The sequence below is a fragment of the Crotalus tigris genome, unplaced genomic scaffold, assembly GCF_016545835.1.
Source record: "Crotalus tigris isolate CLP2741 ecotype Arizona unplaced genomic scaffold, ASM1654583v1 scf7180000018682.9941245338:1185362, whole genome shotgun sequence".
NCBI classification, from domain to species: Eukaryota; Metazoa; Chordata; class Lepidosauria; order Squamata; family Viperidae; genus Crotalus; species Crotalus tigris.
The window spans coordinates 4,161-76,249 of NW_024097143.1; the positions used below are offsets into that span (position 1 = coordinate 4,161).

General features: G+C 40.4%; 2 protein-coding genes and 3 non-coding genes across 5 annotated transcripts; 1 reads left to right on the forward strand and 4 right to left on the reverse strand.

The window, feature by feature from the left end:
* Positions 1-1,667: 1,667 nt before the first annotated feature.
* TRNAA-UGC lies at positions 1,668-1,740 on the reverse strand. Its single transcript has one exon. It is a non-coding gene; the product is annotated as a tRNA-Ala (tRNA).
* Positions 1,741-2,207: 467 nt separating this feature from the next.
* TRNAA-AGC lies at positions 2,208-2,280 on the reverse strand. The gene has a single exon. It is a non-coding gene; the product is annotated as a tRNA-Ala (tRNA).
* A 21,209-nt stretch (positions 2,281-23,489) lies between these two features.
* Positions 23,490-34,373, reverse strand: LOC120313454 (lymphocyte antigen 6 complex locus protein G6c-like). The gene is made up of 3 exons (XM_039355375.1): positions 34,206-34,373; positions 26,507-26,623; positions 23,490-24,276 (listed from the first exon to the last, which is right to left on the reverse strand). The coding sequence occupies exons 1-3, from the start codon at positions 34,255-34,257 to the stop codon at positions 24,071-24,073; spliced, it is 375 nt and encodes a 124-aa protein (XP_039211309.1). The 5' UTR covers positions 34,258-34,373; the 3' UTR covers positions 23,490-24,070.
* TRNAA-UGC lies at positions 31,164-31,236 on the reverse strand. Its single transcript has one exon. It is a non-coding gene; the product is annotated as a tRNA-Ala (tRNA).
* A 24,084-nt stretch (positions 34,374-58,457) lies between the features above and the next one.
* On the forward strand, positions 58,458-71,131 carry LOC120313451 (lymphocyte antigen 6 complex locus protein G6c-like). The gene is made up of 3 exons (XM_039355371.1): positions 58,458-58,633; positions 66,392-66,508; positions 69,562-71,131. Exons 1-3 carry the CDS (start codon positions 58,582-58,584, stop codon positions 69,696-69,698), a joined length of 306 nt encoding a protein of 101 aa, XP_039211305.1. The 5' UTR covers positions 58,458-58,581; the 3' UTR covers positions 69,699-71,131.
* Positions 71,132-72,089: the final 958 nt, after the last annotated feature.

A 72,089-nucleotide genomic window follows, 5' to 3' on the forward strand; every position in this document is an offset into this window, starting at 1 on the left:
TCTACAGCTAGGTAGGTCAACCAGGTCACAAAGTAACAGAAGCCCTGGCCTGACGAGCCCGGTGGGCAAGCAAGCAGGCCAGGCATCGGGGCACAGTCCTTGGAAGACACCAGGGCACAATAGAGAGAACAGGCTCACGCCTCCCTCCAGTCCGGGGACTTATGCCAGTAACCCAGAGCTAAGAAGGTCACAGAGAGCAAAGAAATCTCCTAAGTATCTAGAAGATTACATAACATTGCTGGCAAGGCAAAAGCCAGTAATCAGTGGGAGCACTGGGGAGCAAAATGTCATATAAAATAAATGTTGTATGTTGGTAGTAGTTTTAGCCCGGGGGAAAGGGGTGTTATGTCCCGAGCCTTGCAAACGGCTCGGGCGTTTGCAGGCAGTCCCGGGCAGGTGCAAAGCTGCCCGGGACCAGACAGGCTGTCGCCAGCGCCGTGCGCATGCGCGGGTGCTGGCGCGGGAAAAGTAACCCATTTACCCGGGAGTTGCCTATATAAGAGGCTGCGAGGCGTTTGGGCGAGGCTGAAGCCATCTTCCTGTAAGCTGAACGCTGAATAAATGAAACTGAGAACTCCAGCTGCTTCTCGTGTCTGTTTTCCCGCCACGGACTCAACACACCCCATTGCCGGCAATGGGGAAAAAGTCACGATACATCGTGTGATGTTATGTGACATCACAAGTTTGATATGCCTGATTTAAAATCTCATTTGGCTAATAAGAGTCCTCCTCCTCCTCCTCCTCTCACATGGAAAGTGACTTCAGACAAAAGAAGACCTTAGTAGAATTGACAGAAAGAAGAGAGAACAGAGAGTTATTGTGGAGATCAGTTGGAAAACTTCCAGCTTTGCTGGAGGGAAGAGCTAAGCAAAGGTCTAGCTTGGAGTCATTGCATAGCTGCAAGTGATATAAGTTTGACCTCCTCTAAGCACCATGAAGCCTAATCTGATCATTCCCATGGGAAGGCAAACAGCCTCTTGTAATGTAGGTGGTAGATGATAAAATTACTGAGTTTAGCTCTTCATGAGTGGCTCTGATTACTGTATTTCCTTCTTGAAAGATTCTGGACATTAATAACTCTCTAGTAGAAAACAATTAATAGCCCTCTCATAGGCTGAACAATTCCCCAGTTGCCTCTCAGATATACTTCTCAGACTATATGAAAGAACAAGAAGGTACTAGGTCAGTGATGGTGAACCTATGGCACGGGTGCCAGAAGCGGCACTCAGAGCCCTCTCTTTGGGCAAGCACGCCGTCATCCCAATCCTAGGCTTTCAGCTGGGTTTTATAAAACCTTTTTGCTTTAGGCCTCCGCCATGTGCAAAAAAAAAAAAAAAACGGTTCAATCAATCAGTCAATTTCAACTTCTCGCGGGGAAAAAAAAGATCTCGCAAAGTTGGAATTGATTGATTGAACTTTTTAGTCCCACCCAGTCTGCCATTACCATTGCAGCCATGCCCACCCAATGAGCCACACCCACCCGGCACTTGACGATGCATAAGTGGGTTTTGGGTTGCAGTTTGGGCACTCCGTCTCTAAAAGTTTCGCCATCACTGTCCTAGGTGATATCTAAAAAGAGATTTGATGAGAATGATTTTGTACATGGATGGCAATGAGGGAGATAAAAATGGTCAAATAATTATGGTAAAATAAAATAAGTACATGACTGGAGAATGTGGGCATCGATCCCACCACCTCTTGCATGCAAAGCAAGCACTCTACCACATGAGCTAATTCCCCAGCTCCAGATACCTTCCAGACACCAAACTACAAAATCGCAGGATGCAGAAACTGAAGAAATTAAAAAAATGTCCAATAACTTGGCAAAATGAGGTAAAATTTTGACTAGGAGAATGCAGCCATTGCTCGTGCTATCTTTTGTGCATGAAGCAAGTGCTGTATCATTTGAGCTGATTGCACCGCATCCTAGCAGTGCTTCTCCATCGTTTCTCAAGAAAGAGCCACCTAGAAGCTGTTATGCAGAATCACACAGGCTGGGCTGGGGTGGATCAAGCCTAAAAACTTTCTGATGAAGGTGGGCATTGATCCCACCACTCCCTGCAAGCAAATCAAGAGTTTGGTATGGCCACTAATGCCCTATTGCCTGCCTGGTCTGTTTTGCAAGAGTGTAGAAATTTAGGATAATATGCACAATTTGCTGGGGACAGGATTTTCTCTAGGAAAACCAAAAGTGAATAGAGATTAACTGGAGAATGCAGGTATCGATCCTGCTACCTCTTGCATGCTAAGCAAGCGCTCTACCATTTGAGCTAATTCCCCAACTGTGTGGTAGCCTTGTTCTACCATGTTATAGTACTGTGGTTCTCAACCTTTTTAATGCCGCGACCCCCAACCGGTCGTAAGTCGAGGACTAAACCGGTCATAAGTCGAGGACTAAACTGGTCATAAGTCGAGGACTACCCAACTGGTCGTAAGTCGAGGACTTTCCCTGCCCGGGAGCGCTGCACATACGTGGTGCTGCCCCCTGCGCCGGCCGAGGCGTAGCTGGCAAGTGGCAGAGATGGAGCAGGCTGACCACCGGCTGGGCCACCAGCTGGCCCAGCCCAAGGGAGGTAAGGCACCCTCCGAAAAGGGGAAAAAATGGCGGACAGCCTTGCTTGGTGACCCCCGTGAAATGGTCGATCGACCCTGTTGAGTCCTTCGCGGAAATGTAAGACACGAGAAGCAGTTGTAGTTCTCAGTTTTCTTTATTCTGTGTTCAGCTTACAAGTAGATGGCTTCAGCAGCTCCCAAAACCTCCCAGCTTCTTATATAGACATTTCCCGGGTCAATGCGATACTTTTCCCGCGCCAGCACCCGCGCATGCGCACGGCGCTGGCGACAGCCTGTCTGGTCCCGGGCAGCTTTGCACCTGCCCAGGACCGCCTGCAAACCCCCCGAGCCGTTTGCAAGGCTCGGGACATAACACCCCTTTCCCCCGGGCTAAAACTACTACCAACATATAATCATTATTTTATGCAGTGTTCTGCTTCTCAGTGCTCCTATCGTTACCTGGCTTTTGTTTAGCCAGCAATGTTATGTAATCCTTTAAGTATTTAGGAGACTTCCTTGCTCTCTGTGACCTTCTCAGCTCTGGGTTCTGACAGGTGTTCCCTGACTGAGGGGTGACAAGAGCCTGTTCCCCTTATCATGCCTTGGTGCCTTCCAAGGACTTTGCCCCGATGCCTGGCCTGCTTGCTCGCCCACCGGGCTCGTCAGGCCAGGGCTTCTGTCACTTTGTGACCTGGTTGACCTGCCCAGCTGTAGGCCCTCGGGCCCCTTGAAGTGATAGCCACTGCTGGGCGTCTCTATAGAACCTCCTAGGTCCGTCCAAGACCTGTCAGGAGGCTGTCCAATCCCTAAGCCCCGTTCTGTGTCCGGGCTCGTGTGGGTCTCTGTACCTTCCGAAAACTCAGTTACTCCCTGATTTGGGCTAGAGGTGTTTCGGTCGGGACTTGGTTCCTCGACCACCTCCCTGTAGGTTTGACCCCCTGTAGGATTAGGGGTAAGGTCAGGCCAACTCTGGGGATTGTGTGCCAGCTCTCTTGTGGGGAATGATTTGTTGGGATGCTCCCAGGTATCCTCCGTGACTGGAGTGCTGTGTGATGTGTGTGGACAGTGAGTATGCCCCCGGGGTGACTCCCTGGCTGGAGTAGGCATGAGTGCCTGTTGTGTGGGTAAGCTCCATGAATTCCTTTTCGGAGCACTTGCGGAAGCTTGAAATGGGCCGTCAGTGGCTCCATCAGTGGAGATGGGCAGCAACTCGTGCCCTTCCCTTTGCTCCAAAGGGTCCCCCTCCCCCCCGGAAAAGACCCAGGAGTCTCATCTGAAAGGTCCCACCTAGGGCGGAGTTGGTCGATGTGCCGATGCAGGACACGACCGTTGGCCAGGGCTACCTCGTAGGAGAGAGGACCTGTGACCCTGGAAATAGAAGCGGGGACCCATGTATGACCAGGCCCGTAATTGCGAGTCCAGACCGGGGCACCCACAAGTAGTTGTCTAGGTGCCCTAGGATGTGAGGTAGATGAAGGCAGTCTGTCCGGATGCAACCGGTCAAGTTTAGTAGTAAGTTGACGCCCCAACGAAGTTCAGCTGGGCTTCTCCCTGTAGAAGTGGACGGTGTGGTGCGATAAGAAAGGAGAAAGTCAGCCAACCTGTGATGCCAGTCCCCGTAGGTGAGTCTTTTCAAGGCGTCCTTTGTAATGCGCACCATACGTTCAGCCATACCGTTGGTGGATGGGTGGAAGGGTGCAGACGTGGCATGACGAATCATGTTAGCCTGTAAGAAAGCTTGGAATTCGGAGGAAGTGAAGTGAGGGCCGTTGTCAGACACGATGACATCTGGAAGCCCGTGTGCAGCAAAAATCCCCCTCAGTACCTGAATAGTCTTTGCAGTGGTGGTGGATGAGACAGGTACAACCTCAAGCCATTTTGAAGGGCTGTCAACAAGGACCAAGAAGAACTGGCCCTGAAAGGGCCCAGCGTAGTCAATGTGCACCCTAGACCCTGGGGACTGTGTTTCCTCCCATCTATGCACAGGAGCTTGGGGCATCTCTGGGCGAGATCGTTGGCACAGGTGGCATGCATGCACCTTAGCCTCAATATCTTTATCTAAACCAGGCCACCACAAGTGGCTGCACGCAAGAGCCTTCATACGAACAATGCCAGGATGACCCTCGTGGAGGGATTCTAAGACCCTAGTCCTCATTGAGGTGGGAATGACAACTCTGTTTCCCCAAAGCAGACAACCCTGAGAAAGGGACAGCTCGTTCCTTTTGGACCAGAAACTCTGAAACTCAGGACTAGGGCAGTGCTCAGGCCAACCAGACAAAACCCAGGAACGGACACGTGAAAGTGTGTAATCTGTACCTGTTTCAGCGGTAACATCCCTGGCACTAAGAGGGAGCTCGGGCAAGGCTTGGATTGATAGAATGTTGACAGCTGGCGCAGGGTCAGCTTCTACTACTGGCAGAGGCAATCTACTGAGGCCATCAGCATGGCCCATTTCTTTCCCAGGCTTGTGGAGTAAAGAAAAATCATATGCAGACAAAAAAATAGACCACCTAAGCATTCTAGGGGAAATGATTTGGGGAGTCTGCTTACGTGTGGTAAACAGTCCCAGCAGAAGCTTATGGTCAGTGAAGACCGTGAAATGCCTGCCATATAGAAAATCATGGAATTTTTTAATTCCAGCAACAACAGCCAGAGCCTCCCTGTCTATCTGAGCGTAGTTGCGCTCGGCAGAAGACAATGTTCTGGAGTAATATGCAACAGGAACCTGAGTTCCATCAGACCTGAGGTGGCTCAGGACAGCTCCAACCCCGTAAGGGGACCGCATCACAAGCGATGCACACAGGAAGGGACTCGTTGAAATGTGCAAGTACACTGTTAGAAGTGAGCAAAGCCTTGACTTTGTTAAAAGAACCCTCATGCGTTTGTGACCACTGCCACACTGCTTGTTTGTCTAGTAGCCTGTGAAGAGGCTCAGCTACACTAGCTTTATGTGGAAGGAAGGAATTGTAGGAATTCAGGAGGCCTAGGAAGGCCTGAAGTTCGGCCTTGGACTTTGGCCTAGGTGCTTCTAAAATAGCAGTTAGTTTGGATTCAGCAGGGTGAATCCCAGCAGCATCAATTTTGAACCCCAGAAATTCAGTAGAAGGCACCCCAATCTTGCATTTGTCTTTTTTGAGCTTGAGGCCTGATTTCCTGAATCTTAACAGAACAGCCCTAGCCTTTCAGCTAGAATGTGTGTGGAGTCTCCTGCAATCAAGACATCATCAAAGTAGGGTGGTATGCCCTCGTAGTGTGTTTTCCATTACGCTTTGGAAAATCCCAGGAGCGACATTCACTCCAAACTGTAGCCTTTTTACCTTGAAGGCCCCTCTGTGGGTCACAATAGTCTGAGCTGTAGCAGCATCATCATCAACAGGCAGCTGTTGATATGCTTGAGCTAGGTCAAGCTTTGCAAAAACACGCCCCCCCTTGAGGGAGGCCAGGATGTGACTGACCACAGGAACAGGATAGGCATGTTGCTGCAATGCCTTATTAAGAGTGCATTTGTAATCAGCACAAATGCGAATGTCCCCATTTGCCTTTAGAGGCGTGACAATGGGGGTCTCCCAAGGACTGGAATCAACAGGTTCTAGAATTCCCTGTTGGATCAGTTTGTCTAACTCAGTGTCAATTTTACTCTTTAAAGCAAAAGGGACCCTTCTTGCTTTAATTCTAATGGGAGTGACAGTGGGGTCTAGCTTTAAGGACACAGGGGGTCCTTTGAATGTGCCCAGCTGGGGGCTGAAAACATCTGCAAATTCTTTGCAGACTTCCTGTAGGTCGAGTGTTTGTAAACTGTTGAGTCCTGTGACGTGTATCCCCAGGGCCTCAAACCAATCGAGTCCTATGAGACTCGTTCGTTCACCCCCTACTACTAATAAGTCTAGTGGACCTTCAAAACTCTTGTATTGCACGTTAAGGGTGGCCTCCCCCTTAACACACACTCTTGAATTTTGAAAATCTGTTAACACAATGTCAGAAGGCCTTAGCTTGACCTGAGTTCCACTACCGGAACAAATCTTCCTAAATGTATGGAAGGAGATGATTGAAAGGGCAGACCCTGTGTCTAGTTCCATAGTTAATGGAACCCCTTGTAGCTTCACCTTGAGTGACAGCTTTTTCTTAGTGGGCTTGTGTGTGCCTGTCCTAAGGATGCTTCTTCGCGAAGCGCAAAACCCTACCCTATTCTGGCTGGGGACCCTGGTACCTTTCAGGTGCAGTTCTTCCTTTCGTCGGCCCAGACACACAGCTGCAATGTGTCCTTGTTTGCCGCATGCCCGGCAGGTAGCGGAGCGGAACTTGCAGTCGGTTCTCCTGTGGCGACCTCCACAGCCGATGCACTTGAGTGGAGCTGAAGAGCTTCCCTTCTGATTTCCTTCCTTTGTGGGGTGGAGACGGTCGACTTCCTCGTCCGGATCCTCCTTGGAGTTCCCCTGGACGTCTTCCTGGTGCACGGATGCAACCTCTGGACTGTTTCTGATCGGCCGCATGTTCTTGACGGCGCCGCCTGCTGCTTCTTCTGCAGTGACTTCTCTTAAGGCATCTTGGAAGGACAATTCTTCTTTAGCGAAAAGTCTCTGTTGTAGATCTCGATGCCTTAACCCGCACACGAATCGGTCCCTCAGTCGTTCTTCGAGGTCCTTGAACTCGCAGTGCTTGGCGGCCTTCCTTAATGCGGCGATGTATTCTTTGGCCGACTCACCGGATCGTTGATCCATCTGCTCGAAGGTGTGGTGCCATGCAATGACGGACATCTTGGGCTGGAAGTGCTCCTTCAGTAGCTTCTTCAGATCTGCGTAGCTGACAGACTCTACTGGAACAGGTGCTGCAAGGTTTTCTGCGATTTCGAAGGCGTCTTGACCGCAAACACAAAGCAGGGTGGCAGCCTTCAAGCTCTCTTCCCTCACTTGGTTTGCCTTGAAGTAGTTCTCCACCCTGGCTACGTAGGACTCCCACCGCTCTGGATGTGAGACGTCGAACTCCGAAAGCCTTCCAACCTTTGCCATCTTCAGGAGACGGGTCTATCAGCCAGCCTAACCCCAAATGCGCACTGGATTGGCGAGTAGCTGCCGAGTCGACACCGTTCCGCCGCTCAGGACTCACTTGGGTAAGCTTACACTTCTTCCTTTCCAGGCAATGTAAGGCATCCCACCCTCGTCGCCAGTGTTGAGTCCTTCGCGGAAATGTAAGACACGAGAAGCAGTTGTAGTTCTCAGTTTTCTTTATTCTGTGTTCAGCTTACAAGTAGATGGCTTCAGCAGCTCCCAAAACCTCCCAGCTTCTTATATAGACATTTCCCGGGTCAATGCGATACTTTTCCCGCGCCAGCACCCACGCATGCGCACGGCGCTGGCGACAGCCTGTCTGGTCCTGGGCAGCTTTGCACCTGCCCAGGACCACCTGCAAACGCCCCGAGCCGTTTGCAAGGCTCGGGACATAACAGACCCCAAATGGGGTCGCGACCCATAGGTTGAAAACCGCTGTTATAGTATCTCAGGACAAGATGCAGAAACTGGGGAGATGTAAATGGTATCTAATTCTGGCCAGGTACCCTGGAAATGACAAAGCACTCAGTTCTCTGGAAAGAGTTTGAGCTAGGACATCCTGAGCAATTGGACAAGGCCCTCACATGGTAAGCTTGGCCACTTGAGTTCTGAACCCCTCCCCTTCTGGATTGATTAAGGCCTGGTCCAAATGGTGGTTCACAAATTTTTGAGGGAGGGGGGATTCTGCCAGCCTTGAAGGAATCAGGGGTGCTCCCGCTCCTCAACCTTTCATCCTTGGACCTGACTGTATTGGATAGCTTTCTTCCAGTTTTCATTCTTCTCTTTCTCGGTAAGGTGGTTGAGAGGGTGGTTGCCTTTCAGATGCAGAGGTCCCTGGATACAACAGGTTATCTGGATCCTTTTCAGTTTGGGTTCAGGCCAAGGTATAGTATGGAGGATTCATGCATGAATCTTGCTTTCTCTCTGTGTACATATTGACAGCTGGACAGCCACAAAGTTAAATTAAATGTCTATATCCAAAGTAAGAGCATTAAGGGTAACAATATAGCCTTGTTGAGGATGTCTAGAGCAACCTTGGGCAGAGGCTGCTCTGGGATTCACCCACAAGGCTGTGTGGAGGAAATTGCAAAGCATCTGTCAGACAAACTTGCTTAGATTCACTCCTAGTTGGAAGCCAGCTTTGATATAAGTGAATCGCCACAGTCCTGCCATGGTATCTGGAAGGCTTTTCAGAAGTGGTGTGCCATTGCCTCCATCCAGGAGATGAGAGCAAGTGATTAGCCCAAGGTCATCCATCTGGCTTCATGCCTAAGGCAGAGCTAGAACTTGTGGTCTCCCGGTTTCTAGCTTGGTGCCTTAACCACTCACCAAACTGACTTGGACCAGAAAATGTGAGTAGGGTCCTCATGACTCTAAGCTGGGCCATATTTTATTGGATCCATGTCCTTCCTGTTTGGCAAAGCCTTCCTGGGATGTGATGTACTATGGTTGTAGTAGATTCTTCTTCGAGAGAGGTAGTTGTCACTCTGCTTCTTAAGGAGGCATTGGATTGCCCCTTTCTCAAGAAACCATCGTGAGACCCAACCATTTGGGATAGTTTTTCTCCAGTCTCCACTCATGCCGTCTTCTGGGGATTTGTTGCTAAGGGAACCATGGAACAGCTTCAGAGACTCTTGGATGAAATGAATTATCAGGGCCTCTTCAAGTCAGGTTTCAGATCTGGATGAGGGATTGAAACAGCACGATCAGGATAGGGGCTGTGTGTGCATCCTTGCTTTTCCAGATTTCTTGGTGGCCTTCCATACTGTGGCTTCCTTCTGGACTGACCACAGAGTTTGGGGGGTGGGTGATGATTCTATTTGGCATTGGTTCTCCTTCTTCCTTTGTGGCCAGCTCCATTTGGTGTTGATTAGGCACAAGATGTCCCACCTTTGTCACTGGGTTCAGGCTGAGTTGCCAGTTTGCTTGTGGTTGAGTTCAAGATGCTGCGAACAATTTGTAAAGCTGTATAGGCATAGGGTTGGGTTATTTCATCAACTATCTCTCCTCGGTTACCACTACTCATCCCATCATGTTAGCCAGATAAGGCATATTATGGGTCTTCTCTATTAAGAAGTCATCTGAGGACAGCCAGGAGGACAGCTGTTTCTGCCTCTGTGCCCAACCTTTGGAAAATCAACAGTGCTGATCTTATACTGGTTCTGAATTGAAAAGGGTTAAAATCATGGTTCCATCAATGAACCTGGGGATCTGGATACAGTTTGAGCCTGCCAGATCACTGTATCGATTGATGAATGATTAGATTTGCCTGCTATTTATGTTTTCTGGTTTTAATTTTGCTTTTTAATTGGGTCATTAATTTGTTTTTAAAGAGGGTTTTGTTTTTATTGAACCTTTGATTATTGTATTATTTATTGCAATGCTTTATACAAATTACGTGCAATGAGAAGAAGCATGATTAATTGTAGAAGCATTATTATCTTCAATGAAAGCAAGGGACGTCAGCAAGGAACCTTCCCATCAGGAATAATGGCATTGTGGGACAATAAGAAGGAAGAGAACATTTGAAGAGATTCCAGGAAGATGTTTGCCTACCTTCTTCCTTTTCCCTTCAGTGATCCTCCCCACAGAGCCTAAGATGGAAGTGTCCAGGGAGATGGGAAGGCAAAGTTCTCTGTGGGCTTCGTGAAAGACTGGAAGAGTGCTAGTAATGGTCAACAAGAATAATCCCCTGGCTTCTTTCCTCAGAATCTCTTCCAAGTCTTATTACATGGACCATACATCTCAACCAAATAACTCATGGACTGCAGAGATTTCTTTGCTCAGATTTTTGTGCTGCTTATTCTTGCAACTGTAGCGTTAAGAATCTTTGGAGTTCCTTTGCAAAAACATTGTTTTGTTCCTTTCAGTTACTGACCATGAAATGTGTGACTCCTTTCCTCATTTATTTTCCCATTATTTTCATTTTTCTTTATATTTCTGTATTTTATATTTTGATAAACTAACACAAATATTAAAAAACAGAGAATCTTCAGAGTTCCCCTGAAGTAACTTTGGTTTTTCCTTTGAGTTACTGACCATGAAATGTATGACTTGGGATGCTAGATTTCCCTGAAGAGGTTTATGTGAAACAAATATTTACACTAGCATGGATTATTTAGTTTTAACTTTCCCTTACATTTTAGGATCACCACTGAGGCAGCAGAGATTCATTCATCCAGGAAGGAGATAATAAAGCCAAATCTTCTGGAAAGATGATCTAAGGACCGGCCGTACTCAGCGTGTGGTCCTCAATGGAACCGCATCTACATGGAGGGAAGTGTGTAGTGGGGTGCCCCGGGGCTCTGTTCTGGGCCTAGTGCTCTTCAACATCTTCATCAATGATCTGGACGAGGGGATAGATGGGGAACTCATCAAATTTGCAGACAACACCAAGCTGGCAGGAATAGCCAACACTCAAGAAGACAGGCTTAGGATACAGGAGGATCTAGACAGACTTGAACACTGGGCGCTATCTAACAAAGTGAAATTCAATGGTGAAAAATGTAAGGTTCCACATTTAGGCAAGAAAAACCAAATGTACAGGTATAGTATAGGGGGTACCTTGCTCAATAGTGATAATTGTGAGAGGGACCTCAGAGTCCTAGTGGAAAATCACTTAAATATGAGCCAGCAGTGTGCTGCAGCTGCCAAAAAGGCCAACAAAGTGCTGGGCTGCATTAACAGAGGGATAGAATCAAGATCACGTGAAGTATTAATATCACTTTTCAATGCCTTGGTAAGGCCACACTTGGAATACTGCATCCAGTTTTGGTCACCACGATGTAAAAAAGATGTTGAGACTCTAGAAAGAGTACAGAGAAGAGCAACAAAGATGATTAGGGGACTGGAGGCTAAGACATATAAGGAACGGTTGCTGAATTGGATATGTCTAGTTTAACGAAGAGAAGGATGAGGTGGGACATGATAGCAGTGTTCCAATATCTCAAGGGCTGCCACAAAGAAGAGGGAGTCAAGCTATTTTCCAAAGCTCCTGAAAACAGGACAAGAAGCAACAGGTGGAAACTAACCAAAGAGAAAAGCAACCTAGAACTAAGGAGAAACTTCCTGACAGTTAGAACAATTAATCAGTGGAACAGCCTGTCTCCAGTAGCTGTAAATGCTCCAACACTGGAAATTTTTAAGAAGAAACTGGACAGCCCTTTGTCCGAAATGGTATAGGGTTTCCTGCCTGAGCAGGGGGTTGGACTAGATGACCTCCAAGGTCCCTTCCAACTTTATCATTATTATTATTATTATTAAACTTTGTTAGCCAATGAAAATCACACAACAGAGCCATTACATTATAAGAAAGACACCAAGCATTCCTGTACACTCCCTTATTCCCTCCTTCAGTATATCCCATCCATGTACATGTTTCCCAAGCTTGCATGAAATTTCTCTGGTGGAAAAGCTGATTACAAAAAGCAAGAAAGCAACAGTTAGACTAAACAATTTCCCTTTGTTCCAGAACCCTTCAGGCAGAAGAGGGCAAAGTACTACCGTTTGGCTGTCATTCAACCTTATCTAGTCTCATCCAGGTGCAAAATTTGATAGTCTGAGAAGATTCCTGTGTAGAGGCTTGAGCAATAAATCAGCTTATTGAACCATTAGTGTTTGGTTGATTATTCATTCCTGAGAGTAAGGTCACACATTAGACATAAGATGATGGATACTGGAAGTAATTCTTACATCTTCAACCTCAAGTAGTTAGGAAAATGTACTGGCTCAAGAAGATACTTTCTTCTCAGAAAGACACAAATCATTTTCGAGAATTGATATGATCCAGATCTAAAGAACTTGGCAAATAAAATTTCAAAAGTGGATCTTACTTAAATCTTTTTTGGACCATAACCTACAGTAGTTCATCTGTCAAATTTCAGATGAAATTAAATGAGACTATTTTACAGAAGGAAATGATTGTAGAGGAATGTAAAAAGAAGCTGAATGAATATTTTAATAATAATTTGGAGAATATTTTGATAATAATTTGCAGAAAGGTACATACTTAATGACTGTTTGGGATATTAGCAAATCTGTTGCAAGGAACTACTGCATTCAGTGCAATCATGGAGCAAAGAAGAAATCTCAAGAGAAGATGCAAAGGGTGATGGATAAAATTAAAAATAAAGAAACTGAATTGCAGAAAACGCAAATGGATTCAAAGATTAAATTGCTAAACCAACAATTATCTACGTGAACTTTCCGAGAAGTAGAAACAAAATTGAATTATGTGAAATAAAGACACTTCTGATTTGCAAATCATTTTGATAGTCTGAGAAGATTGAAAAATGGCTGGCATATGAACTGAGAAAAGAAAGAGAGAGAAAAAAATGATAGAGAAAATCTAAGAGGTCGATATTGTGCTAACAAATAATCACTATATTCAAAAGTCCTTTTATAATTTTTATTCTAACTTATATGAGTCAGGAACTGCATATACAAAAATTAAGATAAGACCACTTTTATTGTCATTTTTTCTGTGTACACACCTGGCACACATTAAAAATGAAATTCTGATGCCTGTTCTCAAAAGACAATATTTATTTTTGGAAAGAATGTGCCATAGAAACAAACACACACATGTCCATCTAAAGAAAGCCCGACAGATATTATGATGAACACTGTGTTCTTTTATAGTGTACAAGGTGAACTTTCATATTAGACAGTTTCTGTCCCCCTCATCCTCATCATCCTGGACAACTTAATTTAATTTTTTTTTTTAAATATAGTTTATTGATTTTTTTAATAAAAACATCTTGATAAATGGTAAACAGCGTGTTGTCTGGGTTTATATTTACAAAGTAATCACTAACGGTTAGTTTCTATATTCAAAATACAAAAAATAACTTTGCTTGATTTGCTCTTCTTCCGAGAATATTCTCTTTGCAACCTTAAATTAATATAAATCTTATTAATTTGATAGGTAACAATTAAATATAAAGATTTTTTTAAAATTTCTACCAATAATAATCTCATCAATATCATGCTTCTTTTCTATATGGTCATCTTGATTGCCTCGTCACAAATCCTGTTTACAATTCTTATTTAAATTTATTTTCCCTACAATGTTCAAAACATTTCTACTGGTTAAAAATTTCCCAGAATTAATTACCTTAAAGTATTTAAATCTATTTTCATATCTTAAAAAATAAGTAAGAAAAAGACACAAAAGAAAGACATAGAAAAAGAAAAGACATGAGAGAAAAAGAGACAGAGAGAGAAAAAAAAATAATATACTATTTAAAACACATATTCCTCTTGAACTAGTATACATTTATTTATACACTTATTTTATACACTTATTTATGTTCTTTTTACCCATAATTAAACTTATGTTTAATCTTTAAATGTTCCATTTAATAAATCCAATCATCTAATCTTTTAACCCTATTCAAAATATTTTTCCCATTTTTAGTTATCCATTGGAATTTTCTTAAAATCAATTACATTTCAATATCTATAACATTTCCTTTATGTTAATTATCCCTCATATTTTTATAGTTCTCATACTGAAAAACAAAAGAGAAAAAGAAAAGAAAAGATACTGTCTTACTTAGAGAGTTCATCCCTCTTAAACTAAAATCTTTCAATTTCTTCAGCCCTATTCAAACAAGTGTTTAATTTTTAAATATTCCCTCTGAACCACCCCATCATCTAATTCCTCAATTCTCACTTTAGCCCTTTTCTTTTGGCAAGTATCTCTCCCAATCAGTATATTCTGTTGCATCAAAGAGACTTTCCCTAATCTTGTAAATGTTGTTGTGGATATAGTAGGCAAAAAGATTTTGTAAAAAGATTTTGCCCCTTCATATTCATTGAAGATTTCTCTCATCATTTCTTGTCTCCCCATTTCTTGTGGTACTCCCAATGACTCAGCAATCCATTTTGTCAAATCTTTTCCCTTATCCTCAAATTTACTTTGTGATCTTAGAGTAATCTTTTCAATGTTCAATGTTTCTTGTAAGTCTTTCTCCACTTGAGTCTCCACTAGCTTATATTCAGTTGTCTGCTTTACATGATCTCTCTCTCTCTCTCTCTCTCTCTCTCTCTCTCTCTCTCTCTCTCTCTCTCTCTCTCTCTCTCTCTCTCTCTCTCTCTCTCCTGATCATTTGATTGTTGTGATGTTAAATTGACAATGCATTCATTTAAATTTTCAAATTCATTTTTAATTTCCTGCTGGTTTGAAGCTAATATCATTTGCATTTGTTGTGACAGAACAAACATTTCCTTCTGGTAAGTATTTATTTTTTTCTCGGTATGTTCTTTCTGCAGATCTCTGATGCCCCCTAATGACCAAAAGTCCTTTCTCTGCCAATCACTTTAAAGTCACAATTTAAAAAATATTTATAATCCAGGAAGGTCATTTTTTTCTAAGTTTTGTAGTTTTCACTTTGTAGATAGTCCACAATGTTTTCTTTTCTTTTGTTATAGCTGCTCTTTGTTTAATCAACACCCTGAAGGGTCAGGACAACAGGCTTTTCTTTCTGGGCTGTATATTTAGGGCAGTATTTTCATCCACCACTAGATGTTGACACCAGTCCATCTTTCAATTCCCCCCCTCCTGTAAACTTAATTTGCTGCTTCCGTTTAGAGGAGGGTGGAACAAAGACACTCCCTCCTCACTTTTGGAGGATTTTTACTTCTGGGTTTTTTTCTTTTTTTCTCAAGAAATCAGGTAGGAGAGAGAAAATCAATATTCTTATCCAGTTCAGTCAAGCTGTTTACAATCACGCTTAGTTTAGTAATTTTTGGCTTTGGCTGCATGTACCTTGGGCTAGACCAGGGGTCGGCAACACTTGGACCCATTTCCCAGAGAAAAGAAAACACTGGGAGCCACAAAACCTGCATGCACGCATGCACATGAGCACATGCAATGGGGGAGGGGAGCTTGATTGAAGAGTTTAATTAAAAAGAAATAGAGGCTGCTGTGCATGAGTTCTCTCTCTCTCTCTCTCTCTCTCTTTCTCTCCCTCCCTCCCTCTCTCCCTATCTGTCTCCCTCTCTTTGCCTCCCTCCCTCCCTCTTTCTCTCCCCCTCCCTCTCTCTTTCCCTCTCTCCGATTTTCTGGCTCACCTGGCAAGTTGGCTTCATGCTGTTCTCCGACAAGCTGACACACATTTTTATTGGGTTGGCTCTCTCCTGCCCTTGGTCTGCCAGTCCTCTTTCCCCACTCAGTGAGAGAGAGGGGGGAGGGAGGGAGGAAGAGAGAGAGAAAGTTGCTGCTTCCTGCTTCCTGCTGAGATGCAGCAAAGGCAGGAGCCCCACCCAATAAGCTTGTCAGCTTGTCCAAGAATAGTGTGAGGCCACTCTATTTTTTTTTAAAACACACACACACACACACACACACACACACACACACACACACACACAGAGAAAGAGAGACAGAGAGACAGAGAGACAGAGAGAGAGAGAGAGAAGGGAAGCACAAGTGCCTCTCTCTGCCTCTGTCTCTGTCTCTGTCTCTCTCTACAAATGGCGGAGGAGGCTGGGAGCCACAGGAGAAGGTTCAAAGAACCACATGCGGCTCTGGAGCCGCGGGTTGCTGACCTGTGTCCTAGACCCATAGTCACAAACTCAGAAATAGTAGTGTTTTGTGGGATCTCATTTTTCAGCTACCCTAATTAGTCACCTAACAGTGGGGTCCATGCATTTCTCTACTAATAAACATGTTAAATCCATGTTATGGTACAGACACCTCTTATCCAAGCCCTCTAGAGGTCCTTATAATTTCAGCTGTGCATAAGCAATTCTAAAACTGGCCATGAGTATGTTAGTACTCAGGGATTTGATTGGCTCATGTCTCTCTGTTTTCCATGTGCTGACTGCTGTTCTTTATCCAGAAACTCCCAAGAGAAAACTTAATAATAGAGCACAAAAAGATATTTGAACATTTCCTCAGGGTTTGTTACCAAGAAAACAAATTGTTCCACTTTTATTGTGTAAACAACAATTAAAAAAAACTTGTCAGAACTAGCTTCACATGATTTTCTTGGCAATGGATCTGTAGAGAACATAGATTTCTTCATGGAAGCTGGCAAAGACACAGCTGCAGCATCATTAAAAGGTTGACACACAGATCCCAAAGTTACAACCAACCATTGTACAAATTATGCAATACACCCAACCAGCAGGTGCACCAGCAACTGTAGTTCAGCAGGGCTTCATATGTTATCATGGCAGCCTATTGGAAAAGTACTACCAGAGGGGAGGCTGACCAGTCATTGCTCAATGGAAAATGTTCATGGAAATCTGACTGGCAGAGCTTCAACGGACTGAAGAAAAATCAGTTTTTTGTTGTTGAGAGGATCAGCAGCAAAGTGGGCATTCCTATGATTTAAGATAATGTGTCAAGCTATGAACCCTACTGCCTTTACCAAAGAGGGACCACTGATGGTCCTTTATGACAGTGAAAGAGAGGGAGAAGATGACCTGATGATAAGTGGACCTTAACTAACTTGAAGTTAGCATGGGCATTAAGGCATCCCGTTCAGGGGTGAGCGGAGTGGTAAAAGCATTCTTAGACTCAGGCTGCTCCCATTTCCTAATTAGTCAGACCATGTTGTGAAAATTAGAGCTGCACGTGAGGAAGCTTAAGAAGCGCATGAAATTTGAACAGGTTGACAGCTTGCTGATAGGAAGCAGGGCCGCCTCCCATCTGACTAAATCAGTGCAGCTAGAGTTGGGTGAGCACCAAGAGACTATTCACTTTATAGTTGCCCCCAAGATGGCAGAGGATATGATCCCAGGCCTGGCTTGGTTAGCCAAGTGGGGCCCAAGAATCTATTGAGAGAAAGCCACAAGGCATATGATTATGGGGAAGTGAGCCCCAATCCCCTCAGGCAAGAGAGAGAAACAGCCCAAAAAAAGGGGGGTGAGGAAGCCCACTGAGTGCAGCAAGGAAGTGTCAGTGGAATAGGAGAAGAAACAATCTGTCCTGAGGGAATACTGAAACCTCATGCAGGCGTTCCGTGAAAAGGAATGTGCTGTCCTGCCCCCTCACTGCTCTATGGACTGTGTCATCAAAATGCTGCCCAGGGCAAAGCTTTCCAGGCCAAAGATGTATTCCATGATCCCAAAAGAGATGAAGGAACTGAGGAAGTACATTGGCAAGAACTTGGCAAGGGGGTTTATTCGAGCCACGAAATCTCAAGTCATGGTCCCAGTTCTCTTCAAGGAGAAGAAAGATGGGTTGCTTAGATTATCCATATATTTTTGTGGGATTAGCGGGGTATGTGTGGAAAATATCTACCCCCTCCTCTTATGAAGAATATGCTGAGCCACTTGGCCAAAGGCAAGATATTTACAAACTGGACCTGAGGGAGGCATAGTATTGAGTGAGAATTAAGCAGGATGATGAGTGGAAGACTGCCTTCAATTGCCCCCTGGGTAGCTACCAATTCAAGGTGATGCCATTTGGACTACAAGCGCCCCCCACTGTGTTCATGCAACTCATAAATGAGGTGCTGCATGAGCACCTTACAAAGGGGTTTTAGTGTATCTTGATGACATCCTCATTTACACTGAGACCAGGAATGAACATGTGAAACAGGTGAGGCAGGTGCTGAAAAAACTATTGGACACTAAGCTATATGCCAAGCTGTCAAAATGTGAGTTCCACAAGTCTAGATTGGACTACTTGGGCTTCTGTGTGTTGTGCATGTTTCTAACCAATACATTTATGAGCTGCCAATTGGGCCCTCAATACTTGCTGACATCATAGATCAATGAGTGTGATTAAGTTTGTAAAAACTATTCTCAGCTTATTTGAGGAAAGGATTGGAATATATATTTCATTTGAGCAGGAAAAAATGACAAATCTATGACTGGTGATTGAAATATTGTAAGTGACTGTCCAAATGAAGAGCAGCCATAAACAAGTAACCAAGAAATATGGGAGATGACATGTTTCATTTTTGACAAGATTTGTTATTGTTTCTGGAGTTGGTGTTACTTCCACAAACGATATTAAAATAATTATAAGAGTTGTGTCTAAATATAACACATTCTGTCAAACTTTCCTTTCTGGGTGGGGATGAGACCTTTGAGGAGGTCTCCCAATTTCTGTTGCTAAATGAGACATGTTAATTGAGTTTTGCTCCATTTTGCAAACTTTCTTGCAACCATTGTTAGGTGAATCATTGAAGTTGTTAATTTTGTAACATAAATATGAGTCAGAAGAAGTGAAGGGAAAGCCCTTTCCACAGTGTTCCACGAAATGGACTTCAATTTTTTTGGTAATTTGCTAGTCTGGATTTAGTTCCAGAAAGAAAGTGAAATGCAAACAAACTAAGCAAAGTTCTTCTTCAGTTATTTTTCTCAGTACAAACAATTGAAATTTTCAACATACATTATGTTCTTTTGTATACCATGTTACTTCACAATGGATAATTTCTGCTTTCACAGTCCCCATCACCCTCAATCACTTCTTTTTGCTTTAATTATCCTTGCTGATGATTTTCCCACTCAAACATCAGAAGAACATAGCCTGCCCAAGCCAAGATAGAGCATGTATCCTTTCTCTATTGGCTATTCTAGGAGATTCACCGAAAATAAATGGCATGAAGAGATCTGCGCTGGAGTGTCCTATGAGTGTCCATATGAATGGCTTTATAGATCAAAGGCAGGTCTTTAAAAGGCGCATGGAGGATAGCAAGAAGCCAATGAAATATCCATAAAATCAGTAGAACGTGCATCCACTGGCAAGCACTCATGGACAGCATTTTAGCCTAACTGAAGTTTCCAGGTGGTCTTTGAAAGCACTTCCATAGAATGTACATTGCAGTAGTGTAAATAAGTCTAGTCCTGTCTTTCAAGTAAGTCCCCAACAGTTGCACCAGCCAAAGTAGGCCAAACCTACATGAGCCACAGCCTCCAGTGGCTGATGGAACAGAAACTATGAGCCCAAGAAACACCCCATATCATGCAATTGATTCTCCAAGGGTAAGGCAAACCCATCCATAGAATAAATGGGTGTGGCGGGGGGGGGGGGGCAGACAAAGTGCATGGAGTTAATGGTTCTCTGTTCAGTTGGTTCAATTGGAATTCTCTCTCATTCAAACTGTATTAGAACAAATCTCAATTCTTTTCCAATACTGTTCTTTGAGGAACACTTTATTTTTTCTATTTATAACTTTTTATTAATTTTCCAGTGTTACAATTATATCTTTGAAAAGCAACGTGGTGTCTGAGTTACAATAGTTCCATTACATACAGGTATTATTAATACAAACCTCCAACTATTGCAGCCAATATTTCCTCTCTTTTTTCCCTTAATACATACTGTCTCTTGTTTAAATTAGTATACTTTTTATTCTATCCATCAGCTACTTAATAGCTTTTGTTGCGTCCTTCGCGAAATGGCAAGACACGAGAAGCAGTGGTAGTTCTCAGGAAACTTCTTTATTTCAGTTCAGCATACTAGGTACAAGACGCCGACAACGCCCAGAACTCCCGGCCTCTTTTATAGGCCATTCCCGGGTCAATCTGCAACTTTTGGCGCGCCAGCACTTGCGCATGCGCACAAGTACTGGCGACAGCTTGTCTGGTCCCGGGCAGCTTGCAATGCCCCGAGCCTGCTTGCACAGGCTCAGGACATAACAGCTTTCTTACCAGGAGGAGGGGGCAAGGGGATGGCGAAAGGGCAGCAGGGCTGCTGATGACCAGGTGCTAAGGCAGGGCTTCTCTCAGAGCCTCCCTCCCTCTCATTATAATCTCCTTCCTTCCTTCCTTCCTTCCTTCCTTCCTTCCTTCCTTCCTTCCTTCCTTCCTTCCTTCCTTCCTTCCTTCCTTCCTTTTCCCTTTTCTTTTTTCCCTTCTCTCTTCATTCTCCGTTCTTTCTTCTTCCTTCCCCTATTTCCTTCTTTTTCCTTTGTTGCTCTCTTCCCCTCTTTCCTTCTTTTTCTTTGTCTTTCCTCTTTCCCTTTCTCCTTTCCTTTCCCTTCTTGGATGCTCAAATGAAAAAGGGGAAACATTTCTCAATGCTTCCTTGCCTTGTGATCAAATGCCACTTTTGCTAGTAGTTTGTGGCCACTTAAAAGACTGAGAAAAACCAGGCTCAGTTTATCCCGTGCTTGCATTTAGTGGGGGCATCCACAGACAACAGTATAGCAAAACTGTCAAAATGGTGGCTGTGATAGTTGATCAGAGCTCCTCCGTTTTTTATGTGCAACAGCTTTAGCGTTTAGGATCAGAGGTAGTTTAGTTGGAGAATGTGGGCCAAGATCTCATGATCTTCTGTGGGCAAAGCAATCAAATGGGCATTGCAAATGGGAAGGATGGGAGAATGACCCATAGGTGCTTTTCCAAAAGGCAACCGGACTTCATTGCTTTTTTTTTTTTCTTGAAAACATTTCACTTCTCCTTCACAAAGCTTCTTCAGTTTTGAGTCATCATCTTCCATCAGTACAATTTATTTGATTTATATGGGAAGCTATCTTATACAATATAGCTTGGATGGCTAGCAACAGCCACACAGAATATTAAAATGCCCGATGTCTGGGGGAAGATCTAATCTTTCAAACCCTTGTAGGAGGCTAAGAGTCTTGGAGTCTTCTTGATCTCTGAGGGAGACTGAGTAAGTGCCTCTAATGAAAAAGATCATTTCCTAGACCCTTCCAGACATCATTAATAGAGGACTTTTGGAGTCCAGGCAGTGTGCCACTTAAAGATGAAGTACAATGATTTACAATATTTTCTTTTTGGGGGATACACTAAAAGTAAACAAGGAACTTTACTTAAGACTTTTTTTTTGCAGTTCTTTAGAGAGCAGCCCAGAGATGACTATACTTTTTGTGTGCCAGTAAGTGTACATTCTTTCTCTGAATTCCAATCAGTTTGGTTTTTAATTTAAAGTGGGCATTTTGCTCACAGCAATCCCTAACAGTTGCTTGGGAAGATGGAGAAATGACATATGTATGGACGAGATGAGATATATTCCAGATGGTACAGCAGTTTTAGAAGTAGCTAAAATCTTAGGGCTAGAAAAGTTGCATTTGAAGTGAAACCAACTATTCAATTTTATACAGAACTAAACAATCTATAACCTATTGGGTTATTATTTCAGAGATATTTCCTTACCTAAACAAAGAAACACAATGAATTTGGCAGTGACCATTGAAAAAGCAACCTTCCTTCCTTCCTTCCTTCCTTCCTTCCTTCCTTCCTTCCTTCCTTCCTTCCTTCCTTCCTTCCTTCCTTCCTTCCTCCCTCCCTCCCTCCCTCCCTCCCTCCCTCCCTCCTTCCTTTGCTTGATGCCCCCCATAATGACAGAGCTTTTAATATACTGCCTTCATTGGAAAAGTTCTTGAAAACTCAGGAAGATAATTAATCTGCTTTAGAAAATATCCAGTGTTGGCCACAGAAAATCATTTATGCAACTTACTATGCCATAAAATGTTTTATGATCATTTTTATGTCATAAAATGTTATATGACATTATTCAAATTTTACTTCCATAAGAGTCATGGGTCCTAGATTTTGGATGTCTTCTCTTAGTTAGTCTATTTTGAAGTTCAACAGGTTTTGCCCTTTGATGCACTGTTTTATCCAGTTAAAGGTTACAGACATAATAGTTTTAATAGTATATAGAGAGATTAAAAACAGAATAAAAGGACAGGGTTATATACATGAAATATGGAATGAGAAACTAGAATATCCCATCTGGGAAATCAATGGGTCCAAGTCTTAAGAAATGTAAAATATATTTTTTATGATTAAAGTACAAAATTCATTCATCAGAAAATATTATTTGATGTTTATTGGACTCCCCCAGGAATGTGTTTAAAAGGGCAGATATGAGATATTTTTTAATGTTCACATTCTAGGACAGTGGTTCTCAACCTGTGGGTCGGGACCCCATTTGGGGTCGAACGACCATTTCATGGGGGTCGCCAAACAAGGCTGTCCACCATTTTTTCCCCTTTTCTTTGGCCACGGCCCTGGCACCCGGTGATATATAAGTGGTTGGGGGGGTCAGCACAACATGGGGAACTGTATTATGGGGTCGCGGCATTAGAAAGGTTGAGAACCACTGTTCTAGGAGATATGCGGACTCTTCTTACATAGTCTTTCTAGCCATTGGGGATGGAAGAAAAGTTAAGGATGAATTGAAAACTGAGCCATATTTATTTTTTGTGGCACAAATGCACATGATGAGTACATAGAACAGGGGTGTCAAACTCAATTTCATTGAGGGCCACATCAGCATTGCGGTTGCCCTCAGGGGGCCAGGTAGGTGTGGCCAGAGTGGGTGTGGCTTACTGGAGGAGCCTCAATGCCTGCTGAAACCCCTCCGCCAGAGCCCATCAAGCCAGATATGTGAAGTAGGCAAGGGCCATTTGCTGGCCACTTCCAGGCGATGGTGCATTTCTTCATTCATCACAAAGGGTGACACTTCCTCAGCATGCACCCAGGGGGTGGGGCTGACGTGGCAGGGGCTGGTTCCTCGCTGTTTCCAGACGGCCATGTGGAACTAAAACTGAATGCGTTTCAGCATAGATGGCCACCACAAAATTGTACATTGGCTCCCGGCTGGCCTGGGCCAGGGCCAAGGCAGTGGGGGCTGTTCCCTCACTGTTTCCAGGATGGCTTCGCGGGCCACATGAAACCACTTCGTGGACTGCATCCAGCCCCCAGGCCTTGTGTTTGATATGTCTGACATAGAACATGGGCCCCCAACCCTCGGTCCACGGAACCTGTTCCTGGCGCCCAAAAGGTTGAGGGCCATTGACATAGAGCACTCTTTCTGAATACATAGATTCCATGATTATTCACCCTTAATCTCTTGGGTTTCATCATCTACTTGAGTAGAGGGGGTGATTATCAGGCAATGGTTGGATTTTCAAAACTTGGCTAGATTAAAGCAACATGTACAAATATGAAACACTTCTGTCGATTGATACTAGTCAAGGCTGGCAGTGCTTCTGGGTTACCAAGCCAAACATTTATTAAATAACAAACAAACAACAAACATAGCCCCTGGTGTTGTGGTCTACTGAGGGCTGACCTAGTCTTCTCATATAGATATGAAAAACAAAAACAAACCAACAAGGATAGTGTCTGCTTGATAAGCCATCATTCAAAGCTCCTGAGTTAATTTTCATAGAGCAGGTCCAGGTCCAAGATGCCTTACTGAAAGATTACTGGAGAGAGGGAAACTCAGTTCCACAAATAGTATTGCCTAACACATTTCACTTGGCTAATTTTACACTGTATCTTAAATCATTAACAAATTAAATTATTTGGATTCACACAAGAAAATATACCATACAAAATTCTTGATAATGGTTGAATCAACATTAAGATGGTGAGGGAATGCAATTGCTGAGTTTTTTTAATTCATCTCCTTAGGCCTGAAGGATAAACCGAGTGTATGAGGGACTGGGATCTTGGGTTCAAGGGTTGCTTCAAAATGAGAAGAGTGTAGCCTTCCATTATTGCTGCTGTTTTTGTTTTTTTTTTCAATTTATAAGTTAACATGAAAGCCACCAGCCAAGTGCCAAGCTGAGGCCAGTAAAGAGGGTGAGGCTGGGCTGGTTGATCACATCTCCATTGCATAAGTCAAAGGTACAACAACTGCGATTGTAATTCATGTCAAAAATACTATCCCTCTGTTCAGTCTTGTTGCAGAGTTCAATCATTTTCCCGCAGTCATGTTTCGTAAAGAACGTTATACTGCCTGGTGGGAAAAGAAACAAGAAAAATAAATGTTAAAAGCTAGGACACTTGCTCCATCTTGGGGAACCTATGTGAAAAGTAGCATTTGGAAACTGAAGGTTTTGAAATTTGTTTTTTTTTTTAAATATATTTTATTAATTTTTTTACATAATCACCTTCACATTTGGTAAATATCATGTTGTCTGGGTTTACGTTTAAAAACAATAACTAACAATTAGTTTCTATAATTCTATAGTCCACATAATAATAGCTTTGCTTGATGTTCTCTTCTTCCAAAAATGTTCTCTTTTGCCATCCTTGAAGTAATACAATTCTTATTATTTGGATAAATAACAATTAAATATAGACATTTTTCTAATAATCTAAAATTTCTAATATGTTGGGATGGCCTGTATGAGGAAAAAGACAAACAGTTAAATGTAATGAAAATCTTAACCAGTAAGAATGTTTTGAATATTGCGAGGAAAACAAATTTAAATAAGACTTTTAAACAGGATCTATGATAAGGCAATCAAGATGATCAGTTAGAAAAGAAGTTTTATATCAATAGGGTTATTATTTGCAGGTTTTGAAATCTGTTTTACTTACAGGTAGTTTTATCAGATGGCACCTCTTGAGTTATCTTAACTGGATTCAGAAGCTAAGCAGAATTAGGTCTGGCTACAGTTTAGATGCTATACTAACAAGGAATCCCAGGGCTGAAAGCAATTCTAAGAAGATGAAAAGCATCCTCAAAGAATGTCTCTGGAGATTCTCAGTCATCCAGGTCACGGTTGCCACAAAGGTGCTTTTTCAAAAGGCAATTGAATTTGTTTTTTTTTTTCTTTCTTCAAGAAAAAACAAAGTCCAGTTGCCTTTTGAAAAAGCATGTTTGGAGTAAGTTTGTACATCTCAGCACATTCCAGTATCTTGTAAATAATCATTACATTTGTTGGTATATTTTCCCTTTTCCAGCATTGTGCATATGCAATGTGGGCAGCAGTTATTATGTGTATAATGATGTATTGAAGTTGTTTTTCCATTTTTGGATTGATTATGCCTAATAGGAATATTTCGGGTTTAAGTTCAATTTGTTCTTTTGTTATTTCCTGTATCCATTTCCTTATCTGCTCCCAATAAGTCTTTGCTTTGGAGCATTGCCACCACATATGATAAAATGTTCTATTTTTACATTTCCAACAGTCCGGATTCATATTTTTATATATCTTACTTACTCTACAAATAAAAGACAAGGAAGTTACAGAATTTTATGAGATATGGGACAGGTATTACAATTGGTTAGAACTGAGGAATAAAAAAGTATGAGAAGAAATGTAAATAAGCGTAAATAAATATAAGAGATATAGGACATAGTATTGTTAAGAAAAAAAGAAAAAATGTACTTTGTATTTTTTTTTTGTAAAGAGAAAAAGAAAAAAGAAAAAAATATATAAAAAAAGAAAAAACATCTTTGGGACATCCTCAAAGAAAGCAATGACAGGGCACTTTCATATTGTTGCCAAGATAATGGCATCCTTATGCCCATGTAGTTACCAAGAACTGAGTTTCTTTCATTTTATTTATATGTGTCTATCGTTTTATTTCCACTCCATACTTTAGTCTCAACATAGCGGATTGAGGAGCTGGACAACTGAAAGAGTTCAAGTATTCCTCTAAAATAGGGATGGGCAATAAACAGCTTGTAGGTTATTATAAGCCCAAACTATAGAAGTAGCACAAGAAGGTTTTTAAGAGAACCTGGTAGCTCCTATTTAACCCCAAGTATTTTGAATGTTTATTGAAATAAAATGAAATATAGTCTTGTTTTACATAAAACTAGAGATGTAAATATATGCAGCTTTATTTCCAGCTGTCCCAATCCATGTCCTTCTCACCCAGATTTGTCTTTCCAACATTATTCAGATTTTCTCCAACCAGGTTGACAACAACCAGGCATTGTTGTCAGTACAGTTTTCATGTCAACAATTCAGATTTTTAGGAAGGAAATGCTTGATAAGAGTAGTGTGATGCAACAATAGATTTCATCATTTTTTAAAACAAATACTTAAATCTTTTCCTCTTGCTTATGTATGAGTGATATGGCCACTTAATTTGCAACATCATCCTACCCACGAAAACCTTTGACTCCTACAAAGAAGTTGAAAATGTCCCCGAGAACATAGGTGTTGAAGTTTTTTAATAGGTGCCAATGCTCTCTGTGTCTGTCTCTCTCTCTCTCTCTCAAACTGTACCTCTATAAACTCTGGTCGTCTCACACTGCTGGTCTTCCTTTGTTCTGCAGGGATCATCAGAACTAAGACAAACACTGCCAACTTTAAAGTTGCATACGTTGCATATTAGACCTTGACCTGCAAAGAGAGAAACCAAGAGAGTAATTAGTTCAGTTTAAATAGAGAAGTGGGAACAGTTGGGTAAGTTGTCATAATTGCCACATGTCTAAGAATGCTTTGGCTGCCACCTACTGGTCCATTGTGATACTTCTTAATAGAGTTACCAGGCATCCTGTTACACCTATCCAGTAAACATAGCCTTAAAATCCAACACAGATCCTTGACTTACAACCATAATTGGGACCACAATTTCTGTTGCTAAGCAAGGCAGCTATTAAGTGAGCCATGCCCAATTTTCAACCTTTTTGCCATGGTTGTTAAGGAAATCACTGCAGTTGTTAAACGAACCACATGGTTGCTAAGTGAATCCAGCTTCTCCCATTGACTGACTCCAGGATGCTGCAACCTTCATAAATATATGTTGGTTACTGAGTGCCTGAATTTTGATCACGTGACTGTGGAGTTGCTGAAACGATCGTAAGAGTGAGGATTGGTTGTAAGTCACTTATTTCAGGGCTGGTATAACTTTGAACAGTTGATAAATGAATGTTGTAAGTTAAATAGAATAGAATAGAGCTGGAAGGGACCTTGGAGGTTTTCTAGTCCAGCCCCCTGCTCAAGTAGGAGAACTTATACCATTTCAGACAAGTGACTATCCAATCCCTCCTTAAAAACCTCCAGTAATGGAGCAGCCAAAATTTCTGAAGGCAATCTGTTCCACTGGTTAATTCTCCTCACTGTTAGGAACTTTCTCCTTAATTCCAGGTTGCTTCTCTCTTTGATTAATTTCCAACCATTGTTTCTTATCCTGCCCTCTGGTGCTTTGTAGAATAATTTGATCCCTTCTTCTTTGTGGCAGCCTCTCAAATACTGGAATACTGCTATCATGTCACCGCTAGTTCTTCTTTTCTTTAGACTAGCCAAACCCAAGTCCTGCAGCTGTTCTTCGTATGTTTTAGTCTCCAGGCCTTGGATCATCTTAGCTGCTCTTCTCTAAACTTTTTCCAAGTCTCAACGTCTTTTTTGTAGTATAGTGACCAAAATTGGTTGCAGTATTCCAGGTGTGGTCTCACTAGGGGTTTATAAAGTGGTACTAATGTTTGTCATGATCTTGATTCTATGCCTCAGTTTATACAACCCAGGATTGTATTAGCTGTTTTGGCTGCTGCTGCACATTGCTGGCTCATGTCCTTCTAAGTTGAAGACAGACCTATATTGTCTGACTTGTTGAGTATCTTCCTTGGCAGTTTTTCTCTGTTGGGAAGCTAACTGCTAATAATAATTACTAATTGCAAGTTAACAAGCACAGTTCTATGACCTTAATTAATTGATTGTGCCCTTCATTGACGTGCTACCTGAAACTGACAAGACTTTGATTGATTGAAAGCTTTTGCCTCTAACCTGCTCTAGCACATTCCTACTATTGAAAAAACTATTCCTCCTCCTCCCCCTCCTCTTTTCTTTCCCCTTCTCAATTTTTCACTGCAATTTTTGGTTGGTGTACATTGGGAGGAAGCAATATGAATCCTCTTGAATGTACAGAGAATAGAATAAACCTATGAAAGCCCTAAGGTTTTTAAAGAATTGAGATGTATTTATTTATGTATTTATTAGATTTGTATAGTCTTAGAACACAACTCTGGGTACATCACTGAATAAAGGCATACAGGTAGTCCTCTATTTATAACTATAATTGAGCCCACAACCAATTAAGGTAGTAAGCAGATCATCATGACCACACCCGATTTCATGAACTTTGTGGTGATTGTTAATAGCAATGGTGCTTAACTTTTATACCAATTCATCCAGATGGTAAGTAGTTTCTTCTGGGTCCATCTTAGGTTCAAATGGCCATAAGTCTTAAATCGAGGACTATCTGTGGCACCATTACCCAAATGATGACTGGTTCTCCTTAAGCTTTAATCTTGTAAAACCATGTCAGTGAGCATCCTGTTGAATAAGCTTATTTCCAAATAAGCAGAAACATCTGGAATTAGTGCCATGCCTGGGAGAAGCTTGACCACATTTTAACATTTCAATATTTAAATAGCCCTAAAAAAAAAAAAAAAAGCTGAAAGGCTTCACACAGTTTGTGAATGTCCACCCTGACTGAGATGTTCCTTGGGGTTATTTGAAGGTGTAATAATTTGATTTTCATCAGAATTGCAAGGTATTGGAGGTTTAATTCTTCCCTCCCTAGCTGTGATCTCAATTTTTCATCAGCTGGATATGAAAAACTAATGAGGTTCAAGGGATGGAAAAACAGCTATTAGTATCATGCAGGGAAACATGGATCATGATTTCAGCTAAAGAAAATGAAAAGTAAAATTTTCCTTTCAATGGTCTTCAGTTCTAATGTAAATCAGTGATATTCTTCTAATAATTCCTGTTATTACTCCATTACAAGCTCATATATCAGATCCTGCAGAATAGGCATGGTACAGGATCCTGCTTGCTGCAAAGTGTTCCATCTGACAGGACCTTTTCTGTCTTGGCATCTGCCATCTGGAATATAATTTCCCCAAAAGATTTTTTTTCCCCTCTAGATTTCCCATCTAGGAAATCTCTTAAAACCAGGTCCTTTCAATAGGATCTCAGGGAAGTAGGATGCCCACAAGATGAAGGCTGTTGGTCCATTCTCCCATAGTCTTCTTTATAACTGTTTTAATTAATCTTAATTATATTTATTTGATTGTTTTGTTGTGCATCCAGAGTATGTGAGATAGGTGGCTATATAAAACTAATCAATGGTGCACTTCATGTCAAATTTTCAACAATCCACATTTCTTGAGTGCCTGTCATGGATCGTCATAGTAGTTCAGGCCATATCAATATTTTATTTTATATGAGCCTGGTGGCTCAGTGGTTAAAATGCAGTATTGCAGGCTAACTCACTGCTCACTGCCAGGAGTTTGATCCTAACTGGCTCAAGGTTGACTCAGCCTTTCAAGGTCAATAAAATAAGGACCCAAATTGTTGGGGGCAATAGGCTGACTCTGCAAACCACTTACAGAGTGCTATACAGCTTAGCAATAGCTAAGTGCTATTGTTATTATTTATCTTTTTTATTACATTTATTTAGTCACTCAACTCACACACTATGACTCCAGGCATAATAATTCATTAAAAATCCTCTTAATAGCAATAGCATTTAGATTTATATATCACCCCATAATGTTTTCCAGCACTCTCTGGGTTGTTTACAATGTCAGTATTATTTGCATAATGCCCTAACAATCTGGGTTCCCATTTTACCAACCTCAGAAAGATGGAAGTCTGAATCAACCCTGAGCCCCAGCAGGATCAAACTCTGGGCTGTGGGCAGAGTTTGCCTGCAATACTGCATTCTAACCATTATACGACCTTAAAAATTGACAATTTTTTTTTAAAAAACAACAACACCCCACTTCATGTAATGAAGTCATGACGACTTTGTTTTGTTCCTTTTTTGTACAGCTTTTGACACAGGGTGGTAAATGGCAATAGCCAGTATATAGACCAGCTTCATCCCAAGAAATTACTTTCACACAGCTGAAATCCCTGCATGAACCTTGAGAAAGTTGGCATGGGAATCATGCTGGGAGCAGCACAAGGTGGAAAGAAGAGAAAGCTGGAATGGAGCCCAGAAAGTTATTATCAGATAGAGCATGGCCAATTGGGAAATTTCTAGGAATGCCAAAGGTGTGGTTCCCCGCAGAAGCATCCAACTTCGCTTCCCATGAAAGGAAGATTAAGTTATTAAAACTCAGCAAGGAAAACAAGTGACTTTCTTTTCTCCACCCAAGTCTTTTTGGGAGTGGCTGTTTTCTATCACGTTTTGGTGGGACACGAGGAATCCAAAGCTTGCCAAATATGAGTTGAAAGTGTAAAGTGAAAAATCAGGTACATTGTTTGAGTCATCTCTAGTTTTCACCACGGTTCAGTATGGGATAGTTTCCAGAAAAATGGTTGTAAGAACTAAGGAGAAATTTCCTGACAGTTAGAACAATTAACCAGTGGAACAGCCTGCCTCCAGAAGCGATGAATGGAAGTTTTTAAGAAGAGACTGGACAGCCATTTGTCCGAAATGGTATAGAGTTTCCTGCCTGAGCAGGGGTTGGACTCGATGACCTCCAACGTCCCTTCCAACTTTTTTATTTATTATTATTATTATTGTTGTTGTTGTTGTTGTAAAGTTGGAAGGGATCTTGGAGGTCATCGAGTCCAACCCCCTGCTCAGGCAGGAAACCCTACACCATTTTGGACAGATGGCTGTCCAGTCTCTTCTTAAAAACTTCCAGTATTGGAGCATTCACTGCTTCTGGAGGCAGTTTGTTCCACTGATTAATTGTTCTAACTGTCAGGAAGTTTCTCCTTAGTTCTAGGTTGCTTCTCTCCTTGATTAGTTTCCATCCATTGCTTCTTGTCATCGGTTGCATGCCAAGCCAGTGCTTTACTATATGAGCTAATTCCACAACTGCCTGGCAGACTTGATTAACTGTGTTACAAGAACTCAGGACAAGAGACAGCAATAATGAGATGAAAATAATCTGATTATAAAGCAAAATAAACATTCAACTGGAGAATGTGGGTATTGATCCCACCACCTCTTGCATGCAAAGCAAGCACTCTACCATATGAGCTAATTCCCCAGCTCCAGGTATCTTTGACCCACCAAACTGCAATAATTCTGGACAAAATGCAGAAACTGAGCAGACAAAGTTAGATGCCAGCTGGTCAGATCCACTAGAATGGACTAAGACACAACTGAACTCAGTTATGTGGCAGACATTTTGGTCTATCCTGAGGAAGTGGAGAAGGTCCTCGCAGCTGTGAGTTTGGCCATCTGAGTTCTGGAGCATGCCAAACATGTTGGATGCTGATTTACAATGCTTATGCATTATGCTCCAGTGGTGGAGCATTCACCGCTTCTGGAGGCAGGTTGTTCCATTGGTTAATTGTTCTAACTGTCAGGAAGTTTCTCCTTAGTTCTAGGTTGCTTCTCTCCTTGGTTAGTTTCCATCTGTTGCTTCTTGTCTTACCCTCAGGCGCTTTGGAGAATAGCTTGACTCCCTCTTCTTTGTGGCAGCCCCTGAGATATTGGAACACTGCTATCATGTCCCCCCTCGTCCTTCTCTTCATTAAACTAGACATACCCAATTCCAGCAACCGTTCCTCATATGTTTTAGCCTCCAGTCCCCTAATCATCTTTGTTGCTCTTCTCTGTACTCTTTCTAGAGTCTCAGCATCTTTTTTACATCTTGGCAACCAAAACTGGATGCAGTATTCCAAGTGTGGCCTTACCAAGACATTGTAAATACATAAAGTAAAGAAATAAAGTGAGGAAGTAAGCAAATAATTAAATATGCTCCCATTGAAATTTTGGCCAAGTTTCTTTAATACTCTTAGTGGATATATTAAAGTGAAAAGAGCAACCAAAGACCAACATAGCCAAGTACAAGAGGACGGATTTCTACACCCCACTAGTATTCTGAAATTTTTGCAAGTGTAGATTGAATGGCAAGACTCTCTCTTGAATTTCTTTTTTCTACATAGCCACTTGAGACACTCTGTTCACTTATAGCAGTATTCCAGTATTTGAGGGGCTGCCACAAAGAAGAGGGAGTCAAATTAGTCTCCAAAGCATCACAGGGCAGGACAAAAAACAATGGTTGGAAACTGATCAAAGAGAGAAGCAACCTGGAATTAAGGAGAAACTTCCTAACAGTGAGGACAATTAACCATGGGAACAGCTTACTACCAGAAATCATGGGTGCTCCATCACTGGACGTTTTTAAGAAGAGATTAGACAGTCACTTATCTGAAATGGTATAGGTTCTCCTGCTTGACCAGGGGGCTGGACTAAAAGATCGCCAAGGTCCCTTCCAGATTCTATTCTATTCTATTCTATTCTATTCTATTCTATTCTATTCTATTCTATTCTATTCTATTCTATTCTATTCTATTTTTCAGCTGGATATCTGAACAAAGCAAAGGACAATTGAATACAGATACCAAAAGACTTGGGAATAGTTCTTAAAACCTGTCCAAAAATTGCTGTCAAAATTGTGTTTTTTAAAATGGAGGTAAAGAACATAATGAAATGCATGGGGCAAGCATATAAGCTCCATTTACTTAATTAAGTTTAGGCTAATGTGTATAATATTTTTTTTCATTTGTTTGCCACCCAACTCCAAAAAGTTGAGGTGCCCCTCACTATTTTTAACTGTTTGATGATGGTGATTTGAAATAAACAAGTTCTTTCATAGCGTGAAGTTTTGTAACATCAATCTATAGGATTAGTATGTTTGTCTAAGGGACCTGGAATTAATTCCTTGTTTTGGTTATTTTATTCATGTTTGTTTATGCAAACTAATAATAAACTAAAGCTGTAACTGTATATGGTGAGATTTACTTCTCAATAAGCCTGCATTGCAATATATAGCTCAGTTTTTCTGCAATTCATTCATTCATTCATTCATTCTACTAGGCTTATATGCTGCTCCAATCATTTACCAACTTTGAATATCTTATAATTCTACTATGAGTTAACAGGATTCAAATAACTAAAACCAGAATAAGAACAAACAAGACAATCCACAAATGGTACACAACATTAGCAAAATATGCTTATGCCAAGGATCCATAAAACCCCATATAATCATATACCCATAAACAATTCTTCTCTCACTCAACAGTCTGATGGCATAACCAGATTTTGCTTTCCTGAATAAAGTGCATAAACTAATCCGCATGCATAAACTGCATATTATTTCTAGATTTAAAAAAGGAATATTATATGGCTCCTTCATTTGTATATAAGGCATCTAACAGCAAAACTAAAATTTAAATGAAACAAAAATATAGGTGCTCAAGCAGGATTGATTGTACAGTATTTAGTTCTTGGATGGGAACTTAAGAAAACCCCAGGCTATATACTAGTTTGAATGGTGAAAAACTTCTAAGAGGCAAGGGCAAATCCTTTACATTCTTGCCAAGAAAGACATATCTAGATCATCAAAAACTGAATTTAACCCAGGGGACTTTCTATGTTTACTACTGAAACATCACATCAGACTTTCTTCCTTTCCACAAATGGTCTGATTCAATCTAAAATATTGTGGAATCCCACCAGTGGTAACTACGTTAATTTACCCCATGCTATTACCTTTCTATCCAAACAGGCTATATTTTTATTGGATTTATCTGACAAAATTGGTGCACAGGAACCCTACAGAGAGCACAGTGTTTTGCAGATTGCAGTGTAGAAAGAATATGGATCAGTTTTGCAAATCTGAGACCATCACAGCCTGAAACTCTTGTCAGATAGATTCAGGTGGGGCAGATAAAATACAGATAAAGTAAAGCATTAGAAATTATTTTTTTTCCCAATGCTGAAATACTTAACCCAGGAATAAGCCATCTGATTGCTTCCAGCTGTTTTGGATTGCAATTTCTAGAAGATCAGATCATCTGGCAGTTGTAGCCCAGAACAGCTGGTGGATTACACACTGTTGAGTCCCTTTCTCTAGGCAAATGTCTTTAGTCTAGCAGAATATTTCTCTTTCACTTTTCCTTTTCCTTTTTTTTTTTTTTTTTTTTTGGAAAACTTGGCACTTACCAACAGTGCAGAAGATCAGAACAGAAAAACCGAGGAGGAGATACTTGCTCATCTTGATAAATTTCAAAAGTCAGCAGGAGGAGGTGAGAAATGTTCCAATGGCAAAGAGCCAAAGAACACTTTCTAACTCAGATCTGCAACTCTTTCAAGCAGCTTTTGACATGGGCAGGGTTGAAAGGAAGCATTTATTCTCACAAAGGCTTTGAGGAATAGCCAATTGAATAGCTGGCCGAGAAGCGACACACCTCAATTTTGGAGAATTGTGAAATAGCAGCCCATATATAAATGACATTCCTCAAAATAAAAATTCAGGGCAAATTTCATAAATGAGGATGTCTTATTTTCATTAGAGGGTGCTGGCAAAAGAAGATGGGCACTGTGGTCTAACTTACCTGTAGGGCTTCAAGTCAAGAAGAAATCTGTTGCATTGACTAATTGGCCTGTGCTCATTACCAATTTCTCTCCTTGTTCTGTTCAAAATTATTTTAAATCTTTGTGCATTTGGAATCCAGAATACAGTAGTTCCTGAATTGTCTTCAACTTCCACATATTTCAAGAAGTTTGTGAAAGTACTTCTTTTTGCCAGAGGTTTCAACAATGATGATAAAACAGCATGGATTTTTTTTTGCATTATACATTTTAGAATCTTTCCATTATACATTCTAGAATCTTGAATAGCTTTCCAGAAAAAATCCCTCCGGTCATACCCTTGATTGTTCTTTGATGCTGGGAAAATGGAACTTCAAACTATCAACCAACACTACTCAACAACAAACCTTTTGTAGACTCTGCAATATTGAATGATCTGTTCCTATTGTAATTTTGAATCTGGCCAAATTATCTATCTATCTATCTATCTATCTATCTATCTATCTATCTATCTATCTATCTATCTATCTATCACACACACCCACACCCACACATTAAACATCAGTAATAATCATAGTAACTGTGTTCACATAAATTAATTTTCAATGTAATCAAATTATACATTATTTTTCTCATCCCATGCCATCTTTTTGTGCTGGCCCCACCCACCTTCTCCTACACATTTTAATACATATTTCCTTTTGCCCTTTCCAACCAATCTGTAAACCACAATCCAATTATCTCTTTCATCTTCATCCCCAGTTTTTCAGTGTAATATTTCTACAGTCCAACAACATGGACAAATAGATATCAAAGGAAAGGGTACACAAAAATACCTCCATCTGTGAAAATAATGTAGGCAAATTTCCCCATAACAATAAAAAAATATACAGTATCAGGTAGAATGGTATTTGAAGGAGGATATATGAAGACTAATGTGCCTAAAATGCATCTCAATTTGCAAGTTAACTTTGTTTGAATAAAAGTGGGGAAGAAAAGAGAGAGGGAGGGAAGGAAGGAAGGAAGCAAGGGGAAGGAGATATAATTTTTATCAATTATGGGTTACAGCTTCAGACCATATCTAGAGATAGGTTAGTTGCTGGGCCCCAGATTTTTCCATTATTAATGTTGGTTGAGTATATAGTCAATATCTTTAAAACAGCTAGGAAATCTAACTCTATCCATTATTTTGTGCAGGGATGGGGAGCTGAGTCAGACCCAATGAACCTAATTCATTCTTTCAGTTGCAGGCTGGAAAATGAACAGGGAAGATGGCAAGCCACACCTCCTCTTTGTAATCTATCCTTGCTCTCCTTACATTCTTTTTTCCAATTAAATAAAAGAACATGAATTTTTCAAGAATGATTCTTGCCATACCAATACTTGATATTTAATCCTTGTGGGAATGCTGAGGACCATCAGATACCTGCATAGTAATTTGATTTCAGAAAAGCATTTCTAAGTATTTCATTGTATCCTGATTTGCAAGCTACCGAAGAACGGACAGGATGAACAAATGTATTCAGGATTCAGTAGATCTACGGCTGGCTCAGACTTCAATAGCTTCTCATCAAATTGGTGTGAAGCACTAAATGATATCCCCTTCATGGATTACTGCCTTGTCATGGCGAAGGGGCCTGTGTAATTCAATGAAGCTATGAGCTATGCCGTGTATGGCCACCCAAGATGGACAGGGCATAGCAGAGAGTTCTGAGAAAATGTGATCCACTGGAGAAGGAATGGCAACCCACTCCAGTATCTTTGCTATGAAAACCCCATGGACAGTACCAAAAGGTAAAAAGATATGACGCTGGAATATGAGCCCCTCAGGTCAGAAGGTGTCCAATATACTACTGGGGAAGAGCAGAGGGCTAGTACTAGTAGTGCCAGAAAGAGTGAAGCGACTGGGCCAAAGCCGAAAGGACGCTCAACTGTGGCTGCATCTGGTGGTGAAAGAAAAGTCAGATGCTGTAAAGATCTACTCTCCTTAGGAACCTGGAATGTAAGATCCATGAATCAAGGCAAGCTGAATGTGGTCAAACAAGAGATGACAAGACTGAACATCAACATCTTAGGAATCAGCAAACTAAAATGGACAGGAATGGGTGAACTTAATTCAGAGAACCATCAGGTATACTACTGCAGGCAAGAATCCCTCAGAAGAAATGGAGTAGCCTTCATAGTCAATAAAAGTGTAGGAAAAGCAATACTGGGATACAATCCCCAAAATGACAGAATGATCTCAGTGTGAATCCAAGGCAAACCATTCAATATCACAGTAGTCCAAGTCTATGCCCCAGTCACTGGTGCTGAAGAGGATGAAATTGACTGGTTCTATGAAGCCCTACAGCACCATATAGAATCAACACCAAAAATGATATCCTTATCATGATGGGGGATTGGAATGCTAAAGTAGGAAGCCAAAAGATAAATGGAATAACAGGCAAGTTTGGCCTTGGAGTACAAAATGAAGCAGGGCACAGGCTGATAGAATTTTGTCAAGAGAATACGATGGTCATAAACAAACACTCTTTTCCAACAACCCAAGAGACAGCTCTACACACGGAGAACACCAGATGGTCAACACAGAAATCAGATTGACTATGTGCTCTGCAGCCAAAGATGGAGAAGCTCTATACAGTCAGTAAAAACAAGACCAGGAGCTAACTGTGGCTCAGATCATGAGCTTCTCGTTGCAAAATTTAGGCTTAAATTGAAGAAAGTAGGGGAAAACACTAGGCTACTCAGGTATGAACTAAATCATATCCCTGATGAATATACAGTAGAGGTGACAAATAGATTTAAGGAATTAGATCTGATAGACAAAGTACCTGAAGAACTATGGATGGAGGTTCACAACATTGTACAAGAGGTAACAACTAAAACCATCCCAAAGAAAAAGAAATGCAAGAAAGCAAAATGGCTGTCTGAGGAAGCTTTGCAAATAGCTGAGGAAAGAAGGGAAGTGAAAGGCAAGGGAGAAAGGGAAAGATATACCCAACTGAATGCAGAATTCCAGAGAATAGCTAGAAGAGATAAGAATGCCCTCTTAAATGAACAGTGCAAAGAAATAGAAGAAAACAATAGAATAGGGTGGACCAGAGATCTCTTCAAGAAAATTGGAGATAGGAAGGGAACGTTTCATGCAAAGATGGGCATGATAAAGGACCAAAATGGTAGGGAGCTAATAGAGGAAGAAGAGATTAAGAAGAGGTGGCAAAATTACAGAGAAGAACTATACAAGAACAAGCTTAGCATCCCTGATAATCATGATGGGGTGGTCACTGACCTCGAGCCAGACATCCTAGAATGTGAAGTGAAATGGGCCGTAGGAAATCTGAGCAACAACAAAGTTAGTGGAGGTAACAGTATTCCAGACGATGCAGTAAAAGTGCTACACTCAATTTGCCAGCAAATTTGGGAAACACAATAGTGGCCACAGGATTGGAAAAGGTCAGTTTACATTCCAATTCCAAATAAAGGCAATGCCAAAGAATGTTCAAACTATCGTACCATTGCACTCATTTCACATGCAAGTAAAGTTATGCTTAAAATCCTACAAGCTAGACTCCAGCACTATGTGGATCGAAAACTTCCAGAAGTACAGGCAGGATTTCAAAGAGGCAGAGGAACTAGAGATCAAATTGCAAACATACACTGGATCTTGATAAAGGACCAAAATGATAGGGAGCTAATTGAGGAAGAAGAGATTAAGAAGAGATGGCAAGATTACACAGAAGAACTATACAAGAACGAGCTTAGCATCCCTGATAATCATGATGGGGTGGTCACTGACCTCGAGCCAGACATACTAGAATGTGAAGTGAAATGGGCCGTAGGAAATCTGAGCAACAACAAAGCTAGTGGAGGTGACAGTATTACAGCGGAACTATTCAAATTCTTAAAAGACGATGCAGTAAAAGTGCTACACTCAATTTGCCAGCAAATTTGGAAAACACAACAGTTATCATTTGATAAAGTAGATCACAACCTACTACTTGATAAGATAGAAAAATGTGGGGTAGACAGAATCACCACCAGATGGATCCGTAGCTGGTTGACCGGCCGTACTCAGCAAGTGGTCCTCAATGGAACTGCATCTATATGGAGGGAAGTGTGTAGTGGGGTTCCCCAGGGCTCTGTTTTGGGCCCAGTGCTCTTCAACATCTTCATCAACGATTTGGACAAAGGGATAGATGGGGAACTCATCAAATTTGCAGACGACACCAAGCTGGCAGGAATAGCCAACACTCCAGAAGACAGGCTTAAGATACAGAAGGATCTGGACAGACTTGAACACTGGGCACTAACTAACAAAATGAAATTCAATGGTGAAAAAAGCAAGGTTCTACATTTAGGCAAGAAAAACCAAATGTACAAGTACAGCATAGGTGGCACCATGCTCAATAGTAGTAACTGTGAGAGGGACCTCGGAGTCCTAGTAGACAATCACCTAAATATGAGCCAGCAGTGTGCTGCAGCTGCCAAAAAGGCCAACACAGTGCTAGGCTGCATTAACAGAGGGATAGAATCAAGATCACGTTAATATTAAACTCTACAATGCCTTGGTAAGGCCACACTTGGAATACTGCATCCAGTTTTGGTCACCACGATGTAAAAAAGATGTTGAGACTCTAGAAAGAGTACAGAGAAGAGCAACAAAGATGATTAGGGGACTCGAGGCTAAAACATATAAGGAACGATTGCTAGAATTGGGTATGTCTAGTTTAACGAAGAGAAGGACGAGGGTGGACATGATAGCAGTATTCCAATATCTCAGGGGCTGCCATAAAGAAGAAGGAATCAAGCTATTTTCCAAAGCACCTGAAGGCAGGACAAGAACCAATGGGTGGAAACTAATCAAGGAGAGAAGCAACCTAAAACTAAGGAGAAACTTCCTGACAGTTAGGAACAATTAATCAGTGGAACAGCCTGCCTCCAGAAGCAGTAAATGCTCCAACACTGGAAGTTTTTAAGAAGAGACTGGACAGCCATTTGTCCGAAAAGGTGTAGGGTTTCCTGCCTGAGCAGGGGATTGGACTAGATGACCTCCAAGGTCCCTTCCAACTTTACTACTACTACTACTATTATTATTATTATGGAGAAAGCTAGGGAGTTCCAGAAAAACATCTACTTCTGCTTCATTGACTATGCTAAAGCCTTTGATTGTGTGGATCACAGCAAATTGTGGCAAGTTCTTAAAGAGATGGGAGTACCAGACCATCTTATTTGTCTCTTGAGAAACCTATATGCGGGTCAAGAAGCAACAGTGAGAACTGGGCATGGAACCACTGATTGGTTCAAAATTGGGACAGGAGTCCGGCATAGCTGTATTCTGTCACTCTGCCTATTTAACTTATATGCAGAGCACATCATGAGAAAGGCAGGGCTAGATGAATCAAAAGTTGGAATTAAGATTGCTGGGAGAAATACCAACAACCTAAGATATGCAGATGATACCATTCTAATGGCAGAAAGTGAAGAGGAACTAAAGAGCCTCTTGATGTGGGTGAAGAAGGAGAGTGCAAAAGTTGGCTTGAAACTCAACATTAAGAAAACCAAGATCATGCCATCCAGCCCTCTCAATTCCTGGCAAATAGATGTGGAACAAATGGAGGTAGTGACAGATTTTATCTGCCTGGGCTCCAAGATCACTTCAGATGGGTACTGCAGCCAAGAAATTAAAAGACGCTTGCTCCTGGGGAGGAAAGCTATGGCAAATCTAGACAGCATACTAAAAAGCAGAGACCCTGCCAACAAAAGTACGTATAGTACAGGCCATGGTTTTCCCAGCAGCAATGTATGGCTGTGAAAGTTGGACCATAAGAAAGGCTGAGCGTCAAAGAACTGAGGCCTTTGAACTATGGTGCTGGAGAAGACTCCTGCAAGTCCCCTGGACTGCAAGGTGATCAAACCGGTCAGTCCTAGAGGAGATCAACCCTGACTGCTCTTTAGAAGGCCAGATCCTGAAGTTGAAACTCAAATACTTTGGCCACCTAATGAGAAGGACGGACTCACTGGAGAAGAGCCTAATGCAGGGAAAGATTGAAGGCAGTAGAAGAAGGGGACGACAGAGAATGAGGTGGCTGGATGGAGTCACTGAAGCAGTAGGTGTGAGCTTAAATGGACTCCAGAAGATGGTATACGACAGGAAGGCCTGGAGGAACGTTGTCCATGGGGTCACGATGGGTCAGACATGACTTTGCAACTAACGACAACTAAATCATATATGTTTATGTTCAATCTTCAGCTAAATATTCTTCAATATGTTAATTAATGACTTGGATGAAGTGATAGAAAAATGTTGATCATATTCAACCCTGACTGCGATAGCTGACAGCATAGAAGCCAGAAATATGACTCAAAATAGAATTATTTTTTTGGCATGATTTTTTTATTTAATTCCAAAGGAAGAAAAATTGTATAAAACAAAATATCAAGCATACACACAAAATGTATCTCCCCTGGGTTGAACACTGATAAATATATTTCAGCAACAATTCCCCCCCCCCTTTGCAAAACAGTTCCACAATCTATAAACCTCTACATCTATATTTGTAAAATTGCTATATGACATTAAAAATTATCACAATTATAGAAATGTATTATCAATCAACCAATTTGACCTACCATCCATACACTGTATAAAAAAACCACCAGTTAACAGGTAGTCCTAACCACAAAACTAATCCTCAAAGCCTTTTGTCAACAATCTATTGTTGTAGTTAACTCACAGAAAGTCCACAAGTAGCTTCTATTCTTCCATAAATCTTTTACAATCATTGTCTTTCATCCGTCCAGGATCAAATACCATCAATTTATTTTTGATAATAAGAACAACTCCAAGGATCCTGGAATAGTAGAGAGACAGGGGAAAAAAATAGCAAAAGAAAAAAGGAAGAAAAGAAGCAATGCAACTTGAGCCTCAGTTTGATATACAAATTTTAAAGACTGAATAAAATAAGGATTCAGTGATCTCCATTTTATCTAAACAAGGAGTAATGTCCTTGACATCAGTATCAAAAATTTCAATAATCTTAGTTTACTGTTGAACAAAAAATATTTCAAATTTGTTGAATCTCCATTGCAAGACAAAAAAAAATCCACCACATTGTTAGGTCATATAAAGAGAATAATGCTTCCCTAAAATATGTATTTGCCACATTCTGATTATAATTATATGCATTAACTTGACTTTGAGCATGGTGGCTCAAGCACTTAGGAGGTTAGCAAGCCCTTGTTTGAGTTCGAGAGCTGCCATGGGGCAGGATTGAGCTCCCATCCTTTACTCCAGCTCATGCCAGGGACATGAAAGGAGCCCCCAACTGGGCCTCCCCAGGGCAATGGTGATGTCACTGACTACATCTATCAATCTGGAAGTGCCTCAGTGCTTCTGACATGAGTGCAGCAGCAACCTGACTTTGACAAGATTTAATATTTCAAAATGTCCATATTCCTTAAACATATACCTAGCACTTAGAAATTGGTGGCTGGCCATGGAAGTGGATTTTCCACATACCTGTCACCCTTGTCCAGAGAAGAAACACACTTAGAAGTACTAACTCTATTTTATTGTAAGGTTACATTAACAGAATCTTGCAAGTCTGAAAGCTCATTTCTCTCCTCTCGCCCTTGTAGCCCAAGCAGCTAGCGTCAGTCCCTTCTTGGATGTTTGTGATTCCTTCTGCAATCTAAACTGCCTCTTACCCAATGGTTGCCCTGTCCGCAGATCTTCCCTCTGCCTTCCAACATACCTATTACATTACTCTTCTTATAGTTTAAGAGACTAATCCATCAACATTATAAAGATAAATTTATGGCTCCAAAAATTTGGTGTATGGAAAATCTGATATTGTTTGTGACATATGAATGAGTTGTAAATTATATATTTATTTGATTTATATCCCATTTTTAAAGGTAAAGGTAAAGGTTTCTCCTGTTCAGTTGTCTCTGACTCTAAGGGACAGTGTTCATCTCTGACTCTAAGGGACAGTGTTCATCTCAGCCACTTTGTCTAAAGACATTTCCATAGTGATGTGGTCAGCATGACTATACACCGAGGTGCATACAGAATGCTGTTACCTTCCCACCAAAGTGGTACCTATTCACATCTACATACTTTTGAACTTCTAGGTAGGCAGGAACTGGGGCAAGTAATGGGAGCTCACCCCATTGCATGGTGCTCGGGTCTCAAATCTGGACTTTCAGCTTTCTAGCTGACAAGCTCAGCATCTTTTAACCACTGAATCATTGCACCCCACCTTTACTGTGTGCAATTCAAGAAGGTGTACATAATGTCTAGCCTCCTATTTCCCTACAACAACCACTCTGTAAAATGAGTTGTATTGACTGAGTGACTAGCCCAAAGTCATCCAGCCAGTTTCCTACCAAAGGGAAGACTAGAACAGTGTCTTAGATTTTGGTACAGCACATTGAACCATTACACTAAAATGGCTCTCACAGATTATGTATGATTATAATGAAATATGATAATCCTTCATTGGAACTGTTAAATAAAAATTTCACACAAATGCACACACACACACACACACACACACACACGCACACACAAACACACAAACATCTATTGTGAAGATTCCTCTGCCCATTTGAGTTGAGATATCATCAGCTGAACATATTGCAGGCTGTACTTGAAATTCAGTGTGGCAAAGACCATGGGAGACTGAGTAAAGAAATGCAGCCAAGGTCTTTCCCACATACCAGTACAGAACTAGAGAGACCAGGGAAAGTTTGAATCAGTATCTGGAGGTTGTCAGGAAGGGGCAAAATAAAATCAGGTTGAACTCTTCCAAAACTGAATGGCTCTGTGGCAAGAAACCTTCAGGAATATTGGCTCAGAAGTTAGTGAGAAAGAACAGCACTTCCTCTGAAGGAATCAGCTCCTGATCTGGAAGTTGTCTTGGTTTCCTATCTACTGGTGCCTTTCATTATATCATCAAGTGAAGGCTGGGCAACCATATCTTGGGGAAGATATTCTGTAGGGGGCAGAAATGTAGAAATTCCAAAGGACTCCTTGGGATTGTGGCAGGATGGAACAGAACAGAGCAGAGCAGAACAAAATATTTTATTTGGCCAACTATGGTTAAATACAAGGAATTTTTCTCTAGTACTATGAATATATAGACAGACAGATTTCATGGTCTCAATTGCCCTTTCTGGTTCTCTTAAGTCTACCTCCTGTTGTTCTTAATTAATCTGTACTATATAATTATCTTATGGGTTTGATTGTTTACTGAATTAGCATTATTATGTTGTATATGTTTGTTTTATATACCTGGGGAATTAGTTTAATTATAAGAAATTTAGAAATACTTTAAACAAATAACCACACTTCCTAACACGGGGTGGGGTGAGTTTAGATGGTATCTAGAAGTTTAGAATGGCACATTGGCCACATATCAAGATGCCCAACTAACGTAAGCGAGTATGGGAGTGTCAGCCCTTTGAGGTAGGCCAAGTCAGGAAACAGAGTGAATTATGTTTCAGGAATTCAGGAATAATTTTTAGTGAAACCTGAAAAGCTTCCAGAGTATCCCTTTGCCCCCTCTTACACCAAGCAGAATCAGGATAGCTTGAGTTTCTTTCTCACATTTTCTTCTTTCCTAGAACTAAGTTACTATTTACATAATACATTTACATAATGATTCTTCTATTCCTTCTTCAAGGTTATCTACTTATTCTTCCACCGGGGGACAGCAGAGTGAAATATAGTGGAACTCAGCTGATGCTGTTCTGTGTCTATTCCCTCTTTTTCTCAGCAAGAGTCTGAAATATCACTACATTGAAGTTCAAATATTTATTTATTATCCTGCCTCCATTATTTTTTTTTATATAGAGAAATGGTTGTCCAGAGAAGGTTGCATCTCGGTACACTATTAGTTGAAGCCCTAGCATTTCATGATGGAGTGAGCTCCCATTTTTGTCTTCACCTCCTTCCAGCCTAGCAGTTCAAAAGTGTGTAAAAATGTAAGTAGATAAATAGGCACCATTTTAATGGACAGCTATCATCACATCATGCAGAAAAGAAGAGATCAATCAGCACTGGACCTGCCCAAATGCGAGGTGAAATCAGTGGTGAAAAGCCATGGATGACACCAATACTTCCAGAATGTTGTTAGCCACTACTCTGTATGTGGAGCTAGTTCTCCTCTTGTGATGCACCTTGGATAGTGCACAAGCATGAACTAAACAAACTAGCAATCTTAGGCAGCCAAACTACTCTGTAATAACATTGTAGATTCCCTGGGTTTCATTATACCAACACCATACACTAAATAAAATAAATAAATATTTTTTATAAATAACTCAAAGAAGTGAACATATTTAATATTCATTCCTCCTCCTATTTTCCCCACAATAACAGTCTTGTGAGATGAGTTGGGCTGAGAGAGAATGACTGGCCCAAAGTCACTCAACCAGCTTTCATGCTTAAGGATTAGAACTCATAGTCTCCCAGTTTCTAGCCTGACGCCTTGACCACTAGACCAGACTGGTTCTCATAATCTGTCTCTGAGCATGGAGAAGACCACAGGCGGAAGCAGGAGGAAACATTTTCAAAGCTTCTACTGACATGATGTCTTCACAATGCTTGCTATCTGTCAATTGGGTTATTACCAAAATTGAATATAGCTTTCAGAACATTAAGATCATACCGTATGACAAATGATATTCCTCCCAGTCTAGTCACTGTGTGGGAGTTGGGAGGCTATATACATTTGTTTAATAAATAAATAGTGGTGCTGGCAGCAGGTGATCAAGGAGATCATTAATTCACATGGCCACTAGTTTGTTTATTTATTTATTAATTTTTTTATGCCACCCATCTCCCCTACAAAATGAATGCCAGAAAGAAGTCAAGATGAGTGCCAGAAAACAGCCAAGGAATGGCCATGGAGAAAACACATGCTATAGAGGAGTTCTGGAACTGCATAACAGTGATTGGCCTGGGTGTAAAAACCAGTATCAGTATGGGACCTTGGGTTGTCAAAGCTGGAATGGACAAAATGGAACTTGTCCCTCCCCAAGGGAGAATGTAACCTTGGTGTATTCCACAAAACTGCTCCAGAAACTGCTCTTGCACGTGACTGGCTTGGGAACCTTCCTGGTTATGGCAATAGTTGGGACATTTTATAATAAAAGTTGTGACGATACAAAGTCATTTGTCTATAGAATCAAAGTATATCTACAATGTATTTACTGATCACAGGACTTTCAAGATACTGCTGATAGAACTTGGCTAACTTTCCAGATTTAAACTGTTTTTCTATATAGCACAAGGGACCTACATAATATCTGACAACAACTGACCAGTCATTGTATTGGTCTCTGTGCTCCAGGAACTTTCATAGGGTTAAACCATCTCTACCCAATCACCCATGTTGTTAGGACTCTCAAATTTACTCACCTATTTCATTTTACCTACCTTGTTTTCTAAAAGAAAGGAAATCAACTCTGACTGTTCTTTGGAAAGACAGATACTTAAACTGAAGTTCAAATATTTTGGCCACTGAATGAGAAGAAAGGACTCATTAGAGAAGACCCTAATGTTGGGAAAGATTGAAGGCAAAAGGAGAAGGGGACGGTGGAGGACGAGAAGGTTAGATAGTGAACCAGCAGTGAAGATGGGTTTGGGTGAACTCTGGGAGATAATGGAGGATTGGGGTGGGGTGGTGGTGTGCTGTGGTCCATGGGGTGCAGGGGGTTGCACATGACTTAGTGACTGAACAACAACATTTCAAGAGAAAAAGCTAATGAGCAGATTATCTGAAGAAGCAATCCACTCTTGTTACAAGCCAGACTGCAGAATGTTTTTCTGAAACAGGACCACAGTAGCCAAATTATGTCTCCTACTATTTTCCTGGCCAATGGGAAGAGGCTAGCAATATCATAAAACTTTCCAGTGCTTATGAATTTTCAGATCCTTCCTGAAGAAAAAGGGACACAAAATGCATTTCCCAAATGGGAAGTTTTGACTTAATTGTTGTGATGAAATAATGGAAGCAGAAATTATGGGGTCACACGCTGTGGAATACAGCCTCTCGGTTTAATCTACTTCACATAATAATAGAAAAAATTAACTGGTATTTATTTATTTATTTATTTAAAAAACCATTTTACTGGTTTTTGGAAGCCAATATGTGCTTCATCAATTATAGAAAAGCTTTTCATTGTGTCAAACATGTCAAGCTATGGAATATCCTTAGAAAAAATTGGGATCCCAGAACATCTCCCTGTCTCCATGCAAAATCTGCACATAAGTTGAGAAATCACAATTACAGATGGAACAGATAGGCCACAAGTTGCCAAAGGGATGTGACAAGGCTATATATTCTCCTCTTATTTGTTCAACCCACATGCTGAATATATAATAACCAAAGCTGGATCGGAAGATGATAAGCATGGATTTAAGACTGGAGGAAGAAACATCAATATCCTTTGCTATGCTGCTAACATTACTCTAAAGCTGAAAGTGCAGGATCTGCATTATCTAGTAATAAAAGTCATAAACTTAGTGAAGAAATGGGACTAAGATAAATATAAAGAAGAGTAAATTAATGACAACAGATGTAGCAACAGGTACAGCCTTAGCAACCACACTGAAAATATTTGAAGAGGCAAATCAATTCTGCCTTTTGCAATCAACAGAAAAGGAACATGCAGCCAAGAGCATGCCATACACTAGCTCTTGGTAGACCAGCCATGAAGGCCTTAGAAAAGCTGTTCATTTACTGTGATGTGTCAGATCATGGATCTGTGGGAATGAAAGTTGGACTTTGAAGATGCAGGATAGGAAGAGCATTGATACTTTCTGGTTTGGTGGAGAAGTCTCCACAGAATATCATGGATAAATGGAGAAATCAACCATGAGTTCTCAGTTCAGGCACAAAATGGCCAGGTTTTAAATTATCCTACTTTTGACACATTATGCAAAGACTTGGCTCTCTGGAGAAATCTATGATGCTAGGAAAAGTGAAAGGAAACAGAAGACAAAGATGGATGGCTCAGTTTTAATGGGTGCATCATTGGAAGACCTAAAGCAGTGTTTCTCAACCTTGACAATTTTAAGGCATGTGGACTTCAACTCCCAGAATTCCACAGCCAGCATTGCTGGCTGTGGAATTCTGGGAGTTGAAGTCCACATGCCTTAAAATTGTCAAGGTTGAGAAACACTGATCTAAAGGAATAGGCTGGAGACAGATTGTCATGAGAGAAAATCTATGTGGTTGCTCAGAGTTGACACCAAGTTGATGGTGCATATGGGTATTCCTTGACATACAATATTTGTTTACTAACCATTCAAAGTTACAAAAGCCCTGAAAAAAGTGACTTGTGACCATTTTTCACACTTGTGACCATTGCAGCACCCCCAGGTCATGTGATCAAAATTCGGACCCTTGGCAACTGATTCATATTTATGACTATTGCCCTGTCCTGGGATCATGTGATCACGTTTTGTGACCAGCAAAGTCAATGGGGAAACCCGATTCACTTTACAGCTGAATTCATAAAGTGAATTTGGCTTCCCCATTGACTTAACAAACTTAACACCCACAGTGATTCACTTTCTTGTGGCAAGAAAGATCATAAAACTGGGCAAAATTAACTTAACTTAACAATTCTTTCTTAGCAACAGAAATTCTGGGCTCAGTTGTGGTCCTATGTTGAGGATTACCTGTAGTAATCATACGTGAAGCTCTAGAGATGACTCTATAAACTGGGTTGCAAGGAACACAATAAAAATAAATAATACTATACAAACATACTATATAGCACCATATATACAGAACAATTTCCAATACTAGATAGAACAGGTCAGGATTACAGCATTCCAGCTGTATATGACTGAGAAGAAGGAGTGTATATGCTACTCTGAAGTCCTATTTATTGCAACTTCTTGGGTGCAAAAAAAGCTTCCCAAAAATGAATGGATAAACTCTTTAGCAATATATGTTGGAGGAGCTTCAACAGTGATCCCTAGTTGGAAAATTATGCAATAGTGCACTTCCATCTGCACCTTTATTATTATTAATGAAAGCTTGGGAGGTACGGTGAAACCCATCTGCCATTGCAACTTACTGAACTATTGTATGTGATTATTCAGCCCCACCCAGTCAGTATTTGGTTGCCAAGGGTGACTAAAATCTCGTTTTTAAGAAGAGACTGGACAGCCACTTGTCTGAAATGGTATAGGGTTTCCTGTCTGAGCAGGGGGTTGGACTAGATGACCTCCAAGGCCCCTTCCAACTTTATTATTATTATCGATCATCGCACAGTCAGCCAGATGTTCAGACTGGATTTGGCATTTTGTCTACCTATCGAGTCCTTACCCAGGACCTGGGATAGGCAGATGTGGATGTTTGATGGTATTACAGATATCGTCGCAGGATGGAAGCAGTTCCTAATAAGGCCGCCTTTTGCAATTGACTAATAGCGAATTTGTCAATGCCAATGGTGTTCAAGTGGTGCTCCAGTTGTTTTGGGATTGCACCCAAGGAGCCTATGACTATTGGTACTACCCTTGCTTGCTTTTGCCACAGTCTTTCTATTTCTATTTGTAGGTCTTTGTATTTTGTTATCTTCTCCAGTTCTTTCTCTTCTATTCTGCTATCTCCAGGCACTGCCACGTCCACTATCCAGACTTTTTTGTCTTTCTTATCGACAATTGTTAAGTCTGGGGTGTTATGTTGCAGGTGCTTGTCTGTTTGAATTCTGAAGTCCCAGAGCAGTTTAATTTTATCATTTTCTATGACTTTCTCTATTTTATGATCCCACCAGTTTTTGCTTACAGGCAAATGATATTTTTTGCAGATCTTCCAATGCACCATTGTTGCTACTTTGTCATGCCGCTGCTTGTAGTCAGTCTGTGCAATCTTCTTGCAACAGCTTACCAAGTGGTCCACTGTTTCTTCAGCTTCTTTGCATAGGCGGCACTTACTGTCTGTTGCTGTCTTCTCAATTTTGACTTTGTATGCATTTGTCCTTAAGGCTTGGTCTTGTGCAGCCAGAATTAGTCCCTCGGTCTCTTTCTTCAATTTTCCTGCTCTTAGCCATTGCCAGGTTTTATTATTATCTGCTTTCCCAGCTATTTTTTTCATGTATTGGCCATGTAGTGCTTTGTCTTCCCATGCCTCTATTCTGTTCTTCATTTGGTCTTTCTTGTAGGCCAGTTTGGTCTCTCCAGTAGTTAGTAAGCCTTCCTGATATACTAATTTCAGTGCATCTTCATCATTGTTCTTCAGATATTCTTCCAAAGCCATTTTTTCTTCTTCAACCATCTGATGTACTTGTAGCATTCCACGCCCACCTATTTGCCTTGGTAGATAAAGTCTATCAATGTCACTGCGTGGATGAAGGGCATGATTCATTGTCATTATTTTTCTGGTCTGCCTATCCATTGCTTTTAGTTCTGCTTGAGTCCAGTCCACTATTCCAGCTGTGTACCTAATGACTGGGATTGCCCAGGTGTTGATTGCCTTTATGGTATTTCCTCCATTGAGTTTGGATTTTAAGATCTTCTTCACTCTCTTGATGTATTCACCTCTAATCTTTTTCTTGACTTCAGTGTGCTTGATGTTGTCAGCTTGAAGGATACCCAAGTATTTGTAGTACTCTTCCTCATCCAGACTCTTAATGTTATTTTCGTGGGGCATCTTGATTCCTTCAGTTTTCATTATTTTTCCTTGTTTGATAGTAAGTGTGGCACATTTGTCCAAGCCAAACTCCATTACAATATCTTGGCTATATATACGGACAGTGTTGAGCAGCGATTCTATTTCAGATGATGTTTTTCCATACAGCTTCAGATCATCCATATAAAGGAGGTGGGATAGTCTGGCAGATGTTTTTGATGTTTGATAGCCATGTCCTGAGTTATTCAGTATTGTTGACAGAGGAAACAGTGCAATAACAAATAGTAATGGTGATAATGAATCTCCTTGAAATATTCCTCTCTTGATATTAACCTCTCCCAGCCTCTCACCATTGATCTGCAACTGTGTCTTCCATTGTGCCATCGATCTTTGCACAAGTTTTCTGATGTTTCTACTGACTCCTGTTATTTCTAGGCACTTTATTATCCAATCATGTGGCAGAGAGTCAAATGCCTTTTTGTAGTCAATCCATGCCACATTCAGGTTGGTCTTCCTTCTCTTGCAGTTTTCCAAGATCATTTTGTCTATTAGGAGTTGATCTTTTGTTCCTCTGCTATTGGGGCGGTTTCCTTTCTGCTCAGGTGGAAAGAGATTGTTTTCAACTAGATGCTGTTGTACTGCATCAGCTACCACACCAGTTAGTAATTTGAAAGTTGTTGGTAAGCAGGTAATTGGCCTGTAGTTACCTGGTGTTGCCCCTTTTGCTGGATTTTTCATTATTAGGTAGGTTTTCCCAGTTGTTAGCCACTTTTCAATTTCTCCTCCTTGTAGTATATTGTTGAACTGTTTGGCAATGAGTGGGTGTATAACAGTTAGATGTTTCAACCAAAACCCATGCAGTTCATCTTCACCTGGTGCTGACCAATTTTTGATTTTCTTTGCTCTTTTTTCTACCATTTTTGTTGTTATTACTAGTTCTTTCATTTCAACTTCTGTTTTATTTGCATCCACCTCTTTTAACCAAGCCGCATCCTTGTTGTATTTCTTTGGGTTATCCCATATCTGCTTCCAGAACTGCACTGTTTCTTCCTTGTCAGGTACTGACTGATTCCTTGCAGTTTCTCCATTGATGGATTGGTAGAAACGTTTCTGATTGGATTGAAATTGGAGGTTCTGCCTATAGTTTGCAATTCGAGCTTCATATCTACTGATTTTCCTGGCTATAGCTGTTATTTGTTGCTTTATTATTTCCAGTGCTTCCTTGATCTTCCTTGTTTCTAAGTGGTATTTCTTGATTAGGTATTCTTTGGTCTTCTTGTTCTTCAGCTTCTTTTCTTTCATCTGTTCTAGCTTGCTTGCATGTGATCTTAACTTGCTGATCTTATTTTCTAGTCTAACCTTCCATTTTTGTGGTGCACTGTTTGTTTGTTTTTCTTTTTTGTTGATTTTGCATCCCAGGTATTCTGTTATAACTGCAGCTGTGCTGTACATTAGTTGGTTTGTTTCTTGCAATGAATTGGTGCTTATACTTGATATTGCATTGCATATTTGCATCTTTTAATGCTTGTGCAGCTGTTTCTTTGGAACAAGCTTCAATGCAGGTAGCCTTATTCTGTTGTTTTTGTGCTGTTCTAGATGCTCAGTTATTCTTTGTTTCAATTCTTTTATTTCTTTAGTTAGAGGGTTTTGTTCTTCCTGAGGTAGAGGTGCCTGGTTTCCAAATGAGAACAGTTGTATATCTCTGCTAGATTCCTTCACTGCCAACTCCCCCTGGTTTGCCTCTACATTCTGAATTACTTCTGGTAAGGCTTTGATTTCTTTGCCCTGGGTAAACCTTTGCAGTTCGTCCAATTCTGTTTCTGTGAATACTTTATTTCGTGTTATAAATCGGCGTTGATCTGCTAGTCTCTGTTCTGTTATTTCTGATTCTGGATGTTGTTCTTTCCAGAACTGGTGCATTCGTTTTAGATATCCTCTTCTTGTTGGACTTGATCTGTAGTAACAGATCATTATTTCTTTGTTTTCCATCACTGTGTATCTGCGACGGGTAAACACCTTTTCTTCCAGTAGTTCTGCAGCTGCTGGCCCTGGTTGCTCAGCCAACAGTCCTGAGTCCTGTAACCCATTTTTCACCAGATATCCAGGAACTCCAATATCTAGTGCGGACCTTGTTAACCCGGGCGACGTCCGAGCCGGTATGGCATTCTGAAATTTACGTCTCACCATATTTTTTATGGGAGAGACACTCTTTGTCTGACTCCTCTGATGAGACCTGTCCAGTATGGTTGAACCTCTGGCATAGCTCTCATCTTCCTCAGAGTACACAAGCCCCACAACCACGTCAAGGTAGTGCCTCACTGGGGGTTATTATTATTATTATTATTTCTACACAAAGGAGATATGCCATAGGAACACACCAGAAAGGAACACTGAGATCAGTTGCAACTGCTCCAACTTGCCCAGTTTCAATGATTAAACTAGGACTGATGAAGGATGAAGCTCATCAGCTGGATGATGGATTAAATAATTAAAACCATATATAAAACTACAGTATGTGTACAAAAGGATAATCTTACAGAAAAAAAATCAATCTTCAGTTAAAAAAGATAGGTAAAACTAAAACATTGACCAAACTACTATCATAAAAATATATACAATATATGAACAACAGTAGGTATGCAAAACAATCTCAAGTTAATAGCCCATGAAATTAGAGACTCTATTTAAACCTCTGAATTAATTCTTTCTCCTACCATTCTGCAGATAGAGAGATATATACATTTATTTATAGATAAAATTATGTGTACCACTTTATACTTTTACTATTTTGTGCTATACTTATTTTATACCAAAAATAAGAGCCAGCTTGGTCTAGTGCAGGGGTAGGCAACCTCGGCTCTTTTATGACTCATGGACTTCAACTCCCAGAATTCCTGAGCCAGCTGTGCTGGCTCAGGAATTCTGGGAGTTGAAGTCCATGAGTCATAAAAGAGACAGGGTTGCTTACCCCTGGTCTAGACTCTAGTGGTTAAAATACTGGGTTAGAAGCCAGGAGACTGTGAGTTTTAGTCCCAGCTTAGCCATGAAAGCCAGATGGGTGACTTTGAGCCAGTCATTTTCTCTCAGCCCAACCTACCTCACAAGGTTGATATTGAGGAGGAAGGAGTGCTGGATATGTTCTCCACCTTGAGTTATTTGCAAAAATAATAAAGGTGAGATGCAAATAAATACATAAATAAAAAATAAGTGTAAATAATGAAAAAGATTAATTTTATTTGATACCAAGGGATGTTATATGGATTTTTTAAAAAACCAACATAATACATCTTAGTTTTTATTTTTTTTTAATTTTTTTACTTCACGGAATCATCACTATTATTTCCCTTGATGTGAGTATTGTATTTTTCTGTATTTCACTTTTATGAATAATAATGGAGTTGTGTGGTTTTTTTTTAAATGAACTTCTGCATTTTGAACCAACTGCTGTTTTTGAGTCATTTTCAAGCTCCGTACTCTTTGTAGAACTGCCCTGTAGGAAGGATCTTTCAAATAGAATTTAGAAAACTGTTTACTCAGAAACTGCAGGAAATTAAGCTCAGATGATCACCAGTCTTGTCAAGAGCTAGTCTGAATCATACAAGTTGTTTATCCTGGGAAAATTGATTGGTGTGAAAGAATGCAACAAGGCAATGCTTGCCTCTTCTGGATACACCCATAGGTGAAAGCAAAGGTTCCTCTCGTTTTGTGAAATTAAGGGAGGGAATTGCCTTCCAAGCACCCTGATATTGTCTCACCAAAGAAGAATATGGTTATTAAGTATCACTCTTTTATTAGGGGGCCACGTTTTTCCATAATAAAACAGGAGATGAGTAACCTTGGGTGGCCAATTAGCATGTAGCTGCATGCATAGATCCTGGAGCTTCTGCAGCTCCAGCTGATCTTGTCCAGGCCTGTGTGGCACCACTTTAGCTCGTTTCCTCCCCTGCTACACTTGGCTAGGGGTTGCATACCACCTGCCAGGTGCTAAAGTACCACCGGTGATACGCATACACGTACCACCAGTTGAAAAAAGCCCTGATATCTATCTATCTATCTATCTATCTATCTATCTATCTATCTATCTATCTATCTATCTGTCTGTCTGTCTGTCTGTCTGTCTGTCTGTCTGTCTGTCTGTCTGTCTCTATCTATCTATCTATCTGTCTGTCTGTCTGTCTGTCTGTCTGTCTGTCTATCTATCTATCTCTATATCTATCTCTATATCTATATCTATATCTATATCTGTCAGTATTTGGTTGCTAAGGGTGACTAAAATCTCATTTTTAAGAAGAAACTGGACAGCCATTTGTCCGAAATGGTATAGGGTTTCCTGCCTGAGCAGGTCCCTTCCAACTTTATTATTATTATTAATTATGGATCATCGCACAGTCAGCCAGATGTTCAGATTGGATTTGGCATTTTGTCTACCTATCGAGTCCTTACCCAGGACCTGGGATAGGCAGATGTGGATGTTTGATGGTATTACAGATATCGTCGCAGGATGGAAGCAGTTCCTAATAAGGCCGCCTTTTGCAATTGACTAATAGCGAATTTGTCAATGCCAATGGTGTTCAAGTGGTGCTCCAGTTGTTTTGGGATTGCACCCAAGGAGCCTATGACTATTGGTACTACCCTTGCTTGCTTTTGCCACAGTCTTTCTATTTCTATTTGTAGGTCTTTGTATTTTGTTATCTTCTCCAGTTCTTTCTCTTCTATTCTGCTATCTCCAGGCACTGCCACGTCCACTATCCAGACTTTTTTGTCTTTCTTATCGACAATTGTTAAGTCTGGGGTGTTATGTTGCAGGTGCTTGTCTGTTTGAATTCTGAAGTCCCAGAGCAGTTTAATTTTATCATTTTCTATGACTTTCTCTATTTTATGATCCCACCAGTTTTTGCTTACAGGCAAATGATATTTTTTGCAAATCTTCCAATGCACCATTGTTGCTACTTTGTCATGCCGCTGCTTGTAGTCAGTCTGTGCAATCTTCTTGCAACAGCTTACCAAGTGGTCCACTGTTTCTTCAGCTTCTTTGCATAGGCGGCACTTACTGTCTGTTGCTGTCTTCTCAATTTTGACTTTGTATGCATTTGTCCTTAAGGCTGATATACTAATTTCAGTGCATCTTCATCATTATTGACAATGATTATTGTTTATAATTGTTGATTATAATTGTTGACAAGGGGTCTACAACAACTCACCACAGCCAACTCACCGCAGAACAACTTGCTGCGGGACAAGAGTTACACTAATTTTGGTCACCATATCACAAAAAAGATATTGAGAGTTTGGAAAAAATTCAGAGAAGAACAACTAAAATGATGAAAGACTGGAGACTAAAACATACAAACAACAGCTGCAGGACTGGGTTTGGCTAGTCTAAAGAAAAGAAAAAATAGGGAAGACGTGATAGCAGTATTCCAGTATCTGAGGGGCTGCCACGAGGCAGAGGGGGTCATGTTATTCACCAAAGCACCAGAGGGAAGGATGAGAAACAATGGTTGGAAACTGATCAAAGAGAGAAGCAACCTGGAATTAAGGAGAAACTTCCTGACAGTGAGGACAATTAACCAGTGGAGCAGCTTGCCTTCAGAAATCGTGGGTGCTCCAGCACTGGAGGCTTTTAAGAAGAGACTAGACAGTCACTTGTCTGAAATGGTATAGGTTCTCCTGCTTGCACAAGGGGGCTGGACTAGAAGACCTCCAGCTCTATTCTATTCTATTCTATTCTATTCTATTCTATTCTATTCTATTCTATTCTATTCTATTCTATTGTTGAATTGTCCTGTGGCGAGTTGGCCATGGTGAACTGGCCGTGGCGAGCTGACTGTAGCGAGTTGTCCCATTCCAAACTTAAGAAGGATATATAAAAAAAAAACAGATTAGTTTGCCATCATTTACATGAGAAAATTCCAGAGCATCAAGGAATTGATTGATAAGTATCCCAAAAATAATGCAATGTTTGCTAAAGATTGATATACTACTACTACTACTACTACTACTAATAATAATAATAATAATAATAAAGTTGGAAGAGTGTAGGCAGGAACCCTACACCATTTCAGACAAATGGCTGTCCAGTCTCTTCTTAAAAACTTCCAGTGTTGGAGCATTCACCGCTTCTGGAGACAGATTGTTCCATTTTATTTTTGATCAAGTAAATTCTAATAGATTGTGGGAATACTGGAGAAATAACATGAGTTCGGCAAAACATTTAGCAAACTACTATACCTGATGATATTCTAATTAACCATCTAATTAAATATGCATTAGGTGATGTTTATTAGAAGGATCCACAGCTGACATGAAAATCATAAACAAAAATGCCCTGCCTAGCAAAGTTTTATCTTTGATCAACATTTTATCAATGATTTAGATAAAGTGAAAATGAAATTTTCTATCAGATTGGAAGATGATAGAAAACTGGATGTGATAGACAATACAGAGAGATTAGAGTCATACAATAGCGATAGCATTTAGGCTTATATACTGCCCCACTGTGCTTTACAGCTCTTTCTAGGCAATTTACAATATAGAAGCTTTATTTGCATATTGCCCCCAACAATCTGGGTCCTCAGTTTACAAACCTCAGAAGGATGGAAGGCTGAGTCAACCTTGAGCCCTGTCAGGATCAAACCTCAGGCTATGGGCAGAATTTGCCTGCAATACTGCACTTTGATTACTGTGCCACTAGGATCCTTAATACATCCTAAGAGCTGTTCAACTACAAGATTTAGTTTCCTACAGTCAAAGACACACACACACGCACACACACATGCACACATACACATACACATAGACATAAAAATGCAATAAATAAAAATAAAAATGGATCCTTCTAACTCTGTACTGAAATTCTGTCTCAGTTTTGGATTTATGCTGCCTTAATTACTTGTGTTGGAGTGACTGCTTTTTCATCTGATACCTAATAATGCCTTTGTCATGTTGCAGATCACTTGGTTAAAGCTTGCAACACCTTTTGTGAGAGGGAGGTTAACTAATTGCAAGAAATTAAAGATATCTATCAGAGCAGGAAGACGATGTGGCTTTAAATCAGGAATCTGTTAACACTTTTTCCAACCACTTATTTTATTAAAGGGCACATGTTTTTTTAATTTATGCTATCAGGCTCCTGATCTTGATAACATATCTCTCCTCCTATAATATCATAATATGCATTTTCATTTAGGTTATTCATCACATCCTGATTTAGCCACAGATTCCATACATTATTGAGATTTAAGTTGGATAGAATTACACTCATTTGGTTTCAGTTTGTTTATTATAATTATGCACATTATATTTTCTAACCTCTCTGGCCCACATCACAATTTCACTTCTTAGATTTTCTTTTTGCCATCACTGTAAGGCACCTTTGGGGCTTGGTGTGTCAAATACTCAGACTCTTCTGGCATGTCACACATGCAACAAAATAGAAAGAATTCTTCACATATTTATTTATTTTTAAAAAGTGCAGTCCAATCATGTGTGATGCTATGTATTTTACAAAGAAACATCAAATAATTACAAAAACAAAATACAAATAACTTGGTTTTTGGAGGATCCCACTTTTCGCAACCTCATTTTTACGTGACCTATAAAAGTCACCCCCAAAATGGGGTGTCTTTCGAGAGTAGCTCTTGTTAGGTGTTGATGAATGCTGGCATGTCAACCAAAGCCCTGTAGTATTTCACCATTGACACACATGTCATTGGTTCTCCTTCACTGTTAAGATAAGTATCTTGCTTCAAAATAGGCATCCTTCATTATTTGCTAAGGTGATAGGTGCGCTATATACATTAATGCTATATAGCATGGCTTAAAGTTATCCCATTTAGGAAGGGCATAAATCATTTCCCCAACTTGCCACCATCCTTACATGTTGAGATCAGAATTCTTAGACTTTCCAATTGGTGTAGTATACTTGAGAAATATTGGTAAGAAATAAAACTCATCTGTATCAGTTCCAGATACTAAATCTTTCCGTTCTATTGTTGTTGTTGTTGTTTTGGTGCTAAGAACAGAAAATAACCTTGAAAGCTGCGGAGCAAAGAACAAGAAAAGAACTGGGTCAAGAACAGAATTGTAATTGGATTGAAACTATATCCTCATGTCATCATCTACATACCTTGTCTCATCTCCTAAAGATCAGGTGTGTCTTCTATCCCATGTTCTTCATCCCATTGGTTGATCCCTGGGCCTGAATAATAATAAAATCTTGGTCCTATTATTTCCTATCCTAAGATCTGTTTGGAAGAGTGTCAAGTCCAGATTTGGACTGGGCTCTTCTATCTATATAAATTCTGTGTCCTTGACATACTCAGTGCCTCCATCTTCCTCTGGTGAGATTTATCAAGATGAAGAATTTTGTTCTTCTTGTGTTCTCTGTCCTTCTGTTCTGCACAGTTGGTAAGTGCCTTTATTGGTGGTGATGATAGTGATGTCGGTGGAGGGTGGTCTTGGTTGTGATTGTTAAACAAAGTAAGAAAGCCCCAAAGAAAAGATATGCTAATGCCTGAAAATATGGATAGATCAGATCTATATAAAAGTGAATGCTTTAATCTGGCATAATATTTCAATTTGTACATTTGAATTAGTGTTTCTAATATTTGCATTTTGTATGTTGTTTGCTACCTGATGTCAAATTAGCATTAAAGTCCTGGCTATACTTTTTAAAAATTCTGAAGTTCTGATCCTCTTTTGCTGGCCTAGAGTGTTATCTCTGCAATTTTTAATCCTCATTGTCCATAATCACTTTCTCCAACTAGACAACCACACAAGCTGCTGTGTGCACAAGTGATTGTAACTATGGGTGCCACAAATGGACTCATGAACCAGTAGTAGGTGAAAACAAAGAGATACAGGAAAATCTCTTGGTGCCAATTAGTGTTCCCATGGCCTAGATACTGCAACTGTAGTGTAACTAACTTCTGTATTTGGCAAGGAAGTCCACTTGACTTAATTCCCAAACACAGCTTCCACATTACTGAAGTTAGCAAGGAAAAGTCTTGTTAGAAGCTTTCTTTGTTGGAACAACCTGTCTCCAGAAGCTATGAATGCTCCAACACTGGAAGTCTTTAAGAAGAGACTGGATAGCCATTTGTCTGAAATGGTATAAGGTTTCCTGCTTGAGCAAGGGGTTGGACTAGATGACTGCCAAGGTACCTTCCAACATTATTATTATTATGATTATGATTATGATTATGACTATGACTATTACTATTATTATGATGCCCAGAATTATGAATGTGAAATGGGTGGTTATACAAATTGGATGGATAAATAAATAAATCCAATTGACAGGGCTTTTTTTTTTTTTTTTTTTTTTAAAAAGTGGAGATAGAAGACTCAGTTTCCTGAATAACGATTCCAAAAATGCTTCTCTGGGGTTGTTCCTCTTGGCGTATTAAGGATTAATTAATTGCACAATAAATCCTGAAACAGAATAATAATAGACTGTCTCTTACTGTTGTTTCATAATTGTAAGTAACTATTGGTAATTGGGCAGGCATTCACCATAAAATGTTTTTATGAAATTTAAAATAGGCTTAAAACAATTATGTTCAAAATGACGAAGATTGCGCTGCTGAAAATTGGAGTAAGTGCTGTATTTTTGGGGTGAGATAGAAGAATTCAACACAGTGCTAATAGTTAGTTAAACAATCCACAGGTTGGTGTCTTCCAGATGTACAAGACAAGAAAAGTTTGCAGTCTGGACTACTGCAATGTCCTCTGAATGGGGCTGTGCTTGAAGACACTTGGTGTAAAATGCAACAGCATGGGTAGTAAATGGTGCTGGTTACTTGGTACATGACACCAGTACTTTGGGAACTGCATCAGGTGCTGGTGTGCTTCCAGATACAAGTCAAGATGCTGGTAGTTTCCTTTAAAGCTCTTCATGATTTGGGACACTGACATAGTGTTGTGGTCCAAGAGAGAGAATGGCTCACTTTGTGAAGTGTTAAGAAATCTTAGTAGTATAGAACTCCCTGTAGCCTCTGAAACATTCTCCCTCCAGAAATCAGGTTGTCCCCTATCTCTAATAGCCTTTCATAAGAACCTAAAGACCCATAAGACCTCGTTCTGTGCTTGGGTCTGTGACCCTGAATGTGTGAAGAGACCTGTCTCCTTGCTGTGTGGATGAATGTAGTGGTTCTATCGGCTGCTGGGTATTGCGCACTTTTAACTTTTGTATATTGATCTGTTTTTATTTTTTAGCTCTGTTCGCTGCCCAGGTTAATTTCTTGAAATGGATCCTTATATAAATTGATGACATAAATAAATAAAGGCCTATTCTTGCTAGAACAGCAAGTAATATATATATATTTGTTATCTACAATATGTATATATGTATTTGTGCTTATGTGCAAATTCAAGACAACAACGTGGTCTCTTTTTTAATGGATTCTAGCATAACCACAAAGTTGCTTGTTTAAAACAATATCACCTACATGGCTTCTAGTTATTTACAACTTCAGCTGATCCCTAAATTACAAGCATGCAGAAGTAAAAGTTTCGAGATAGGATGATCCACCCACTTTCTGCTCCACATTGGCTTCTCAGCTTACCACATCATGGCAGACAAAGCAGGCATGGATTTATGAGCTTTTATTGTGACTGCCTCCATGTTTTTATTACCTCTATTTCCTACTCTGAATTCTAGCCCAAGTAACCATGAAATCTGAAATGTATTTCAATTCATTGGTGGCATTGCCCTTCTGCTCTTTCTCTGGTGGCCCACAGCAGTATGAAGGTTCATTGGTCCATAAGTATGAGATAGGCGGTGTATATATGTAATAAATAAACATAAATAACCTCGTGAGGGAGGCTAGGTTGAGAGACAGTCACTTGCCCAAAATCATGCAGATTTCCAGGTTGTGGTCAAGTGAAACTTGAACTTGGTTCCCTCCAGCCTACCTCCAATAGTAAAGATTGCACCTTACCATCTAAATGACCTTCTGCAAATCCAAAGAAGAATTGAAGATGACCACTTTCTTCTGCTGCTTGTCCTCTCACTTGGTCAACCAATATCTACTACTCCCAAACCTTTCGACAAGGTCCCACTCGTCATCTTCAGGCTGGGGTCTTCGGCTTCTTGCTTGTGCGAGCAAAGTGTGATCTACTCAGGATGTTATGAAACAGCCAAACAATCCACAAACAATAACTCCTACACAGCCAACCAATCCACCTACAGCAACTAAGCCAGCACTCCACACACCCCCACCAATATATATAGAGAGACGGCAGCTCCGATCACACTTTGCTCGCACAAGCACGAAGCCAAAGACCCCAGCCTGAAGACGATGAGTGGGACCTCATCGAAACATCGCCAAGATACTCTCAATCTTACACGGGAAAAGACCCGAATACACCAAGACCTGCATACCTATACCGGCTACTGAATTTCAGTGAATTAAGACTGCTGCAAAAAGTAGTGTTGAAGCCCACTTAGAAATAAATCAGCAATCAGTTGCTCATATCTCGGGATCCACAGCCTGAGAAATGGATTCAGATTTTCCAAGATAGGCAGTGCTGAATCTATTATCAAAACTACAATTGTCTCCCACTTAGAAGATTAAGCAACCTCAAGAGTTCCTCAAAAAAGTCTCATCATTCCTCTCCTAAACAAACTGACATCACATTCCAGGGGCTGCTCAGATGATAACACTCTATTTGGCAGCCTTACCTGAGAGCAATTACCTGTCCCTTCTGACTTGCATTCCGATTGTTGTTGTTGTTGTTGTTGTTTTTCCAGCATTCCTTTTTGAGTCACTGTTTGCAGAAGACCTGGCTGGTCTCCAGCATGAAGGAAATTTCTCCACCCTTGCCAAATAAATAAATAAAAAGCTGAAAACCTGCTTCTACATGAACCTGTTAAAACCTGTTAGGCTCTCTTTTGCTGTCTTTACCTTTAGAAGTCAGGCTGGTGATGAACACATACATCACCATGCTTCACTTAAGAATGACAGAATTCTCTCTTTGGATTGCCTTACCTGACACTATTTTTGCTATTGTTTCTGCTTCCAGAAACAAATATCTTTAAATGATAATAACAAAAGCAGTCATATCAACCACCTTAAATGCTTTGTTATGCTTTTTATTTCCATGGGTTACTACAGTTTCCTGTTTTTTTTTTTTTTCATGTTGCTCTCTTCATAAATGTTAATTGATACTGTGACTACTGGGAAAGGCAGGATGGGAAAACCTATCCAGAAATAAATAAAAGATGTGTAGAAAATAGAGTAAGAAAAGACAGAATGGGGGTTTAGCAGGTTTCTAGTGAAAATTTTTATCATGCAATTGTCTTGTCCCAGAATATATAAGGCATCCTAATTTTTCAATTTTTATTCTTGCATGTCTTTCTCCCAACAATTGTTTCATTGTTATCTTTCTTTGCTACACATGTATCCACTGAAAACAGCTGCATGCCTATCACTCTTTCTCAACCTAATCCACCTCACAGAGTTGTTTTGGAGAAAATCGGAGAAGGAAGGTGTCTTGGATTTATTCGCCACCTTGAGTTATTTTAAAAATAATAAAGATGGGATACAAATAAATAGATAAAGAAAGAAAATTTAACATCAGTATTAATTAATATTGCAAGTTTGGTGTTAAATATTAAATATTTAAAATTAATTTTTAAAATCAGTTTGATTTACTTTTAATGTTCTGGAAATCTGTATTATAAATTATACTCTTAAAATACACATTTGGAGATGCGTTCTTATTATCTGCAGTAGCCTGCTGTGCTGCATTCTAACCACTGTGCTGCATTCTAACCACTGCACCACCTCGGCTCATAATATATATGTAGAATAATTTGGACCTCTAGTGAGAACCATACACAGAAAGAAAGAAACAGATTGTTCTGCACTCTTCTTAGATGGTTCTGACTCATAATGGAGTTATAGAAGCTCTGCAATTAGTTGTCCAAAAGTTGCTTTCCAAAAGGCAACTGGACTTTGTTTTCTTTGAAAATGTTCCTATTGTGTCCTGAGCCTGCAAGAGCTGGAAACAGGCTCAGAATGTTGCAATTGGTCCCGGGCATTCCAAAAGCTGCCTGGGACCAGACAGAGTGGTGCCAGCCTTGTGCGCATGTGCAAGGCGCGAAAATGCTCAATTCCTATTGGTTAACACTGTCTGGATTTCTGGCCCTATAAAAGGCCTGCGTGCCTTTCACTGTTTGCTTGGTTGTAGGAGAAAGAAAATAAAGCGTTTGTTAATTGTCACCATGTGTCTTCATCAATTGCACACAAACCAAGAACTCAACAATTTCAGTTCTGATCTAAGAAGCTTCTTCAGTTCTGAAGGTTGATCATTATCTCTCTAAGAGTCATTAAGACCACTTGAGGATCTTCAGGTACTGTCAGGGTCACCTGAATCAGAGTGCAAATGGGCATGGAATTTTCTTAGAACTGCTGAAAGGACTGTGTTGTAGACAGTGCTTTTTTTCTAAAAAAAAGCTGCCGGAACTCACACACCTCATACCTTGCCTACTCTACAAGGTTCATCCAAAAAAGTGCTGGAACTCCGTTCTGGGTGTTCTATGAGAAAAAAAGCCCTGGTTGTAGACAGAAAATAGGTGCTGTCATATCCTTCCCTCTCCCTCTGTTGAGAGGGCTATTTAGTTCTAATGCAGATGGCCTCTTTGACCCCTTTTTCGAACCAGTGGTTCCCTCTGTTCAGAATGTGGACTTTGCCTGTCTTCAAAAGAGTTGCCTTTGTCTTTCAAATGCAGATGGACTGCTGAATCTTGTCCTGGTGGGTTGGTTCCCCTATGTTGTGCCATGCATTTGTGAAGTGGTTGTTTTGTTTCCCCAATGTACAGATCTGCACATGTCTCACTGCATTGTACTGCACATTGCTCAGTTTGTGTCTGGGTGTTTTATTTTTGGGGTGGGCAAGCTTCTGTCTTAGTGTATTCTTGGGTTTAATATTACTAAATATTAATGTACAATATTAATAATTTAACATCAGTATTAATTAATATTGCAAGTTTGGTGTTAAATATTAAATATTTAAAATTAATTTTTAAAATCAGTTTGATTTACTTTTAACGTTCTGGAAATCTGTATTATAAATTATACTCTTAAAATACACATTTGGAGATGCATTCTTATTATCTGCAGTTTTTCAACCTAAACATGAAGCTTTTTTATATGCTGTTTTCACCAATACATAATTTTCAATACATTGAGGATTTTGTGGCATCACATTGTCCAGAGAAATGCATATTTCAAAAGATTGTTGATCTTCATTTACTATATTGGTGTGAAAGCACAGATTCGTATGAAAGGTGAATAAATGTGGCAAAAGATTTTGGGAATGGGGAAAAAAAAACAGATTCCTTTTCATGCATCACCATGTTTACAAAGGCAATATAATGCCACAAGGAATCCTGCACTACCGACACTTGTTAATACTTCACAAAGTGACTCATTCTCTCTCCTGGACCACAATACTATGTCAGTGCTTTCACAAGTTTCAGAACTGCCTTTCAAATACATTCCACGCAACAGGTTATTCCCACAGTGTCTTTTCTAAAACTCATAAAATTAAAGTTAAAAAAAAACTGTAGGAACTTGATCTTTTGAGTAAGCATGGGGCTCAGGATTTCTGCAGGGTGTGGTTAAAAAAAAGTCAGGATGTCAGCCACAACAGTTTGATCAAAGTTCCACCAGAGAAAGGTGTGTGTATCTACGTGTCTGTTTGTGTATTTCTCAACTTTAGCAACTTTAAGATATGTGAGCTTCAACTCCCAGGATTTATGCTGACTGGGGAATTCTGGGAACTAGTGTCCACCCAAGTTAAAAATTTTATGGTTGAAACACCCTGATCTATACCTAGGATCCAAGAGTATTTTGAAACATTATCTAAATCAGGGACAGGCAGCAGTGTTTAAATCGGGGCACAAGCTGAAATAAGGGTAGGGCTGGAGCAAAAACTAAATTAATTTCATTTCATTATAGACCAGTGGTTCTCAACCTGTGGGTCGGGACCCCATTTGGGGTCGAACGACCATTTCACGGGGGTCGCCAAACAACGCAGTCCGCCATTTTTTCCCCCTTTTCCTTAGCTGTCTAATTCTATTGGCTTTCAAAAGCCAATAGGAATTGTCCAGGCTGTCTCTGCCTTGCTGAGCTGGCCAAAAGTCCCATTCTGCAAATGGTGCTGCACAGTTGAGTAGTCCTTGACTTACAACCGGTTGAGTAGTCCTCGACTTACAACCGGTTGGGGGGTCGCGGCATTAAAAAGGTTGAGAACCACTGCTATAGACCAATAGTTTCCCTAGATTCTTAACGGTTTGCAAATATGTAAAAAAATTCCATAAAACAATAAAATGTCTCATCAACAGAATTTCTATTGGAATAAAATGTAAGCATAGTTAATCTCATTGCTTGTTAGTCTCATGTTTAATTATTTTCCTTTTGTTGTGTTAATCATGTCTGAGGATTTCTGAGGATCCTCCCCAGGTTTTTTGTTGAATGCAGGACAAAGTTATAGTGCATTTCTCTGGTCTAAATGTAAATAGGTAAACATTTGGCATATAGGTGATGTAGCAATGCTGTTGAAATGATTAGAAGGTTCAGGTAGGATCAGAATTATGTTTTCACTTAGCCAGGATACAGATAGTCCCCCACTTATAACACTTCATTTAGTGACTGTTCCAAGTTACAACAGCACTGAAAAAAGTTACTTAATGACCATTTTTCACACTTAGGACTATTGCAGCATCCCTGTGGTCATGTGATCAGAATTCAGACCCTTGGCAACTGACTCATGTTTATGACAGTCACAGTGTCCCACGGTTATGTGATCACCAATTGTGACCTTCTGACAAGCAAAGTCAATGGGGAAGTCAGATTTGCTTAACAACCAAGTTACTAAGTCAACAACTGCAATGATTCACTTAACAACTGTTGGAAAATGGGGCAAAATTCACTTAACAACTGTTTTACTTAGCAACAGAAATTTGGGGGGTCAATTGTGGTCATACGTCGAGGATCACTTGTAATTGCTGACTAAGGCGGAACCAAATTTTAATTGATAGGGAATACCTTGATCTCTTGAAGGAAAGGCAGAATCTAACTGTTCAGCTTCTTTAAGAAAGCTTCACGATTTGATCATTCCTGATAAATAATTCCTTTTTAATTTCTCTTTTAATAGCTCAAGGTCTTGTTTGCAACGTTTGTGACGTCAAACTGGGCTATTGGTGTGTTATATCTGGAGAACCCTGCAGACCTGAGGAAGGCCAGCTGTGTGAGGTGACCGAGGTTTATTTAGGTACGAACAAATCCAATATTTTTAAGAAGTTTTATTCAAGACCTGGGGGTACTTATCATATTTGCACAGCTATTAGAAATAGCTGATTTGGGTATATATCTTGGCATTATAATGTCTTATAGTTAAGTTGACTTATCTTAAAGTCAACAATTGGATAAGGCTGGGACCACAAGGAAAATGCAATTTAGGCTGCATTAATAGAGAGTGAATCATCGAAACAATGGAACTAGAAATTTTGTGTGCCGTGTTTTAAGAAAAAGTGGAAAAGCTGGGACAGATGAGAAGAATGGCAAAGAATTTGCTCCAATAATTGAAAACAAAGCCTCACAAAACACAAATGAAGTCCCCCAATGAATATATGAGTTGTACTTGAGTTAAATAACAGGGAATGCAGCAGAACTAGGCCCAAGACAAAAAGTAAATTTCACTCAGTTTATTTAAAATGTACATGTAAATAATTTATTCCAAGGATTCTCCCTGTTGTAACATTCATGATAGCTTTTGAAGAAGCCCAAAGAGCACAATCAAATCTGGAATGTTAGGCTGTATATCTCCAGCTTAACCTGCGTGAACAAAACACAAACTATTGTTTTCTAACCAGAAAAGGAGAGTTTAAAAGAGAAAACCAACATTGGGTTTCAGCCCATCAAGCTGAGGTTGTCTAATTAGAATCCTATCATAAGGGCTGCTTTCTTCATTCTGAGACAATTTACCAATTGAAATTATGATCAGAGCCCTTGTTTCCAAAATAAATAAATAAATAAATAAATAAATAAGAAAGGAGCATCTCAGACAAAAGAAAATAAATACCCTTTCTTCTTTCTTCCTTTTAGTTGAATAGCAGATTGGCCCAGTACCTATTTTTTCTGATATTTATTTATTAATCAAATTTATACAGCTGACCATCTCACTAAAAGTAACTGACTGCTGCACAATGAGATAAAACAATGTAAAAGACCAAAGATCTATAAAATTTAAAATTCCACATTAATAAATATAAAAATCAAAGACAGATTTCCATTTGTTCTGTCTACTGAGACCCAGGCTAGAGTAGTGGTGAAGATTAGAAAGATTAGAAACCAGAGGCTTCTGGATTCTAGTCCCACTTTAGGCATGAAAGCCGGCTGAGTGCCCTTCAGCCTGTCCTCTCTCTCAGCCCAATTCATCTCACAGGGTCCCATCCTGCTCTCCCTCCCTGCCCGTTCAGCTGAGGATGCGGCAGAGGCCGGGCCGGGGGTGGTGGGGACCCCCGACGATGCTGTTGTAAGAGAGAGAGAGAAAGAGAAGAAAGAGAAACAGAGGAAAAGAGAGGAAAGAGAGAGAGAAAGAGAAAGAGAGGGGAAAGAGAGAGAAAGAGAAAGGGAGGAAACAGAAAGAGAGAGAGAGAAAGAAAGAGAGGAAAGAGAAAGAGAAAGAGAGGAAAGAGAGAAAAAGAGAGAAGAGAGAAGAGAGAGAGAGAGAGAGAAACGGGGAGAGGAAAGAAAAAGAGGAAAGAGGGAAAGGGAGAGGAAAGAGGGGGAGAGAGGAAAGAGAAAGAGAGGAAAGAGAAAGAGGAAAGAGAAAGAGAGAGAGGAAAGAAAGAAACAGGAAAAGAGAGGAAAGAGAGAAAGAGAAAGAGGGAGGAAAGAAAGAGAAAGAGGAAAGAGAGAGAGAAGAGAGGAAAGAGAGAGGAAAGAAAGAGAGAGGAAAGAAAGAGAAAAAGAGGGAGAGGAATGGCGCTTCTCCAACCAGGCTGGGTGGAGCTGGTGGAGCGACCTTCCTGCCCCCCCTCCCCGGCCAGCTGAATAGGGGGTTGGAGGTCACCACAACATGAGGAACTGTATTAAAAGGTCGCGGCACTAGGAAGATTGAGAACCACTGGTCTAGGGGGAGCAATGGGTAGTTGATACATAATGAAAGGTTGATTGGGGCCCATTAATTTTGGGGGGGGGGTTCTCTGTAGAACTCCACACCAGTCCCTACTCCTGAAGGTGAGGTGGTTAGTGGTAGCTGCCAGTGAGAGTGACCTTGAGTTATTATTGTTATTATTACTTGTACTATTAAACAAGTATTTATTCAATTATTTTCATATAATAAATATTCAAGGGTCAATGAACAATCTGCATTGAAAGGGGGAGGTTTAATGAGCTGAAAAGTTTGGAGATCCCAGTTTTGGTTAATGCTTTCCAATGAGATGAATGGTCACTTAGAACATCATTTGGCCAATCCATGCATATGTAAGGATCCCTGCATTAGATTGCTTTTTAGATTCGATAATCTTTATTGTCATTTTTTCCTGTGGGCACAATGGTACACATTAAAAATGAAATTTAATTGCTTCCTCTCAAAGTGTACACATACATAATACACATTTAAAACATACTATATGCAATATATGTATAGACCTACACCCTTACATATAAGTAACATATAAATATAAATCACTGTCCATCTTGAATACATAACGGAAGGAGGAAGCTTTAGAGTTCACAAGGTTAATACTATATGGAACGAAACTCTGGCTGAATCTGGATGTTCTGCTTCAAATACCACGGAGTCTCCTCCCAGAAGGTAACAAGGAAAACAGCATTAGCTCATAATTGGCACATGAGCTGTGCGTTGTATGAAGTGGCATAAACCTTCTCCAACAAAGCATTTCTCCTCTCTAGCTACCAGTCCAATAAAAGACAACTGAACTTTCTTGATTTTTTTTGAAAATGTTTCACTTCTTATCCAAGAAGCTTCTTCCAGTTGCCTTTTGAAAAAAAAAAAGGCATAACCATAAACTGGATGATTATGAATCTCCATAGACATTAATCTCGCTTCCATTAATCCCAGCCAAGTGGCAAGCTTTATAGGAATTGAACCAAGTATAGCATACTGGAGGTTGCATGCATCAATGTGAATGAGGATGTGCAAATAGATATGAAGCCAGTCTAAAATATATATTGGGATTTGAAGGGGGGGGGGCATTCCAGAGTCTCTCCAGGAAGACACTCATCTGTGTGGTGCAGAGATGTAATCTCAGTTACTTGATCTCACGTTTCTGTTTTGTTTTTTCCTTCTCCCTTCAGCTGGCTTCCAGTTTTTTAAAAAATATGGATGTGGTGAACATAGAGAACTCTGTGGCAAGTCCGAGGAGAGGGACACTCCCTTTAAAAGAACCTACAAGCGTACTTGCTGCGATACCGACTTATGCAATAAGGATTAAGCTTCAACTTCCAATGTTTAGCACAGCTCAGCTTGGCAAGGCAGGGAAGAGCTGCAGGGTGTAAAGGCTGACCCTGATGTTTGTTTGTTTTTTCCTCTCTTCCTCTCTAAAAGAAACACCCAAATTGTTCTCTCATCCCCTTTTTTTTGTTGCCGTCCCTAACTACGCAAGCACATTGTCTTGCCTTCCGACACTTTGTGATCATAATGGCAGCTCACACCACAAAGCTGCACAGTTTGTGAGCCCTTCAGAGGAAACATGGTCTAACACCAGTGGTGGGATTCAAATACATGAACAACCAGTTCTCTGTGTGGATGCCACTTCCAGAAGTCCATTCTGGGCCTGGGTAACATAAAATTAGCTACTGGTTCTGCCGAACTGGTGCGAACTGGCTGAATTCCCACCACTGTCTAACACCCATTTCTGGGGGCACACTTCAGAAATTTTGGAGGTTGGATGGCATCTCCTCTATACTCTCCTGAGCAATTACACAGCTGTACTCCACTCAGTGGGTGATTGTATTTGGTAGCACCCTGAATTTCTGCCCCAAAACAAATCTTAAAGACACCATTCCCATGCTATTATTCCTGCCTCCCAAGAAAATGTTTAAGCTGCAATGTGGACTGTGTTTGCTTGATAGTTCACAAGTCACATAGGTCCATAAACAAGATATTATGGGATGGAAGACTTCACCTATGAACGGAGACATCCATAGAATCAAAGTGACTGAAAGAATTCTGCAATGCACAAAAAAACAGAGTGCGCACTGCAACATCAATTTCATTATTTGCCTGTCCTCCACCCACCCCACTCACTCCCCTTGTGTGCAGTGTATGCATTCGACTGCATCAATTTCTGCATTTTATAAATATATTGGCCATCAGGAGAAATAGAGGACAATTAACAGAGATGCTGTACTTTTTCTTTTTTCTGTCTCCTCACAATTATTCTCCTTTTCTTACCTCTACCTGGCATGCCCCCTATTGGTGAGACCAATACCCTGATGTCTCATAAGTTCTAGTTTCTGTTTTTTCTCCCATGGAAAATACTCTCAGCAATTTTGCTCTTTTTCACTGGTACTGATCGTATCAGCCTTAAGGAACAGATAGAGTATGCAAATTAAGCTTTTCTATCATATATTGGTTATTTTTTTTTCTTTCCATGGTAGAAACTAAAAAAGGAGGGGTGCCGGTTTTATCTACAGCAGGAAAAAAAATGCTTGCTTGTTAAGGGATAAAAATGAAAGATGTTTCTTTCACTTTTGCAGCATCTGAACCTATATAAGGATCATGTATATAAAGAGAAGGATGTGCTGGCTTGGCTTCACGTTTTGTATTATTGCTGTTTTTTTCATCTAATGCTCTGATATTGTACACCTTTCTAATCACTTTGGCTTGGAGGAATGAATAAAACTGATTAATTGACCACCGGAATATACGGTACCTTTTTCTGAACATCTTTAATAATATTCTGAATATTATTATTATTATTATTATTATTATTAAAATCCCTGACTTACAACTATTCAGTGACCATTTAAAATTACAGTGGCATTGAAAAAGTGACTTACGAGATTTTCATCCAACCATTGCAGCAAACATTTGAATGCTTCACAACTGGCATGAATTTATGATAGTTGCATGTCCCAGGGTCATGTGATCATCTTTTGCAACCTTCTGACAAGCAAAGTCAATAGGGAAACCAGATTCATTTAGCAAGTGTGTTACTAACTTAACAACTGCAGTGATTCACTTAACTGTTGTTGTTGTAAAGGTCATAAAATGGGGCAAAACTCACTTAACAACCATCTTGTCTTAGCAATGGAAAGTTTGTGCTCATTTGTGATGGTACGTCAAGGACTACCTGTACTAAGGTACAGATTTCTGTTTATTTCCCCTTAATGAACATACATTTTCCCAAATGTTTTGACCAGAGAAACTTAAACTTTAACTTAAAATTCAGGCAGCTGTCAGATTCTGAGCATCATTGCACTTTGTTTCATTGGCTGGATCAAAACGTCGTTGTTCTGTGAGTTGTGTTGGTTGCCAGTTTGCTTCTAGGTACAATTCAAGGTGTTGGTTATCACCTTTAAAACCCTGCATGAAATGGGTCCAGTTTATCTGAGGAACTGTCTCACCACAACAGGACTGGCCCACCCCATCCATGCTGGCAGAAGAGGCATGCTGTGGACTCTAGCAGTCAAAGAATTTTGGCTGGTAGGGTCCAGGACAAGAGTCTTCTCTGCTCTGGCACCTAAGTTTTGGAACATTTTGCCCCCCCCCCGAGGTGAGATCTGCTGCCACATTTTTTACCTTATTTAAAGACCTGAAGACCTGTATCAGTCAGTTGGCTTGAGGCCCCAACATGGGCATATCATACTGGAGGTGGTTG

What these genes read in the sequence shown, in the direction of transcription:
- LOC120313454 (XM_039355375.1), bottom strand. Translation starts at nt 34,257, where the DNA reads ATGAGCAAGTATCTCCTCCTCGGTTTTTCTGTTCTGATCTTCTGCACT. An exon ending in TCTGATCTTCTGCACTGTTG is followed by an intron (nt 26,624 to 34,205) that starts GTAAGTGCCAAG and finishes CTCTCTTTGCAG; the next exon opens with GTCAAGGTCTAATATGCAAC. An exon ending in GACGACCAGAGTTTATAGAG is followed by an intron (nt 24,277 to 26,506) that starts GTACAGTTTGAG and finishes TTTTCCCACCAG; the next exon opens with GCAGTATAACGTTCTTTACG.
- LOC120313451 (XM_039355371.1), top strand. Translation starts at nt 58,582, where the DNA reads ATGAAGAATTTTGTTCTTCTTGTGTTCTCTGTCCTTCTGTTCTGCACA. An exon ending in CCTTCTGTTCTGCACAGTTG is followed by an intron (nt 58,634 to 66,391) that starts GTAAGTGCCTTT and finishes CTCTTTTAATAG; the next exon opens with CTCAAGGTCTTGTTTGCAAC. An exon ending in GGTGACCGAGGTTTATTTAG is followed by an intron (nt 66,509 to 69,561) that starts GTACGAACAAAT and finishes TTCTCCCTTCAG; the next exon opens with CTGGCTTCCAGTTTTTTAAA.